Here is a 71,930-nt window from a genome sequence, read left to right as displayed (position 1 = left end):
AAATTTTCCAGATGCCTCTGCTGATGAAATCCATACCACTGAATTTTAGGACTAAGTGGGACTTAAACTGTTCAAGCTTTCGATCAAAAGGGAGCCCATTGCAGCCCACATGCTCCCCATCTTCCATACCATCCTTGAGATCCTTCACCAGCAAGCAATGTCTCAAAAACTCAATCCGTTGGTCACTCCTAACACAGAGCCTCCCCTCAAACATGCCTTTCTCAGACCTTCCACAATGGTCCAAGATGGCAACAGCCTCGTGGTCTTGGAATATCATGCCCTGGAGACTCAAGATGGAAGGAGCCTGAATGTGGCTTGGGAGCCTGTTATGGTTTGGGCCTGGCAAAGCCAGAGCCCCCATGAGTCTACCGTCTACCTGATATCTGCTGTGAGATGTGAGCAGGAATAAGCAAAGCAGGCTCCAACTTAAACATAAAGAAAAGTTTATTAACTGAACTACACACAATTACTAAACTACACACAATTACTAAACTACACACACACAAAAGAAAAAGAAATCACAAGGAGAATGAAAACTACACAGAAACACTTCCCCCTCCTCCTCCAGATCCTAGTACAATTCATCTCCCAAAATTATCCACACTCGGTCTGGCATCGCCCTTTAGAAAATCAAATCTTCAGCTTATGAAGAGTAGACGGAGTCCTTCCTTGTACCACGGACTTCTTGTCACAATTAGCACCGCCCGGAGTCCTGCTATCTCGTGACATCTCCTTTCCATGCCAAGGTGCTCTCACCACCAGGCATGGGATGAGGCAGAGGCCTGCTTTCAGGGTGGGCCTTTTAAGGATGCCTCGTCTCGTTCCAAGCAGAGCACACTCTCATCTCTGGGACCTTTGTCCCCCCCATTTCTTCTATACCCCCTGGGGCCGAGGGGTCTCAACATCGAACTCTCCTGGCTCCGAGCCTCCGCTTCCCCCTGCAATGCAGCCTCTGTATCACTAGGAGACAGTCCATGGATCTACAACAAAAGAGTCCAGCAAAGTTGCCACTCCATCTTCCCCCATTCCTTCAACATCTCTCTTTCTCTTTGCCAGACCCCCTTACTGACCTATTTCTTCCTTCATCTTCCACCCTTATCCCTTTTCTAGGAAAGGTAATGTTCCGTGAAGTTCTCACTATCCACAAGGGTTAAAGGCTCTCTCAGGCCGCTGGGCTGCTCGCTGCCCCCCCTTTCTCCTCCCAGCCGTGCTGCCAGCACATGATATCAAGTTTCAAGATAACAGTTCCAGCACAGGCTGCATTCTCTCAGTCTCCAAAAGGGGGGGGGGGGGGGGGGGGGAATAAACAGGTCGCTCGATGCTCCCCCACCCTTCCACCGAATCCGGGCCTACCGTAGATGGGCCATGTGGCTTTCCCCTCCCCCAGCCCAGCCAGCAACTGGGCCGGGGGAGGGAGACCCAACTCCTTCACGCCGGAAATCCCAAGAGGGCTCTGAAGGACAAGAGCCCTGCTTTTAACTCCTTGGGTTTGTGGTCTCAAGAGGCGGATACAATACCCCACTGGTAAAACCAGGTGCTCATCTTAAAATCCGACCGCCCATTGGTGACCACAGCAAAAACAACATATCCCAGATGTCCCATTTCCGGTCAAACCATGACAAGAGAGAAAAATGGGGCGAAAATGGGAGGAATAATAGGAAAAAATGTGGGGAAAATGGGTGGGAAATGGGATGAAAAAATAGGAAAAAAACAGGGAAAAATTGGGAAAAAATGGGGAAAAATAGGAAAAAAAACAGGGAAAAATGGGGGAAATGGGAGGAAAAAATGTGGGAAAAATGGGGAAAAAATAGGAAAAAAACAGGGGAAAATAGGTGGAAAAATGTGGGAAAAATGGGGAAAAAATAGGAAAAAAACCATGGAAAAATGGGGGGAAAATGGGGAAACAACAGGAAAAAATGTGGGAAAAATAGGGGGGAAATGAGGAAAAAAAAAGGAAAAAAGCCAGGGGAAAATGGGGGGGGGGGAATGGGGAAAAAATAGGAAAAATGGGGGAAAAATGGGGGGAAAATAGGACGAAAAAACAGAAAAAATGTGGGAAAAAATGTGGGAAAATGGGGAAAAATTGGGAAAAATGGAGGGAAATTGGAAAAAGGGTGATGAAATGAAAAGAACTGCAGAAAAATGGGGAAAATGGGGGAAACCAGGGAAAAATGGGGGAAACCAGGGAAAATCGGGGGGGGGGAAAGGGAAAAACTAGGGGGAAATGAGAAAAAAAATAGGGGAAAAAGGGGGAAAAAGGGAGGGGAAAAGAGAGAAAAATAGGAAAAAATGGTGAAAATGGAAAAATAGTGAAAAAATGGGGAAAATTGGGTGGAAAGTGGTGAAAATATTGAGGGGAAATGGTGAAAAATGGGTTTAAAATGGTGAAAATGGGTTAAAAATGGTGAAAATTGGGTTAAAAATTGTGAAAATGGGTGAGGGACATCAAGATGGAGCCCGAGGACACCGAGGGTGACAATGCCAGCCCAGGAACGGCCTTGGAGACACCGAGGGAGGCAATGCCACTCCAGGAGTGGCCTTGGGGACACCGAGGGTGACAATGCCAGCCCAGGAATGGCCTTGGGGACACCGAGGGTGACAATGCCAGCCCAGGAACGGCCTTGGGGACACCAGGATGGGCTGAGGGACACCAAAGTGGCCTCGGGGAGAACGATGGCCCCGAGGTCTCCTCTGATGTCCCCAAGGTCCCCAAGGTCTCCAATGTCCCCAGATGTCCCCAAGGTCCCCAAGGTCCTCAGATGTCCCCAAGGTCCCATCATCCCAACATCTCCAATGTCCCCAAGGTCCCCAATGTGCCATCACCCCAACATCTCCAGTGTCCCCAGTGTCCCATCACCCCAACATTTCCAGTGTCCCCAATGTCCCCAATGTCCAAACATCTCCAATGTCCCCAAGGTTTCCAATGTCCCCAACGTCCCATCACCCCAACATCTCCAAGGTCCCCAACATCTCCAGTGTCCCCAATGTCCCATCACCCCAACATCTCCAATGTCCAAACATCTCCAAGGTCCCCAAGGTTTCCAATGTCCCCAAGGTCCCCATCACCCCAACATCTCCAAGGTCCCCAAGGTTTCCAATGTCCCCAAGGTCCCCATCACCCCAACATCTCCAAGGTCCCCAACATCTCCAATGTGCCCAACAACCTCCATATTCCCAAAGTCCCCAACATCCTCAAGATTCCCAAGGTCTCCAACATCTCCAACATCTCCAAGGCCCCCAGTGTCCCCAAGCTCCCCAAGGTCCCCAAGATCCCCATCACCCCAACATCTCCAACATCTCCAAGGTCCCCAAGGTCTCCAAGGTCTCCTCACTCGTGTCCCCTCTCCCCCAGGCTCATCCCCGGTGTCCTGCCACCCCGTCCTGGCGGGTGACGCGCTGCTCCTGGTGGTGGCCCAGCTGCCCCGGGTGTTCCTGTGGGGCGCCGGTGGCTTCGCGCCGCACGCGGACATCCTGCACAGGGACGTCCCACACAGGGACATCCCACACAGGGACATCCCGCACAGGGACATCAGGCACATGGACATCCCGCACAGGGACATCCCGCACAGGGACATCCCGCACGGGGACATCCCACACATCCTGCACAGGGACATCCCACACGTGGACATCCCGTCATGGGGACATCCCGCACAGGGACATCCCGCACGGGGACATCCCGCACAGGGACATCCCACACGCGGACATCCCGCACAGGGACATCCCGCACAGGGACATCCCGCACGGGGACCTCCCGCACATGGACATCCCGTCATGGGGACATCCCGCACGGGGACATCCCGCACGTGGACATGTGGTTATGGGTGTCCATCAAGATCATGGGAGTAACCAGGGTCATGGTGTTATGGGGGTCCATCAGGGCCATGTGGTTATGGGGTTATGGAGGTCCATCAAGGCTATGGGGTTATGGGGGTCCATCAGGGTCATGGGGGTCCATCAGGGTCATGAGGGTCCATCAAAGTCATGGTGGGTCAGCAGGATCATGGGGTTATGCAGTTCCCTCAGGGTCATGGGGTTATGGGGGTCCATCAAGGTCATGTGATTATGGGGGTCAATCAGGGTCATGGGGGTCCATCAAGGTCCTCGGGGTCCATCAAGGTCATGGGGTTATGGAGGTCCATCAGGGTGATGTGGTTATGGAGGTCCATCAAGGTTATGGGGTTATGGAGGTCCATCATGGTTATGGGTTATGGGGTTCCATCAGGGTTATGGGATCATGGGCTTATGGGGGTCCATCATGGTTATGGGGTTATGGGGTTCCATCAAGGCCATGGGGTTGTGGAGGTCCATCATGATTATGGGATCATAGGGTTATGGGGGTCTATCAGGGTCATGGGTCCAGGGGGTTCCATCAGGGTTATGGGATCATGGGGTTCCATGAGGGTCATGTGGTTATGAAGGTCCATCAGGGGCATGGGGGTCCATCAGGGTCATGAGGGTCCATCAAGGTCATGGTGGGTCAGCAGGATCATGGGGTCATGGGGGTGCATGGAGGTCATGGGGTTATGCAGTTCCATCAGGGTCATGTGGTTATGGAGGTCCATCAGGGTCATGTGGTTATGGGGTCCATCATGGTTATGGAGTTATGGGGTTCCATCAAGGTCATGGGGTCATGGGGGTTCATCATGGTTATGGGGTAATGGAGTTCCATCATGGCTATGGGGTTATGGGGGTCCATCAGGGTGATGTGGTTATGGAGTTCCATCAAGGTCATGGGGTCATGGAGTTCCATCAAGGCCGTGTGGTTATGGAGCTCCATCAGGGTCATGGGGGTACATGGAGGTCATGGGGTTATGCAGTTCCATCCAGGTCATGGGGTCATGGGGTTCCATCAAGGTCATGGGGTCATGGGGGTCACCAGAATCATGCTCGGCCACCATGGTCATGATGGTCACCACATGGCCACGGGGGCCAACTGGGGTCACGTGAGCCACCTCTGACCCCCTGACCCCATGTGCAGGAAGGTGATGGTGCTGGGAGGGCTCTAACCCCACCCAACCCAAACACCCCATGGTCCCACCACCCATCTCATGGGCCCACTGCTGACCCCATGGTCCCACCACCCATCTCATGGGCCCACTGCTGACCCCATGGTCCCACCACCACCCCATCGTCCCACCACCCATCCCATGGTCCCACCACTGAGCACAAAACCCATCCCACCCAACCCAACTCAACCCAACCCAACCCAACCCAACTCAACCCAACCCAACCCAACCCAACCCAACCCATGGTTGTATCACCACCCCATGGTCCCATCACCCATCCCATGGTCCCATCATCCATCCCATGGTCCCACCACTGATCTCATCATGTCCAGGAGATACGCTGGGGCACTCCAACCCAACCCAACCCATCCAACCCAACTGAACTCAACCATCTCATGGTCCCATCACCATCCCACGGTCCCACCACCCATCTCATGGTCCCACCACCCATTCCCTGGTCTCACCACAGATCCCATGACCCCACCACTGATCCCATGGTCCCACCACTGACCCCAAAACCCACCCCAACCCAACCAACCCAACCCAACCCAACCCAACCAACCCAACCCAACCAACCCAACCCAACCCAACCCAACCAACCCAACCAACCCAACCCAACCCAACCCAACCAACCCAACCCAACCAACCCAACCCAACCAACCCAACCCAACCCAACCAACCCAACCCAGCCCAACCAACCCAACCCAACTCAACCCAACCAACCCAACCCACCCAACCCAACCCAACCCAACTCAACCAACCCAACCCAACCCAACCAACCCAACCCAACCCAACCCAACCCAACTCAACCAACCCAACCAACCCAACCAACCCAACCAACCCAACCCAACCAACCCAACCCAACCAACCCAACCCAACCAACCCAACCAACCCAACCCAACCCAACCAACCCAACCCAACCAACCCAACCCAACCCAACCCACCCAACCCAACCCAACCCAACTCAACCAACCCAACCCAACCCAACCCAACCAACCCAACCCAACCAACCCAACCAACCCAACCCAACCCAATCAACCATGGTCCCACCACCCATCCCATGACCCATCACCCATGCTATGGTCCCATCACCACCCCATGGTCCCATCACCACCCCATGGTCCCACCACCACCCCATGACCCATCATCCATCCCATGGTCCCAGCACTGATCCCATGGTCCCACCACCATCTCATGACCCCACCACCATCTCATGACCCCCCTGGTGCCCTGGTGATGCTCTGGGAGGGCTCCAACCCAACCCAATGAACCCACCCCATGGTCCCACCACCCACCCCATGGTCCCACCACCCACCCCATGACCCATCATCCATTCCATGGTCCCACCACCATCTCGTGGTCCCACCTCACGCCCAGGTGATGCGCTGCGAGGGCTCCAAGGCCACCACCAGCTTCAGGGGCGCCACGCAGATCTACACCCACGTCACCGAGGACATCAGCACCTAGGGGACCTGTGGTGGTGGCATCTGGAGGGACGTGGGGGTGGTGGCCACCATGATGTTTTGGAGATGGGGACATTAAGAAACACCTGGGGACATCTGGAGGGACGTGGGGGTGGTGGCCACCACGGTCTTGTGGAGATGGGGACATCAGGGACACCTGGGAACACATGGTGGCATCTGGAAGGACGTGGGGACGGTGGCCACCATGATCTTGTGGAGATGGGGACATCAGGAGACACCTGGGGACATCTGGAGGGACGTGGGCATGGTGGCCACCACGTCACCATGGAGATGGGGACATCAGGGGACATCAGGGGACACATGGTGGTGGCATCTGGAGGGACGTGGGGACAGTGGCCACCACATCACCATGGAGATGGGGACATTCTGGGGACATCAGAGACATCAGGGGACACGTGGTGGCATCTGGAGGGACGTGGGGACGGTGGCCACCATGATGTTGTGGAGATGTGGACATTCTGGGGACACCGTGGGGACACCGTGGGGACGTTGCTGCCGCCACCGCGGCCTCGTGCGGCTGCAGGGACCGGGGGACGTCCCCTGGGCTCGGTCACCCGAGGGACGCGGGGACATCGGGGAGCGGACACAGCCGGACCTGGGGCCACCCTCACCCCCTGTCCCCACGGCCACCGGTGACCCGATGTCCCCAAGGGCCACCAATGACCCGATGTCCCCAAGGCCACCCTCACCCCCTGTCCCCACTGCCACCGGTGACCCAATGTCCCCACGGCCACCGGTGTCCCGATGTCCCCAAGGCCACCAATGACCCGATGTCCCCACGGCCACCCTCACCCCAATGTCCCCAAGGCCAGCCTCACTCAATGTCCCCAAGGCCACCGGTGACTCAGTGTCCCCAGAGCCACTGTCACCTTGATGTCCCCTCCTGGTGCCACCATGGCCTCAGTGTCCCCAAGGCCACCATCACTCAATGTCCCCTCCTGGTGCCACCATCGTCCTGATGTCCCCAAGGCCACCACCCCTGCCCCGATGTCCCCACAGTCGCTGTCACCCCGATGTCACCCTGGGCTTTGTGTCCCCTCCTGGTGCCACCACTGACCCGATGTCCCCAAGGCCACCACTGACCCAAGGTCCCCTCCTGGTGCCACCATGGCCCCAGTGTCCCCAAATCCACTCATGTCCCAGTGTCCCCAAGGCCACCATTGTCACCTCAGTGTCACCGCTGCCCTCGTGTCCTCTTCCGGTGCCACCATCGCCTCAGTGTCCCCACGGCCACCAATGACCCGGTGTCCCCAAGGCCACCATCACTCAATGTCCCCAAGGCCTTGTGTCCCCTCCTGGTGTCACCAATGACCCGATGTCCCCTAGGCCACCATCACCTCAGTGTCCCCAAGGCCACCATCACCTCCCAGTGTCACCCTTGGCATTGTGTCATTCTCTGGTGCCACCATGGCCCCGATGTCCCCAAGGCCACCATTGTCACCTCAGTGTCACCGCTGCTCTCACATCCTCTTCTGGTGCCACCATCACCCCAGTGTCCCCAAGGCCACCCTCACCTTGATGTCCCCAAGGCCACCATCATTGACCTGATGTCCCCAAGGCCACCACCCCTGCCCCGATGTCCCCACAGTCGCTGTCACCCCGATGTCACCCTTGGCTTTGTGACACTCTCTGGTGCCACCAATGTCCTGATGTCCCCAAGGCCACCATTGTCACCTCAGTGTCACCGCTGCCCTCGTGTCCTCTTCCGGTGCCACCATCGCCTCAGTGTCCCCAAGGCCACCAATGGCCCGATGTCCCCAAGGCCATGATGGCCCCGATGTCCCCTCCCGGTGCCACCGCTGTCCCCGTGTCCCCTCCCCCAGTGACCAAAATCCCATTTTTTCAACCATTTTTATTCATTGCCTTTGCTGGGGACATTTGGGGACATTTTGGGGACATTTTGGGGACATTTGGGGCCCTTTGGGGACATTTGGGGACATTTGGGGCCATTTTGGGGACATTTTGGGGACATTTGGGGACATTTGGGGACACTTTGGGGCCCTCCCAGTTTGTCCCAGTTTGTCACTCACCGTACTGGAACGGACTGGAGGCACCTGGGGGGGAGGGGAGGGGTCAGAGACCAGTACGGACCAGTATGGACCAGTATGGACCGGTATGGACCAGTATGGACCAGTATGGACCAGTATAAACCAGTATGGACCAGTATGGACCAGTATGGACCAGTATGGACCAGTATGGACCAGAGTGGACCAGAGTGGACCAATATGGACCAGTATGGACCAGAATGGACCAGTATAAACCAGTATGGACCAGTAAAAACCAGTATGGACCAGTATAAACCAGTATGGACCAGTACGGACCCTCCCTCCCAGTATAAACCAGTATCCCCAGTTTGTCCCAGTCCCTCCCAGTATGACCCAATCCATCCCAGTTCCCTCCCAGTATAAACCAGTCCCTCCCAGTTTGTCCCAGTTCATCCCAATCCATCCCAGTTCCCTCCCAGTATAACCCAAATCCCTCCCAGTTTGTCCCAGTTCCCTCCCAGTATAAACCAGTCCATCCCAATTCCCTCCCAATTCCCTCCCAGGTCCTTCCCAGTATAACCCAGTCCCTCCCAGTTAATCCCAGTTTATCCCAGTAACCCCAAAACCATCCCAGTTCAGACCAGTTTGTCCCAGTTCCGCCCAGTAACCCCCAAATTCCCTCCCAGTGCCCTCCCAGTATAAACCAGTACCCCCCAGTCCCTCCCAGTCCATCCCAGTTCCTCCCAGTTTGTCCCAATTCCCTCCCAGTATAACCCAGTTCCATCCCAGTTCCATCCCAGTTCAATCCCAGTTCAATCCCAGTCCCTTCCCAGTTCCTCTGTCTCCCCCACTCCCTCCCAGTTCCCTCCCAGTATAAACCAGTATCTCCCAGTCCCTCCCAATCCTCCCTCAGTTCCCTCCCAGTCCTTCCCAGTTCCCTCCCAGTTCATCCCAGTTCACCCCAGTTCCATCCCAGTTCCCTCCCAGTCCATCCCAGTTTGTCCCAGTTCCTCCCAGTATCACCAGTGCCCGCAGCCGCTCTCGCTCCATTCCGTGACCTTTGAGGGAACTGGGACAGACTGGGACGGACTGGGAGGGAACTGGGAGGGACTGGGACAGACTGGGAGGGAACTGGGAGGGACTGGGACAGACTGGGAGCGACTGGGATGGTTTTGGGGTTACTGGGATAAATTGGGATGGACTGTGAGGGACTGGGAGGGAACTGGGACAGACTAGCGGATACTGGTTTATACTGGGAGGGACTGGAAGGAATTGAGGGATACTGGGAGGAGGGAATGGGACAGACTGGGACAAACTGGGGGCAACTGGGAGGGAACTGGGACAAACTGGGAGGGACTGGGGGGAACTGGGAGGGACTGGGAGGGACTGGGGGGAACTGGGAGGGACTGGGAGGGTATTGGGACAAACTGGGAGGGGACTGGTTTATACTGGGAGGGCACTGGGAGGGACTGGGTCATAATGGGAGGGAACTGGGATGGACTGGGAGGGAACTGGGAGGGACTGGGATGGTTTTGGGGTTACTGGGACAAACTGGGAGGGAACTGGGAGGGAACTGGGGCAACTGGGGGAGAATTGGGACGGACTGGGATATACTGGGAAGGGACTGGGATAAACTGGGATAAACTGGGAGGGGATTGGGATGGACTGGGAGGGAACTGGGACGGACTGGAGGGATACTGGGAGGGACTGGGACAGACTGGGAGGGGATTGAGGGATACTGGGAGGAGGGAATGGGACAGACTGGGACAAACTGGGGGATACTGGGAGGGAACTGGGACAAACTGGGAAGGACTGGGGGGAACTGGGAAGGGACTGGGACAAACTGGGGGGGGACAGGAGAGGAACTGGGACAAACTGGGAGGGGACTGGGAGGGACTGGGAGGGAACTGGGTTATACTGGGAGGGACTGGGAGGGAACTGGGAGGGACTGGGTTATACTGGGAGGGGACTGGGGCTGGGTGAGTCACTGGGATTCCTGAGCAGGGTGGGACTGGAACAAACTGGGACAAACTGGGGGGGACTGGGATAGACTGGGAGTTACTGGGATGGACTGGGGAGCACTGGGGGGGTTACTGGGAATTACTGGGATGAACTGGGGAGTTACTGGGAGTTACTGGGGGGTTACTGGGAGTTACTGAGAGTTACTGGGGGGTTACTGGGAGGGACTGGGAGTTACTGGGATGGACTGGGAGGGACTGGGAGGGACTGGGAGTTAATGGGAAGTTACTGGGAGGTTACTGGGAGTTACTGGGATGAACTGGGATGAACTGGGGCCCCACGCACCTTCCCAGAGCAGCCGCTGGAACTGGAAATGGGGGGGGGGGAACTGGGAGGAGGCGGGGCCAATAGAGAGGGCGGGGCCAAGGAAAGAAAGGGCGTGGCCAAGGGAAGAAGGGGCTTGGTAATAGAAGGGGCGGGGGTAGAGCTGAGGAGGGGCAGGGGAGGGACTGGGACAAACTGGGGCATACTGGGATGGACTGGGAGGGACTGGGACATACTGGGACTGAGAGGATGGACTGAGAGGCACTGGAGGGTTAAAGGGGCTGTTCCCGCCTCCACCGCCTGCCATTGGCTGACACTCCCGCCCGTCACTTGCTGAGACCAATCAGCGCCCGGGAACATGACCTTGGGGCGGGGCCTGGAGGCGGTGCCATTTTAGAAACTTTTAGCCTTCAACTCCCATCATGCACCGCAACCCTATAGACGCCTAATGGAGCCGGGCCTACAGCTCCCGTCGTGCCCCGCGGCCCAATAGACCCTAATGGAGCCGGGCCTACAGCTCCCGTCATGCCCCGCGCTCCCCACAGCGCCCGTTATCGCCTTCCCGTGCCCCATTGGCGCCCCCAGACCCTGCGGGACCCCCGGCTGCCCCCCAGAGCTCACCCGGGACCCCCAAACGCCTCCTGAGACCCCAAGCGCCCCAGGGCACGCAGAGGCCTCTGAGTGCCGCTTTCGGGCCTACATCTCCCGTCATCCCCCGCGGCCACAGAGCCCCCTCATGGCCGAGTTCCAGCCCTGCCACTCCCGTTCACGTCCCGCGCCCCAAGGAGACCCCTCAGAGCCCCCTCAGGTGACCCCCAAGGGCGCTCCGAGCCCACAGGGTGCCCCCAGAGGCCCTCCCGGACCCCCAAACCCTTCTCACAGCCACTTCTGGGACTACAGCTCCCATTGTGCCCCGCGGCCCTTTTAAGCACTATTAAAGCAGCGCCTCTATCCCCCATGATGCCCCGTGGCCTGATTAAAACAAAGCCTTCATCTCCTGTGATGCACCGGGGCTCTAATAAAGCAGCGCCAACAACTCCCATCATCCCCTGGGCCCCATAGATCCCTATTATATCCGTGCATACATCTCCCATCATCCCCCCCGCTCCATAGAGCCTCATTATACACGGGCCTCCATAGAGCTCTATTATACCCGTGCCTACATCTCCCATCATCCCCCGTGCTCCATAGAGCCCCGTTATACACAGGCCTCTGTGGTAGCTAGGGAAGAGGCGCTGCGGAAGATGACGGGATGTGACGGAAAGGCAGGACCCTCGGTTTCCCGTAGATAAGACCCCCTGGTACTCATAGATAAGAAACTAACAATAGGAATGTAGCTCCACTAACAAGGAGAGTGCTGTCACAGCAACTCTCTATCCCTTACCCAGCAACTTTCCACTCCTTACCCAGTACTTTTCCATTCCCTACTAACTATAGATAAGAAAGACAAACCCCTTTTTGACGTAGAGACCCCCAAGACTATAAGACCCCAGAAGAAGAAGTAATAAACGCCATTTGACCGTCCACCACATTGGTGTCTGCGTGTGTCATTGGCCTGAACGGCCCTAGAGAGAGAGGGCTGTCGAGCTGTACCTCAGAACCAGGTCGCCTGCCTTGGAATAGAAGGCAACAGGCCTCCAACTCCCATCATGCCCCGTGCTCCACAGAGCTCATTATACCCGCACTTCCAACTCCCATCATCCCCCGCGCCCCATAGATCCCTATTATATCCGTGCATACAACTCCCATCATCCCCTGAGTCTTTTAGAGCTCTATCATACCCGCGCATACAACTCCCATCATCCCTCACGCCCTACAGATCCCTCTTATACCCGCGCCTACATCTCCCATCATGCCCCGCGCCCCATTGAGCCCCATTATACCCGCGCCCACATCTCCATTATATCCGCGCCTCCAACTCCCATCATGCCCCGCGCCCCACAGATCGCCGTTAATTCCCTCCCACACCCCAAAAACCCCCCAAAACAACGAAAAAACCCCAAATTTCTTTGACCACCAACACTCAGACACCTCCGAACTCCCAAATCCTTTAATATTCGCAATTTCCCCCTGTTTAACCCCTTCCTCCCATCGAGTTCAGCTCAGCGCGTTTGACTGAGCTCCATCTCCTCCACCGGGGGTTTTTGTGGGGATTTGGGTTTTTTTGGGGGGTTTTGGGGTCCCTCAGAGCAGGGCCCGGCCCCGCTGGGTGGGCAGGACCCCGAATCTCCGTTTCAGGGCCAGGCGGTGCCGCGAGAATTTGTCACCGGGGGAGAAGCGGGCGGGGTGGGCCGAGCGTGTGGGGAGCCCGGCCGGGGACACTTTCTGAGGGGAAAATTACACAGAATCCTAAAAAATCCCACAAAATCCCACAAATTATCCCAAATCCCCCCTCAGGACAAGCAAACTCCCCCAAAATCCCCCCAAAATCCTTAAAACTCCCCCCAAATTCCTCTCCTCAGGACACCCGAAATTTCCCGCCAAATTCCCCCCTGAGGACACCCCCAAATTCCTCCAAAATCCCAAAACTGCCACCTTTGGACACTCAAAATCCAACAAATTCCCCCCAAAATGCCCCAAATTCCCCCTCAGGATCCCCAAAATGCCCCAAATTCCCCCAAAATGCCCCAAATTCCCTCCAAAATCCTCCAAATTCCCCCAAAATCGCCCACATTCCCCCATCAGAGTCCCCCCGAAATCCCCCCCTCAAATTCCCCCCAAAATCTCTCAAACTGCCCCTCAGGACACCCAAAATCCCCCAGATTCCCCCAAAATCCCCAAATTTCCCCTCAGGACACCCAAAATCTCCCAAAATGCCCCAAATTTCCCCCAAATGCCCCAATTTCCTCAAAATCTCCCAAATTTTCCCCTCAGGATCCCCCAAAATGCCCCAAAATCCACAAATTCCCCCTCAAGACACCAAAAATGCCCCAAATTTCCCCAAAATCTTCCAAATTTCCCCAATTATCCCCTCAGGACTCCCAAATTCCCCCAAAATTCTCCAAAATAACCCAAATTCCCCCTCAGGACAACAGAAATCTCCCAAATTCCTCTCAAATTCCCCAAATTTCCCCAAAATCCCTCAAATCCCCCCTCAGGAAACCCAAACTCCCCCAAAATCCCCAAATTCCCCCCTCAAGACACCCAAAATGCCACAAATTCTCCAAATTTCCCCAAATTCCTCGCTCAGGAAACCAAAACTCCCCCAAAATGCCCCCAAATTCCCCCTCAGGATGCCCCAAATTTTCCAAATTCCCTCAAATCCCTCAAAATTCGCCAAATCCTCTAAATTTCCTCAAATTCCCCCCTCAGGACATCAAAAATCCTCCAAAATTCCCCAGATTCTCCCCCAAATTCCTCCAAAAATCCCCAAATTTCCCCTCAGGACACCCAAAATCCACAAAAATCTCCCCAAAATTCCCCAAATTCCACCAAAATCCCCTCTAAGGACACCTAAAATCCCCCAAAATGCCCCAAATCCCCCAATTTTCCCCAAATGTCCCAAATTCCCCCCTCAAGACACACAAATTCCCCCAAAATGCCCAAAATTCCCCCTCCGGACACCTAAAATCCCCTAAATTCCACCCAAAACCTCCAAATCTTCCCAAATTCCCCCTCAGGAGAACAAAAATGCCCCAATTTCCTCTCAAATTCCCCAAATTCCCCCTCAGGACACCCAAATTCCACCCCAATTCTCCAAAATGCCCCAAATTCCCCCAAAATTCCCTCTCAGAATACTCAAATTCTCCCAAATCCCCTCAAATTCGCCTCTCAGGACACCCAAAATCCAAAAAAAATCTCCACAAGATCCCCCAAATTCCTCCCAAATTCCCCCAAAATCCTCTAAATTCCCTCAAATTACCCCTCAGGACTTCAAAAATCCTCAAAAATTCCCCAGATTCTCTCCCAAATTCCTCCAAAAATCCCCCAAATTCCCCCTCAGGACACCCCAAAATCCCAAATTCCCCCAAAATCCCCAAATTTCCCCTCAGGACACCCAAATTCCCATAAATTCCCCCCAAAATCCCTCAAATTCCCCCTCAGGAAACCAAAAACTCCCCAGATTTCCCCCAAATTGCCTCGAAAATCCACGCTCAGCACACCCAAAATGTCTCAATTTCCCCCAAAATCCCCAAATTCCCCCCTCTGGACACCCAAAACCCCCAAAATGCCTCAAAAATCCCCCAAATTCCCTCCAAAATCCTTCAAATTGCCCCAAAATCCCCCAAATTTGCCCTTCAGGGCACTCAACTTCCTCCAAGTTCCTTCGCCCAAATTCCCTCAAAATCCCCCCTCAGGACACCCCAAATCCTCCAAATTTCCCCAAATTCTCCCCAAATTCCTCCCTCAGGACACCCAAAATCCTCCAAATTTCCCCAAATTCTCCCCAAATTCCCCCCTCAGGACACCCAAATCCTCCAAAATCCCCAAAGTCCCCAAATTCCCCCCAAACTCCCCCTCAGAACATCCAAAATCGCCCAAATTCTCCCTCAGAACACCCAAACTCCCCCAAAATGCCCCAAATTTCCCCCCAGGATGCCCAAATTCCCCCCAAAATCCCCCAAATTCCCATAAATAAACTCCACCAAATTTCCCTAAAATTCCCCCAATTTCCCCAAAATTTCCCAACTTCCCTCCTCAGGACAACCTGAATCCCACTAAAAAACCCCTTAGGACACCCAAATTCCCTCAAATTCCCCCCAAAATTCCCCCTCAGAATGCCCCAAATCCCCCAAATTCTCCCAAAATGCCCCAAATTCTTCCCCAAATTCCCCCCTCAAGACATCCAAACTCCCCCAAAATCCCCCTCAGGACACCCAAAGTCCCTCAAATTCCCCCAAAACCCTCCCAAAGTCCCTCAAATTCCCCAAAATCCCCTGAATTATCCCTCAGGACACCACAAATCCCCCCCAAAATCCTCCAGATTTCCTCCTCAGGACACCCAAATTCCCATGAATTCCCCCCAAATTCCTCCAAAATTCCCCTCTCAGGAAACCCAGTCTTCCCCAAAATGCCTCAAACTCCCCCAAATCCCCCCTCAGGACACCCCAAATCCCCCAAATTCTCCAAAATCCCCCAAATTCCCCCCTTGGGACACCCAAAATCCTCCAAATTCCCATTTTTGACCCCAAACTTCCCACCTGAGCACCCAAATTCCCATTTTTAGTCCCAAACTTTCCCTTCCTTGACACAAATTCTCCTTTTCCAGTCCCCAATTTCCCTTTTTGGCCCCAAATTCCCCTTCTTTGGTCCAATTTTTCCCTTTTTTAGACTAAAATTCCCCTTTTTTAGATCCAGACTTCTCACCTGAGCACCCAAATTCCCCTTTTAGACCCAAATTCTCCTTTTTTGGTACAAATTTCCCTTTTTTGGACCCAAATTCTCCCATTTTCAGCCCAAATTCTCCATTCTTGGCCCCAAATTCTCCATTTTTTGAACCCAAATTTCCCTTTTTAGTCCCAAATTTCCCCCTTTTGGACCCAAATTTCCCCCCGTTTTTTTTGTTACAAGTTTCTCATTTTTGGACCCAAAACACTTGATTCCAGTGGGTGGGAGAACCTGGAGATTTTCAAAAAGGATGTGTGGGGAAGAGTAGTTTTCCTCACTGTGTGTATACTTGGAGGATTGCTCTTTTTACTGTGCTTATTTATCTGTTTCACTAAAACAGCATTTGCCGTGCAGACCAACCTAAAGAAACCAAGGAAAGTGACAAAGTTAAGTAACCGTGATTACCAAAGTGCACAAGAAATTTACAGTCAATTCAAGAAATTAAATAGGAAACCCACGAATCAAAAAATTGTGAGTTGATGCGAGCTTAAAATTTGAGCTCGATCAAAGAGAAAGAGGGGGGACTGTTATGAACAAAAATGCTGTTGATTTTTTCTGTGAGAAAAAGGTTACCACTGTTGCTGCTGGGGTTCTGCCTGTGTTATGGTAGTTACGGGTCGCTGTTGTTAATGGTTGTTTTTGTATCAGTGAAAGCCCTGGCTGGGGCGAGGTAATGGCCCCGCTCTGAGACAGTGAAGGGTGGGGACCTCCCGAACAGCGAGGAGAAGAGACTTTGGAGGGGAGGGATGTGCAAAATACTCCAAGGACCAGCATGCTGTGTGGGACCCCCGCTCCGAATGCGCTGAGAAAACCCCAAAAGCAACGAGCCAGCTCAGAGTTGAGAGATTGGAGTGATGCCTGGATGAGAGGAGCGGAGTGCTTGATAGTGGAACCCTGGAAAAAGTTCAAGATAGAATCTAAAATGTTGGGCTTTGTGCTTTATCAGACCAACTGCACCTGCGTAAGCAGTATGATAAATTGTATAATTGTTAGATGTGATGATATTTTAGTAATTAAATGTAATTATTATATAACCATAAGAAGAATAGTGAGAAACTATGTTGGAAATTCAGAGAGGGGCTAAATTTATGTATACAATAGAACAATATAAGTTTAATAATTAACATGAAAGTTATGAAACAATAGAGTATAAAACATGATCATTTCGGATGTATGGTCGGAGTCAGATTTGGGTTGAATATACCCCCATTCCCAGAGCTCTTAATAAAAAGCACCGCATATAATCGCCCGTGATTACGTGTTTTTGAACGCTAACATGCTGGGCCTGCAGAGATGCTGAAAACCTTCGTTGTTCCTCACCCTGCGATCGAGAGCCCCCGGGCCGGGTCTGGGAGGAAGTGAGACTGAGACCAATCCAACATCGGAGCGTGTTGATGCCCTAAAGGCTCCCACGGGGACCGGACCCCCAGCTCTGCCCCGGGTGGACAAAGCTGCGCATGTCGTCCTCATCCTCTGAGTCGCCCTGGGAGAGACGACGGGGACTGCAGCCCCGCCGAGCCGCCCAATCCTGAGCTGATCACTTATAGTAAAGGCATTAAAAGGAGAAGAAGTCTCCTGGCCCTGTTTATTTCAAGCAGCACAAAGTTCCTTGGCAAGAGTCACTCTGCTCCTGAGGGGACACTTCAGGCACACCAAGGAAACAAAGCAACAACAAAACCAAACCGAATCCAGGCAATCAAACCAGAAATGAACCGAGAACAGTCCCTGTGTGTGTGTGAGACACAGGGACAGTGAGGGCAAGGATAAAAGGAATATGGCCTAAAAGCTTAACAGAGCCCAAACTTTAAAGGACTTAACTTATTCCTAAACTTTACCTGATCCCGTCAACTTCAAAATTTAGCGAAAGAGCAGCACTTAACAGTATTTAACCCAAAATAAAACCTATGACTTAGAAATTCAACAGAGGAATCACACTTAACAATCCTTAACTTAGCTAATAACTTAACAACTTACAAACAGTACAACTCTCAGGAGCATTTAACTTAGTTTAGACCTGGTGACTTGTCCTTACCTACTGATATCTGGATATCTGACTGACTCAGCTATCCAAGGCACTCCAACCCCTCAGAGAGCAGCATTTCTGCCACATTTCCCCAGCACAGGCACTCCTGTGTGCACACAGACACAAAGAGTCAGTGCAAGGCACCGGTGAGCAATTCCCCTGAGGACAGGCAATGCTCACTGTGGATCCTTTGGCATCTCCCCAGCAGGCGAAGGGTTGAGCCTGGAGGAGTGGGGGGATCAGCCCAGGCTCTGTCGTTGTTCGGGATCCCCGAGTGCAGCAAACGGGAGAGTTCCCGGCTGGGAGAGGCCCCACTCAGAGGGAGTCGCTGGCCCAGGAGATCTCCAAGGGCTCCTTTTGGAGCGCTGTTTGCAGGGCCCCAAGAGAGGGGCTGCAGTCCCAGCAATGGCTCATCCTGGGCGCACTTGGCACCCACAGCTTTCTTTGGCAGTGTGAGAGCAGGGATGTTGTGCCACTGAGGGAACAAAAACAGTTCCCAGGGCTGCTCCTACAGGAACCAGGAGCTGGTTGGGCAGCAGCAGTGCCTGGAGCAGACAGTGTTTGTGATGAGCTGCAGAGGAGCTGAGCCCAGGGGCTGTTGGCCAAGGCTGAGCCCCAAGGAGCATTTCTGAGCTGGCAGGGCGGCCTGAGAAGGGGAGGGGGGAATGCAGCAGCACAGGGCCCATGGAACCAAGGGACCATTGTGACACTGTGGGGCCCTGTGAGACCAAGGGACCATTGTGACACTGTGGGGCCCTGTGAGACCAAGGGACCACTGTGACACTGTGGGGCATCAAGGAATCATGGAGACCACTGTGACATTGCTGGGCCTCATGGAACCAAGGGGACTGTCCTGACACTGTGTGTCCATGGAATGTAGGGATCATTGTGACACTGAGAGGCGCCATCAAACCAAGGGTCCATTGTGACACTGCCGGGAGTCCTCAAACTGTGGAGACCATTGTGACACTTTGAGGTGTCATGGAACCAAGGGGCCATTGTGACACTGCAAGACTCCACGGAGCCAAGGGTCCAAACTGTGACATGGCAGGGCCTCATGGAACCGTGGAGAGATCATTAGGACACTTCACAGCCTCATGGAATGAAGGAGACCATTGTGACACCGAGGGGCACCATGGAATCATGGAGACCATTGTGACACTTTGGGGCCCCATGGAATAACCAAAGCATTGTGTCACTGTGAGTCCTCATGGAACCAGTGAGGCCATTGTGACCCTGGAGGTCACCAGAGAACCAAGAGGATCATTGTGATACTGTGGGGCCTCGTGAAAACAAGAGGCCTTTGTGACACTGCAGGGCTGCCTGGAACCAAAGGTCCAGTGTGACATTGCAGGCCCTCATGTCATCAATGGTCCATTGTGACACTGTGGAGCCAAAGGAGACCATTGTGACACAGCAAACCCTCGGGGTCCTAAGGTCCATTGTGACATTGCAGACCTCGTGGAACAGAGGAGTCACGCAACATTGTGGGGCCTGGGGAACCATGGAGAGCACTGTGACACTGCAAGGCCTCATGGAATCAGTGGGACCATTGTGACACTGCAAGGCCTCATGGAATCAGTGGGACCATTGTGAGACTTCAGGGCCTTGAGGAGCCGAGGGGACATTGTGACACTGCTGGACCCCATGGAAAAAAGACACCAATATGTCACTGATATTTTTTCATAAAAGTCCTTTCTTTGCATTTTTCCTCTTCTGGGAAGCTGAGGCCCCAGAAGAAGAATGTAAACAATTGTTATCTGCTGCTGTGGAATGTAGCAGGTGCACCTATGATTGGCCCATGGTCCATGTTTACAATTAAGGGCCAATCATGACCAAGCTCTCTGGGACAGGTTCACAGAGAGCTCTCTTGTTTATTGCTATTCCTATTCTTTTCTTAGCTTAGCAGCTTCTGAACTTTTCTCTCTATTCCTTTCAGTATAGTCATAATGTACTATATATCATGAATTAATAAATCCAGCCTTCTGATCATGAAGCCAAGATTCTCGTCCATCTCTTCACCCCTGAGGAACCCTTGCAAAGCCATGTAACACCATTATGGCACTGTGGGGCCTCATCCAAAGCACCATTGTGACACCATGGGGCCCCACAAAACCAAGGGAAGATGGAACAGGTCTTGCTGGTTTGGCCTCCCAGGGGCCGCCTGACTGGTCCAGCTGACCTTGGAACATGAAGACTCTCTTGTCATCTGCTTCTGAAACACTGGTACTCCGCACTTTCCTTCCCAATGGAAAAGAACTGTTCTTTTCCGCCAGGCACCCATGGCCTGAACTGGGATTTCACCTCCAAATTTCCCTATATCCAGAGATTGTTCCAATAGGAATATTGCCAGGACAAGTCTAGCTGCCAGTGGTTTCATGAGGGTCACTTCCCATCTGTCCCCAAAATACTGGGGAAGGCTCCATGCTTTCCTTCCTGTGGAAAGAACTGTCCTGCTTCTCCAGGTGCCCATGGCCAAGACTGGACTTCCACCTCCAAAATTCCTTCAGTTCAAAGAGTGCTCCCAGACAAAATCTGCCCTTATTGGCCAGTCTGCCAGGCCTTGGCCTTGTGAGGCTCTCAGCTGCCTTCCAAACACTGGAGCCCTGTGTTTTCCTTCCTGTGGAATAGAACTGTCCTTCTCCTCCAGGCACCCAAGGACAGAATTGGGATTTCACCTCCAACGCTCCCTGTTGTGAGAGACTGGAGGAGACTGTTGGCTCAAACCATTTTTGCACAGGGGAGGAAGGGCAGGTCCAGCCTTGCCCTGCCCTGGAACTCCAATGCTGCTGTGCCCTGGAACCCCAATCGCCCCAGAGCCTCTCTCCCAGCCCAGCAGTGGCTGCCAGTCCCTGGCACAGCACAGGCAATGCTCCACAGCCACCTCTGCAGCCCCAGCCCAGCTCCTGAGGGACCAAATGAGCCCAAGGCCCACCAGGGGGAAGGGCCCAGGAAGTCCAAGGGGTATTTAAGGCTGACCACAAGGCAAGCACACATCTTGACCCTGCCTCCTCTTGGAATTTCCATCTGAAATGTGCTGGAATCCAGGAGTTGGTACCTCTGTTTGTGCTCCTCTGTATTTTTTTGCCTTTCCCTCTTTCTGTTATTTCCTTCTATTTCTGTCCTTTTGTAAATTTGAGTAATGTAAAATTCAAATAGCTTAGAGTTTGTGAAGTTGAATGGGCCAAGTCAGTGCTTTAAGAAGTGTTCTGTGTTGATTGAATGTCGTTTTAAACCAGTTGCTAAAATTTCTCTCATTTTGTGAAGTTACCATCAAAGTCTGTTTTGTTGTTTTGGGGTCCTGAAAATCTCTTGCTGGTATTTCTCCAGTACATCCTACTCAGAGGACACAAACAAATGTAATTCCTTTTAAATGTCTCCTTGAGAGAGGTTTTTGGGGAATGGGAGTCAGGGCTTGTGTGTCCTGCTTGGCCCAGCCCTGGCAGGGCTTTCCCAGCCACATTCCACACTCCATTTCCCAGCTGGAGCCGCTGCTGCCTCTGAGTTGTGCTGCCCCAGCCCCAGGGACGCTCTCCTTGTCTGCCCATTCCCCCACGGTCTCTGGGCAGGGATGGCCTCAGTGGGGGCTGCTGACATCCTCAGCAACTTGGAGGCTGCTGCTGAATTTTCCTGCTCCAGAGGCTTGTTCAGCCTTCAGCTCTTGAGTGCAGGAATTCAGTGTCCCAGGGCTCATTAACATTCAGAACACCTTAACAAGCCAAGCCTCTGGGAATCATTTGATTTAATTTTCAAATCTTTTGTGGTTAATTAGACAAATTCCAGTGGTCTATTCAAGTTGAATAGATTCTCTTTAAAAAGACAGTGAGAAATGATTACTTAGGTCAAATTTAGTTTTTTCCCTGTCAATTAATTGATACGTCCAATCTCCAGCTGACAGTGAATCCAAGTGCCTCCTCATGCAGTTTGAATAGATATGAAATCAAGACCCTTCATGGCTGACAATCAATCAGACTCTGTCCTTACCCCACCCCACTATTCGCTCCATCCAAGCCCTGGCACTCAGAGCGGCCTTGTGCAAATCTGAGCTCCCTCCAGCCCAGGCTGCACCTGCAGCTTTCAGCTCCTTGGCTCCAACTCCCACCTGCTTTCCTTGGAGAAGGAGCTGCCTGAGACACACAGGGATGTTCATTTCTTGTCAGCCAACAAAGCCAAGGGAAAGCACAGCTCCATCAATGCAAAAGTCATTACTCTGTGGGATATTGAATCCACTTTCCACAGCAGACAGTCTCAGAGCAATGGAAAACCTTCTGAACCCAGCACAGATCCCAAGGTCCCCCCAAACCCTCCCTGCCCCGATTCTGCCCAGATTTGCTCTTTGCACACGAGTCACACACTGAAGCCAGGAGCTCCCTCCATGCCCAGAGGGAGGAAAAGAGAGAAAGGGGATGAAGAGCTCTCCTGTGCAGAGCCAAGGTCCACGTGCAGCCCCTGCAGTGGGAAACACAACTCATCAGGTTTGTGTCCTTTGGGCTCAGGGCCTGGTGACACTCAGAGGCACAGAAAGGTTTCTTGCCAACAAACACACGTTGAACGCAGTCTCACTTCCACAGCCACTGGAGCTGACCGGCTGGCTAGCCGCTCCTGGAGTGACCGGTGGAGACTATGAATCCCACCACTCCCAGGTTCTCGGCAAGAACCCCTGAGTAGTGACTCCGTCTGCAGTGTGGTGATGCAGGCGAGAGCAGGACTGCGAAGAACTGAGGTAATGGAATGAAGGAGTGGACAAGTGTGTGGATGCCAAGGTGCCTTTTTAGCCCGGGTGGGGCCAGTGACGGTGTCAGGTAAAAACTGTTAGGGAGGCACTTAAAAAAGGGATGGGGGCAACAGAAGAGACACGAGGGGCCAATGAGCAAAACCCAGGGGAGCAGCGAGGGACACAACTGAACCAATAGGAAGGGCCCAGAGGAGAGAAAAGGCTGAAGGGAAAAATCATATTCTAGGTGAGGGATGATTGACATAGAAGATTCTCGACATGAGAGGTGACGGTTACAATGATTGACAGGCAACAGGTGGAAGGAACAAACCATTAGGAGGGAGAACATGGAGGGAACCGAGGGTCAAATCAAATTATTAACTTATAAAAAAGAACCAACTTTACAATAAACCCATATAAAACACACACAATGCTACAGTCAAACATTTGAACAGTTTAATATTCCTCACAGCTCTTTCCTCAGCCCTCTGTGATGTACCAGCAGCATCTGAAATGTCCCCCATCCCCAAGGGATTTCTGTACATAACAGTTTTAGGCAAAGACATAGGAAAAATTAAGTGATAGATATAAACACCATTAAGATGTTGACTAACATGATATTTATTTGAACTTCAGAAATATGGGGCAACTCTCTGCACCTAAAAGCATGAAACCAGTCATATGACAGGCACTTGAAAGACGAGAGAGCATCTGGAGGAGGAAATCAAAAAACAAGGTGGGCATCGATCCAGCTGCTCTAGTGAAGGGGCATCCTTAGACATGGCCATCTAACCAGGAGAGCTGGAAACACATGAAGGAAGACTGAGAGGAAGTAATACACTGGATATTGGTGACACAAGCCCACAGGAAGATCAGTACTTGTTCTTCTGCCATCATTACACTTCCAGGAAGTTCCTGTTCCTGGTGGGAAAAATTTGTCATGGCTTAAAAGTACTCAAATGACCCAGGTAACAAAGATCCATTTGTATATTAGGAAACTAACAGGTATTAAAACCTGTGCCACTTTCCAGACAGATATCAGCTGTGTGCCCATGAACAGGCAGTGCCACTTGTGCCCTGAGGTGCCCAGCTGGAACTGGATCTCTCTGAGAGCACCTGAGGGAGAGCAGAGCACCTTGCAGGCTGCAGGTCCCTGACAGCCCCGCAGGGCTCCTGTCCCATCAACATCTGCTCTGCTCCAGTCTGAAAGAGGGCCCAGAATGGTGCCAGGATTGCCAGAGAGCTGAGGTGTGTGCTGGAATTCAATGCCCTCCCCATCCCGCAGCAGCCCTGCATTTCCCTCCTGCAGCCTTGGTCTCCAGCACAGCCATGGAGGCGCTTTGGGATCTGGAATGTTGCTGCAGCCCCCAAGGGCAGCTGAGCTCTGCCTTTGGCACAGTCAGGTCTGGCCAGCGCAGGCCATGCTCAGCAATTGCTTGTGTGTGCCTGGCCTTGCTGTCAGCCCCGGCAGCGGCTGCGTGGCCCCTTTGTGGCCCTGTGCTGGCCCAGCCATGGTGGCCCAGCCCCTGTGCAGACCTAGCCCAGGCCAGGAGCATTGCAGCTGGGAACGGCCCCTGTGCCGTGGTGCCCACAGCAGCCTTGGGGCTCTGTGCCCCATGGCCTCCCTGCTGGGCAGCCTCTGCCAGCTCCTGCAGAGCCCCTGGCACCTGTGGGGCTGCACAGACAGCCCTGCCCCAGGCTCTGCTGGCCTCTGGGCCAGCAGAGAGGCAGCCAGGGCTGGCCATGGCCGGGAACTGGCCCTGAACCCTGCAGGAGGATGGAGCTGGGCCACAAAACTCAGCCCAGGCCAAAGCTGAGCTCAGCAGCCAGGGCTGCCAATGCATGGGCACAGAGGCTGGCGCTGACAAATGTCCTGGGTCCCCTCCCTGCTCTGTCCATGCCACCAAGGGCACAGAGCAGCCTCCTCTCTGGGCCACTTGCCTGTTTGCAATGCCTTGCACAGGCGCTGGCCCTGCCCCACAAGGCCTGGCCTGAGTCCTGCCCCTGCACGCTCAGCCAGGCTGAGATGGACACTGATGGTTTCTGGGCCAGGCTCTCTGAGCCCAGCCCAGCTCCCTGCAAGCTCTGCCAGCTGCCCTGAGCTCTGGGCAGCACCAAGGGCCTCTCCCCAGCCCAGCCCAGCCGGCTCTGGCCCCACAGCTCTGCTCAGGCCAGGCTGCTCTGGGCACTGCCCCACGGCCTCAGCCCCTGGCAAGGGCACAGCAGCAGCTGCAGCTGCCACAGGACTCAGCCCCAGCCATGGGGGAAGGTGCTTGGCCAAGGCCAAAGGAGGCTCCCTGGCTGCCCTGCTCCCCTCAGGCTGAGGTGCTGAGAGCTCTGCGGCCCCTGCTGCCATCCCATCTGCCCAGGGCAGCACAACAGCCCTGGCCATGGGGCCCTCAAGAGCTGCTCCTGCCGCAGGCCCAGGGCCCATGCCAAAGCGGGGGCACCCACCAAGCTGTGCCCATTTCTGTTCGTTGCTGCTCTAATGGGGATGGATCCTCAGCCATTTGGAGGTTGCTGATGAATTTACTTACTCCAGAAGTGTCTTCTTTCTGGATCTCTTCATTCAGTTCAGGAATTCAGTGAGAAAAGCTCATAAACATTAGTGAAAAAACACCCAAACAAGAAAAGCCCCTGAGAATAATTCTAAGTTTTAAATTCTTCTGTGCCTATTTAGAGAGATTTCTGAAGTTTATTGAAAGTGAATATACTACATCAAATAAAATGAAGAAAGAATTTTTTTGTCCTGTTTTCTTTTCTGGTTTATAGATTGATACCAGCAATGTCAAATTGATGTTGATCCTCTGAACCTTCTAATGCAGACTGAATAAATATGAAAATCAAGACCCTTCATGGCTGACAATCAATCAGACTTTGTCCCTACCCCGTCCCCACCAGTTCCCTCATCCATCCCCCGGGATTTAAAGAAGCTGATGAATGGAGTCACATCCAGGGCTGTCCCCAGGGCTCAGAATTGTGGCCCGGTCAGTGAAATCTCTTTATTGCTGATCTGGACGAGGCCATCGAGGGCACTGTCAGTCAGTTCCCAGGTGAGCCCAAGCTTGGTGGCAGTGTGTCTGTGCTGGAGGGCAGGAAGCTCTGCAGAGGGATCTGGCCAGGCTGGAGCCATCCATGGGCCCAGGACAATGGGATGAGGTTCACCAAGGCCAAGGGCCAGATCCTGTCCTGGGCTCACTACGTGGTTCTGTGATAGATATAAATATAATTAGGTTCTTGTATCAGGATGCTCAACCTGGAGTGGGGGCAAAATAGCTCAAACAATTCCTGATTTGGAAAGCTGCCAGTGGTGGATGGAGAAGGGAGGTCAGGCTGCTCTTGGGGTTGTGGAAATGCTGAAAGCAGCCTGACTCATTTAATCTCCTCCTGTCCTGGCTGATCTCCCCTCTTTCCCCTTCCACCCATTGGCTTTTGTCTCCCACCAGGCCTGCCTGTGAAGAGCCTGGCTCTGTGTTCTCCATCCCCTCCTCGCTGGCACTGCCAGGCTGGCATGAGGAGCCCCTCAGCCTTCCCTGCTCTGGGCTGGACAAGCCCAGCTCCCTCAGCCTCTGCTCACAGCCCAAGGGCTCCAGCCCCACCTTGGAGGCCCTTCCCAGACCCTGCTCCAGCTGCCAGACATCTTTCCTGACCTGCGGAAGCCAACCCAGGCCACAGTGACCTGGATAATCCCTGTCCTTGATGTCCTGGTCACACAGCCCTGGCCCCTTGTCCCCATGTCAGGCTCTGGGGTGGATCCTGTGGAACATCCTTTGGTGGAGGCTGTGGCTCCAGATGGGCTGGGGGGATCCCAGGGGACAGGGACCCTGCTGGGCATGAACAGCATTGGACTTGTTGGGAGAAACTGTGAGGGGGAGCTGGGGCAGAATGACCAAGCCAGTGACCTGACACAGCCCTGCTGGGATGTCACACAGCCCCTCTGGAATGTCACAGCCTGCTCTGTGATGTCACAGCCCATTCTCTAATGTCACACAACTGGTCTCTGATGTTACAGCCAACTCTGTGATTTCACAATCTGCTCTGTGATGTCAGATCTCTGCCCTGTGGTGTCACAGTCTGCTCTGTGATGATGTCTATGATGTCATACCTGCTCAATAACCTTACATACTGCCCTCTGTGATGTCATTGCCCACTCTGTGACCTCATGTTACCAGATGATAAATTGTCTACACCAGGTTAGCTGACACCTGGAGCTTGTTCTCCAAAGCCCCAGGCCTATGGAAGCCACACAATGCCCATTGTGTGAGAAGGGGAACTGGAAGTTCAGCAGCCTCAGTGTCCTGCCAGCTCAGCCAGGCCCACTGGAACATTGGGGTCCAAGACCACCAGGGACCACCAGAGAGACCCCCAGGGTCTGGAAGAACACATGGATAAAGGGAAGGGGAAATATGTTATTGATTTTGGGGAAATATTATCATATGTATGTCTAGTCTAGGACAATCAATGAATATGTGTGCAAAATACAGAATAGAAACAGAAACTTTCCTGTACTCAGCATGCACAGCTTTGGGAGGAGCTCTCCCCCGTGCATCCAGCTGAATAAAGAATGCTGCTTCTTAATGCTACATTGGGGTTAAGGAGTTTTCTGTTTTACTAAATTTTTGGTAACACTCCCACTGCAAAGGAAAGCTCTGTCAACTGCTGTTCACAAACAGAGAAGGGCTGGTGGCAGATGTGGGGCTCAGAGGCTGCCTGGGGCACAGTGACCATGAAATAATCAAGTGTTCAATGTTCTGGGAAAGAAGGAGGGGCAGCAACAAAACTTCTGCACTGGAATTAGGAAGGGCAGACTTTGATCTTTTTAGGATGCTGATGTGTGGAGTACTAAATCTGGTACTGATTTTTTTTAGGGGACACAGGCCTACAAAACCAAGGGATCCAGGAAGGATGGACACATTTCAAGGAAGTAATCTTAAGGGGGAAGGAGCAGCCTGTCCCAGTGTGGCAAAAGATGAGCTAGTGAGGAAAATGACTGGCCTGGCAGGGCATGGAGTTTTTGTAGGAACTCAGGGGAAAAGGGCCAGCAACTCAGGAAGTGTTTAAGGATATTATTAGGTTATGCAGGAAGAAAAGTTGAGAGGTGATAGCTCAATTAGAACTTAACCTGGCAGTTTCTGTAAGAAGAATAAAAAATGTTTTTATAAAAAGTTTATAGCAAAAGGAGGGAGGAGGAGAACCACAACCCTCTATTGATTGCAGTTGAGAACAGAGTAACTGAAGATAAGTAAAAGACTAAGCTACTTAATATCTTGTGTCAATTTTCAATATTAGGACAGGCTGTTCTCAGGACAAGTGTTCTCCTGAGCTGGTAGATGGGCACAGGGACCAGAACAGCCCCTGTAATCCAGGAGGAAGCAGCTGGTGACCTGCTAAGCCCCTCAGATGCTCACAAGTGTGTGGGATCAGATGGGATCCATCCCAGGGGGATGAGGGAGCTGTGGATGAGCTCCCCAAGCTGCTCTCCATCATTTACCATCAGTCCTGGCTCAGCAGGGAGGTCCCAGAGGACTGGAGGTGCCAGTGTGAGCCCATCCCCAAGAAGGGCTGGAAGGAGGAGCTGGGGAACTCCAGGCCTGTCAGCCTGACCTGGGTGCCCGGCAAGGATATGGAACAGATCACCCTGAGTGCCATCACAGGGCACCCACAGGATGGCCAAGGGATCAGAGGCAGCCAGTGTGGATTTAGGGGTCGCAGATGCTGCCTGGCCAACCTGATCTCCTTTTATGACCAGGTGACCCACCTATGGATGCAGGAAATGCTGTGGATGTTGTGTGCCTGGACTTCAAAGCCTTTAAAACCAGGAGCCACAGAATTCCCTGGAAAAACTGCAGCCCATGACTTGGACATGTTCACCCTTCCCAGGGTAAAGAGCTGGCTGGAGGCTGGGCCCAGAGAGTGGCGGGGATGGTGCTGCACCCAGCTGGTGTCCAGGCACTGGTGGTGTCCCCCAGGGATCTGTGCTGGGCCCAGTCCTGTTTAATATCTTCACTGATGATCTGGCTGAGGGGATCGAGTCCACCATTCACAAATTGCAGATGGCACCAAGCTGGGTGTGAGTGTGGATCTGCTGGAGGGCAGGACAAGAAGACACAACCTTAAGCTGCACCAGGCGAGGCTCAGGCTGGACATTAAGAAGAAGTTCTTCACAGAAAGGGTGAGTGGGCATTGGAATGGGCTGGCCAGAGGAGAGGTGGCAGAGTCACTGTCCCTCTCCAGTGGCACTTAGTGCCGTGATCTGGGTGACAAGGGAGTATTAGGGTATTGGTTGGGCTTGATGATCCCAAAGGTCTTTTCCAGCCTATTTGATTCTGTCATTCTGTGATAATTGGGACGCTCTGGGGCCATTGTGACACTGCAGGGCCTCATGGAACTAAGAGGACCATGGTGACACCGTGCAGGCCCACAGAACCAGGGGTCCACTGTGGTGCTCTGGGGCCAAATGGAGCCAGGGAGTGCTCCATGACACTCTGGGTCCTCGTGGAACCACAGAGGCCATTGTGGCACTGCAGGGCCTTGTGTAACCAAGGGGTTTCACCATTTTGACACTGCAAAACCAAGGAGACCATTGGGACACTCCACGGCCTTTCTGACACTGCGGGGGCCATGGAACCAAGGGGCTCCTGTGAAACTGCAGCACCAACGAGAACATTGTGACACTGAGTAGCCCCATGGAACCAAGGACACCATTTGCTCTGCATGGTCACATGGATCCAAGGAGACCAGTGTGACAGTGCATGGCCTGGTGTGACCAAGAGGCCTTTGTGACACTGAGGGGCCCCATGGAACCAAGGACATCTTTGCAGATGTCACCAAACTGGGTGTGAGTGGTGATCTGCTGGAGGGTAGGAGGGCCCTGCACAGTGCCTGGGACTGGCTGGATCCAGGGCCCAAATCCAAAAAGGTGAGGTTTAGGAAGACCAAATGCTGGGTTCTGCACTTTGGCCACAACAACCCCTGCAGTGCTACAGGTTAGGGACAGAGCAGCTGGAGAGCAGCCAGGCAGAAAGGGACCTGCAGGGACTGATGGACAGAAGCTGGACATGAGCCAGCAGAGTGCCCAGGTAGGCAAGAAGGCCAATGGCTCCTGGCCTGGGTCAGGAATGGTGTGGCCAGCAAGAGCAGGGCAGGGATTGTTCCCCTGTGCTGGGCACTGGTTGGGCAGCACCTCGAGTGCTGTGACTAGCTCTGGGTCCGCTGCGGTGGGGAATTAGAAGAAATTTGTATCAGGAAGAGTAAAGAAAGCAAAGGTGAAGCAGAGGAAATGCTCTGGGCTGTTTGGGGGTGGCTGCCAGGCAGCCCTGGCTCCGAGCAACAGCGTCTGCAGTGGGACAGGAAACTCCCAGCTGATGGGAACAAACTTTCTGGCTGACTGCAGAGGCCAGGACAAAGCTGAGTGGTTTCCCTGGTGTCCCCCAGCCCTTGCTGGCCCCAGGGGCTGATGGCATTTGTGCTCCCCCAGGTTCATGTCCCCACACCAACAGCATGGGGGTGCTCCCCCTGCTGTGTGCAATGCAAACAGGGGCTCCTGAGCCAGTGCTGCTGTGTGTGTGCCTGCAAGGCTGGGGCACCTGTGTGAGCTGGGGGAGAGGCCAGGGCTGCAGAGGGGGGATGTTGTTGGCAGCTCCATGAGGACGCTCTGGGACGCTGCCCTGGGCTGTCCAGCACACTGGGGATGGATCAGCACCTGCTCTGCTGCTCCTTTCCATCTGCCCCAGGGCCCTTGCAGAGCCCCAGCCATGCTGTTTGCCCCCAGCCTGCCCACAGCCAGCCTGGGGCTGCTCACGGGGCTTTTCTGTGCTGAGCATTGGCCTGGGTGTGTTCTTGAGAGAGCCTGGGCAAGGAGCCTGGAGCCCCCAGGCCCTGGGCTGAGGCGTCAGCGCTGCCCCAGCAGTGCCCATGGCCTGTCCCTGCTGCATCCCTGGCACTGCCACCCCCAGGGCTGTGCCCAGCCCCGAGAGCACTCAGGCCCTGCAGCAACACCAGGGCCACCAGGGCAGCGGGGCAGGGCCACGGCAGCAGCACTGGCAACACCAAGTGCTGCTGCTGCTGGGCACAGCTGCGGGGCCAGCACTGATCTGCCCCAGCTCTGCACACAGACATTGCTGCTGCAGCTCCACAGAAGGCAATAAAAGGGGGCATCTCTGCAGAAAACTTGGCTGGGAGATCCTTTAGTTCCTTTAAAGCCATAAGGAAACCAGCCTCTCATTGACACAGTCTTTGGCCACATGGAAGGTGGAGAGAAACAAAATGAGAAATGGCACAAAGAACAACATGTCCTTGTGGACCATATGAAAACAGTAAAAGAAAAGAAAAAACTCACAACCAAACAAACAAAAAGTATCAAAGGTGACTTTCATTACAAATGATTGGCAGAAACTGGCAAGCAGTTTAATATTTCTGAAACCATCCAGTCATCAGTCTCCACACTGCAGCCTTGAGCTCCCGGTTCCTCAGGCTGTAGATGAGGGGATTCAGGGCTGGAGGCACCACTGAGTACAGAACTGACAGGGCCAGATCCAGGGATGGGGAGGAGATGGAGAGAGGCTTCAGGTAAGTTAATGTACCAGTGCTGAGGAACAGGGAGACCACGGCCAGGTGAGGGAGGCAGGTGGAAAAGGCTTTGTGCCGTCCCTGCTCAGATGGGATCCTCAGCACAGCCCTGAAGATCTGCACATAGGAGAAAACAATGAACACAAAACAGCCAAACACCAAACCACCGCTAACAGCAAGAAGACCAAATTCCCTGAGGTAGGATTTGGAGCAGGAGAGCTTGAGGATATGTGGGATTTCACAGAAGAACTGGCCCAGGGCATTGCCATGGCACAGGGGCAGGGAAAATGTATTGGCTGTGTGCAGCAGCGACTAGAGAAAGGCACTGGCCCAGGCAGCTGCTGCCATGTGGGCACAAGCTCTGCTGCCCAGGAGGGTCCCGTAGTGCAGGGGTTTGCAGATGGACACGTAGCGGTCGTAGCACATGATGGTCAGGAGGGAAAGCTCTGCTGAGATGAAGACGAGACAGAAAAACAGCTGTACAGCACATCCTGAGTAGGAGATGGTTCTGGTGTCCCAGAGGGAATTGTGCATGGCTTTGGGGACAGTGGTGCAGATGGAGCCCAGGTCGCTGAGGGCCAGGTTGAGCAGGAAGAAGAACATGGGCGTGTGCAGGTGGTGGCCGCAGGCTACGGCGCTGATGATGAGGCCGTTGGCCAGGAGGGCAGCCAGGGAGATGCCCAGCAAGAGGCAGAAGTGCAGGAGCTGCAGCTGCCGCGTGTCTGCCAATGCCAGCAGGAGGAAGTGCCTGATGGAGCTGCTGTTGGACATTTGCTGTGCCTTGGCATTGGGATCTGTAGAAAAGTATTCATGGAATAGTTGGGTTTAGGAGAGGACTTGAAATATCCCAGCACAGCCTGGGGGCACTTTCCCCCCACTGCCTGCCCAGGGCTCTGCTGCCTGGAGCTGTCCCTGCCAGCAGCTGCTCCCTGTGCCCAGGGCTGGGCCCTGCCAGTGCTGCCAGAGCCCAGCCCAGCCCTGGGGGCTCAGCTCTGCCCTGCAGACCCCTCCCAGCTCTGGCACTGCCCAGGGGCAGCTCTGGCTCTGCAGGCTCAGATGGCAACATCACAGGAACTCTGAAGAGACTGGGAAAGCAACACTAATGCTGCCTCTAAGGGGCCCTGCAAGGATTTCTGTCACTGCCTGGTTTATTAACATCTGAGAGAATTTTGGGGTTTTTGGGGGGGTTTTTTTCTCAACCTGAACTGAGAGATGAATATCTATGTGCACTTTCCTATCCAGGCAACCCAGAACAGTATATTCAAAAAGCAGGAAATTCCCTTTCATGCAGCCCCTGCCTTGCTGTTCTCCCTGTATAATCTATTTGTTCTGGCATTAAATGCCATCCTGGAAGCAGTCCTGAAAAATGCAGCATCCACCCCACACAAGGAGAACACTTCCAAGCCTGACCAGCTGTCTTCTCCCACCCATATCTTGTCCCCCAGTGCTGGGAGCAGCTGCCAGGGCTGGCTGAGGGCTGTCCCTGGCAGGCAGCAGAGTCCCTGCCCCAGCACAGTGCCCTGGGCTGCAGGACCCTGCTCTGCACGACAACCCTGGGCACCCCTGGCTGCTCTGCACAAGAGACAATCGGAGAATGTACTCACAGGGTCTGCAGGCATTGGGATGTTCCAGCTTTAGGATATGGCTCCAGGAGCTGCAGCTGCATTGTCCTGCAGCCAGAGGTTCCTGTGCCAAGGGCTGGCACTTCTCTCTCACTCAAGGGAGGATGGAAGCACTGAAAGAGTTCATATCTCACCCGGGGCCTGCAGATGGTTCCATGACCCCGGCCGGGCTCAGTACTCGCAGCCAGACCTGCTCCGTGTTCCCTTGGTTCCATGGGGCCCCACAGTGTCCCAGTGGTCCCTTGCTTCCATGAGGACCTGAGGTGTCATAATGCCCTCTTGGTGACACGAGGCCCTGAAGGGTCACAATGGTCTCCATGGTTCCATCAGGCCCCACAGAGTCATAATGGTCTCTGGGTCCATGAAGCCCCTCTGTGTCACCATGGCCCCTTGTTTCCATGGGCTCCAGTGGTGCCACAATGATCCCCTTGGATCCATGGGCCCCAGTGGTGCCACAATGATCCCCTTGGTTCCATGAGGTCCCCACAGTGTCCCAGGGATCTTCATGGGAAGGAAAGAAACCAGCCCCAGTGTTGCAGGGGCATCCACCAGAGGCAAGGCCAGCCAGACTTGATGGTACTGGCAGATTTACCTGGGAGCAACCCTTGGATATACAGAATTTTGGAGGTGGAATTCCAATTTCAGACATGGACACCTGGAGGAGAAAGACGGTTCTTTTACATAAGAATGAAAGCAGGGAACACTGATATTTGAGGGGCAAACAAAAGGTGGCCATCAGAGGCCTAAGTCAGCCAGACCTCTCTGTTCTAATTGCTTTTGTATGAAAGCAACCCTTGGATATAGGGAATTTGGGAGGTGGAATCCCAATTTTGGCCATTTCTTTGTAGATAAGAACGACAGTTCTTTTTCATAGGAAGGAAAGCATGGAGCCCAAGTGTTTCAAAGCCAGAAGAGGAGACAGGTGGCTCCTGTCCTGGCTCCCAAGCCAGCCAGGCCTCATTGTCATGGCAACTTTTGTCATGGAGGGTCCTTGGATATCAGAGGAGAAATCTCACTTTTGACCTTGGACTCCTTGAGAAGAAGGATGGTTCTTTTCCAGAGGAAGGAAAGCATCGAGCCACAGTGTTTTGAGGCAGGTGAGGAACAGCTCCCAAGTGGCAAGGGCAGCTAGACCTGTCTGGCTTTCATTTGGGAGCAATCCTTGGATGTACAGAGTTTTGGAGGTAGAATTCCAGGTTTGGCTATGGGCACTGGGTCAGGATGGATGGATTTTACCAATAGGAAAGAAAAATGCCAAGTCTAAGTGTTTTTGAAGAAGATGAGAGGTGGCCACCCTTAGGCCAACACAGCCACACCTGTCTGTCCTGGCACCTTTTGTTTAGGGGCTATCCTTGGACATTGGGCATTTTGGAGGTGGAATCTCATATTTGGCTGTGGGTGCCTGGACAGGAAGACAAGTCCTTTTCATTAGGAAGGAAAGCACAGAGCCCCAGTGTTTCAGGGGCAGTTGAGTGCCAGGCCTCAGGAAGACAAGGCCAGCCAGATTTTTCAGTCCTGGCAGCTTTTGTCTGAAGCTGTCCTTGGATATTGGGAATTCTGGAGGCAGATTCTCAATTTTGGCCATGAGCACCTGGTCGAGATAGATGTTATTTTCCCCTCGGCAAGAAAAGCACATGGTCCCAGGGTTCCAAAGGCAGATGAGAGGTGGCCCCTGGGTGGCCAAGGCAGGCAGACCTGTCTCTTCTGGCAGATTTCATCTGAGAACAATCTGTGCATATACGGAAATGTGGAGGAGGAATTCAAGTTTGGCCCTGCTCCCCTGGAGGAGAAGGACAGTTCTCTCCCATAGGAAGGAAAGGCAAGAGCCCCAGTGCTTCAGGGGCTGATGAGAAGCAGCCCTCGACATGCCAAGGTCAGCCAGACCTGTCAGGTGATTGCTAGGAGGCCCAGCCAGCCAGACCTGTTCCATGTTCCCTTGGTTTCATGGGACACCACAGTGTCACAATGGTCTCCTTGGTTCCATGAGGCCCTGGAGTGTCACAATGTTCTCCTTGATTCTGTAGTGTCACAATGGCCCTGTGCTCCCATGAGGCCTTGCAATGTCACAATGGCTTCATGGTTCCACAAAGCCCTGATGTGTCACCATGGCCCCTCGGCTCCATGCGCCCTCGCTGTGTCACAGCGGCTCCTCTGTGACACTACGGGCTGCACAAGGTCGCCATGGACCCTTGGTTCCTTGGGGCCCCCAAGTTTCACAATGGTCTCCTTGATTCCATGAGGCACCACAGTGTCACCATGGCCCCTTGGTTCCATGAGGTTCCGTAGAGTCACTGTGGTGTCCTTGGACATGCATTGTCACAACTGACCCTTGGTTCCATGAGGTTCTGTAGTGTCACCGTGGTCGCTGTCAGAGGCTGGATGAGATCGATGTCCCGAGACACCTTGGGATGCTCGGAATGCCCGTGTGGGGCCAGGGCCGGGTCAGGTTTGTGGTGGAACAGAGCCCCGCCCCCAGCCCTGGTCTGGCAGAGCTGTCAATCACACAGCAGGGGCTGTGCTAACCCAGCTCTGATTAGCCCAGATGTTAATCAATCAATCACACACTAGCAGCTGGTGCCTACCCTGGCTCTGATTGGACAAGCAACTGGCAGTCCCACCCCAGGGGCAGGCCCATGAAGGCCCAGGGGGTTAACAGCTGGAGCACGAGGGCAGCCCATGGTCTGGATCCTGCCTTCTCCTGGGATTTCTCTGTTGGTGATGCTGGAACCCCAGCAGTTGGTACCTATGTGCGTCTCTTTCTATGGATCTTCTGTCTTTCTGTTGTTCTCTATTTCTTCCCCTTCTAATCCTACTTACCTGGAGCATTTTGGGGTAACTTCACATGTCAAGGATTAAAGGGTTTTAGGTTAAATGTGTGGGAATCCAAGGCACAGGGAATATTTCTCTGTCTGCTCTAAAGGTGTCCTGACCCCCAGAGAAACGCTGCCTTTAACCGTCCCCCATGGAGAGGACTTCCAGGACTTTGAGACAGATTAGAATTTACCAAAGTCCAAAATAGATTAGAGGGTAGTATAGCATGTGCCTTGGGTGAGAAATTTAGGTCTTGGGATTTTTAATATGATGTAGATAGGAAGCAAGATGGAGGAATTTGGATGTAGTCCATTTCATCTCCTTCATCTACTCCATGTTCTGCAGTGTTGGTGGCACAGGGTCATTGGTCGAGGAAAGCACAGTGTAGAGGTTATGTGGACAGTCAAGGGATGAGTAATTGGTAGATAAGTAGAAATAATATACATTTTAGGAGTTAATTGGTGAGACAACTTTAAAAGACCTTGAAACCGTACATTTTAGAGCCATTTTGAGGTGTTTATCCAGCATGTTTAGCCTGGTATGCAGAGCATGCAAAACTTTAGAGAGGATAACCATACACAAGAAGCTGAAGACCAAAAAAGTCCTGTGCTTCTCCTTTTACCTGGCACAGAACTGCTACAGGAGGGTTTCCCACATCCAGAGAGCGCCCACAAAGGCCGAATGTAAAACAAACATCAATAACTGGTCCTTGACAATATTTATAATAGGTTGTTTTTTCCATAAAGTTGTTTAATGAAGAATGTTGTCTTAATTAGCAATCATGTGAAATGTGTTGGTTAAATGACCAATGAGGTCCATGTGTAGCAAACTAAGGTATAAAAGAAGAGGATTGTAAAAAGGGTGGCTTTTAGCCCTTAGCCTTCTGATCTGAGTCTGTGTCATCTCTGATTCAACAATGACATTTGGGGATCTATGGGGGCTATTGGGAATCCTTTCTGCACCTTGTGACCCAACAGGAGCTTCTCTAATAAACTTTGCCTGAAGCTCCCACTGTGCCCATGACAGAAACCCCTGTGAGTGTCTGGGACATCCCGGCTCTTTGGCAGCCTGGGGACTCCTGGGATGTCACCGTGGAGCCCACGTGAGTGCCTGTGACAGATTGGTGCCTTTGCAGCCCAAGGTCCCCTGGGATGTCACCATGGAATGGCTGTGACTGCCTCTGACCACAGGGCTCTTTACCATCCCCAGAAAGCCATAGGGGTGTGTCCATGGAGCCCCTGTCTCTGCCTGTGACATTCCAGCCCTGGAACAGCCTGGAGACTCTTGGAAAGTCCCCAGGGAACCCCTGTGATGGCCTGTGACAAATCTGATCATTAGCAGGCAACCACCACCAGAACCCTGTTGCTATGGTCAGTTTCCATGGCAACCATCACCAGGACTCTGTTGCTATGGTCAGTTTCCATGGCAACCATCCCTAATCCCCTGTTGCTATGGCCAGTCCCTTGGCAGCTCCATGGAGACCCCATGCCAGGGGTGGTTGCCATGGACACCAGCTCAGGCCTGCAGCCAGAGCCCGTTGCCATGGCAACCATTTGCAGCCCCATCCCCAGGCTCATGGGATCCCAGAACCACAGAATTGGCTGAGCTGGCAGGGACCCATCAGGATCCTCCTTAAAAAGTTTGTTAAAATCACTGGAGGAAAGGGAGCAAATGTTACCAGCGAGACTGACAAGGTTCATTCACCCCATGGTGAGGAACACAAGGCTGCTGAAAGTCCCACAAGAAGCCCAGCTCAAGTAGCTGAATTTCCAAATAACTACTGAATTCCCAGGCTTGGGTTCCTTGCCAAATGTGAAAATCATTATTCTCTTCATCCCTGTCACCTTTGTGACAGCTACACAGAGCTTCCCCTTCCTTTTAATAATATCTGTATTGGGCTGAATTTGCCCTTTTCTTTTATTGGAACCTGCCAGCAGCTGAGCTGGAGCTGTGCAGGAACTGATGAAACTTGGGATTGCCACAGATTAGCTTCTATTGTCAGCCAGTGCTGCAGCGGCCACAGGGCAGAGGGGTGGGAAAGGGGGGTCCAGGGTGGGAGCAGAGGAATTGCCGGGGCCGAGTGCTGAGCACAGGGCTCAGCACACAGAGATGGTTTTGTTCTTGCTGAGCTCGCACTGAGCCAAGGCCTGTCCTGCCCCTCGTCCAGCCATGCTGGGGCGGGGCTGAGGGTGTGGTGGAGGTTGGGAGGGGACACAGCCAGGACAGGTGATCCTAACTGTCCTCAGGGATACCCCAGACCATAGGATATCATGATCAGTGTAAGAAGTGGGGGGAACAAGGAGGAAGGGGGGACATTTGAAGTGAGGGTTATTGTCTTTCCAGGTAACACTTAGGCAGGATGGGGCCTTGTTTCACTGGTGGACCGGGCCAGCACCAAAGAAACAGACACCAATATAATTAAAGAACAGTGTAATTTAAATAATGCACATTTGAAAAAACTTACAAAAGTATTTGGCCAGCAAAGCAAAAACTCTTTAGTAAATAATTCCAAAAGAGAAGATGTTAAATGAGTATCACACAACTCTGCATTTCTGGCTGCAGGCTCTGGAGATTCTATCTCTGCCTTCAATTATGGTTGCATTCCCTAATAAGTCCTGGTACCAAATTCTGCTTTCCAAGGCTGGAACAGTTTCTCAGGTTTAGCTGGGTATGTATTCAATTACCATCTGTTAAAGGTGGGGCAGTTATCATCTCTTAATTGAGCATTTTACTTTATCTCTTCCACAAGGAATCCTCCCACCAGGGAGATATCTTCTGTTAATGGCCCATTCGATGTCACCAATAAACATTACATCATCCCATTGTGAGAAGTTCCACCCAGAGGGAGGAGCCAAGCATTTCCACCTGGATATAATCTGAGGATGTGGACAACAGAGTCAGCCTTCTCCCACAGGATTCCCAGAAGAGCAGCTTTCAACTCCACTGGATCCCAGAGGAAGACCAGGGCGATTGACACCACCACTGGACCTTCAGAGGAAAACTCCACCCTTCTACAGGATCCCTGCTCCAACAGAACCACACCTGTCACTCCAGGAGCACTGCAACCACGATTTAACGGGAGTGCTCCCAACACTCTGACCCAGAGGGGGTCAGGTTGTATTCTGACTCTGTAGGTAGTTTTTTAGTACTATTGCATTTATATTTTTAATTTTCCTACTGATGAACTGTTATTCCTATTCCTATTGATTTTGCTTGACAGCCCCTTATTTTGAAAATTGTAATTTCGAGGGAGGGGATTAACATTTTCCATTTCAAGGGAGTCTCCTGCCTTCCTTAGCAGACACCTGCCTTTTCAAACTGACACAATGCCCCGGGACACCCAGGCAGGCAAGGGGGAAGCCAGTGCCCCGTTCCCCCTCTCTCATGCTCCACCTCCCAGCCCAGCACTGCCCCTGACTGCAGGACAACACTGCTGCCAATGCCGTCCTGCTGGGGATACACTGGGGGGATCTCCTTCCCCTTCCCTCTGGCACGGAGGCAAATCCCATCCTCTCCTTGTCCTTCCTCCCCCAGACAAGAAGCTGAGGATGGAGACCAGGGAGGACAAATCTCCTTGGCAGACCCTTGTGGAAGAGGCTCTTTTTAGTGACTCCACATTGCAGAATTCCAATGGGGAGGAAAATCCAGAGAGATCCTGCAGGAGGATGGGCTCCAAAGCCAGCCCAGGGTGCTCTGAGGAGGAAAGACCCACCCTGAGCCAGGAAGGTGGACAGAGCTTCAACCAGAGCTCCGAGCTGGTGGTCCATGAGCAGCTTCACAATGGGGAGAAGCCCCACAAGTTCTCGCAGTGTGGGAGAGCTTCAGGCAGAGCAGCACCCTGATCAGCCACCAGATGATCCACATCGGGGAATGGTCCTACGAGTGTGGGGAGTGCGGGAAGGGCTTCAGCTGCACCTCCCATCCTCATCACCCACAAACGCAACCACACTGAGGAGAGGCTCTACGAGTGTCCCCAGTGTCAGAAGAGGTTTCACACCAGCTCTGGCCTCCTCCAGCACCAGCGGATTCACATGGAGCAGAGGCCCTTCTGCTGCCCTGAATGTGGGAAGTGCTTCATGTGCAACTCCCACCTCATCAGGCACCAGTGCATCCACACTGGGGAGAGGCCTTATGAGTGTGGGGAATATGGGAAGAGCTCCAGTCAGAAGTCTCTCTTCAACTGCCACCAGAGGATCCACACTGGGGAATGGCCATACAAGTGTGGGGAATGTGGGATGACCTGTAGTACGAGGCCCCATCTGATCATCCATCAAATGATCCACACTGGGGAGAGGCCCTACGAGTGTCCCCAGTGTGGGAAGAGCTTCACCCAGAGCTCTCACTTGACCAGACACCAACAGAGGCACCAGCAGAAAAATCCTTACAAATGCCCCAACTGCAGGAAGAGCTTCATGCACTGGTCCAGCTTTATTCCCCATTGGAGACCCCACATTTGTCAGAGCCTTGGTGATCCATGTTCCCTGTGATCCATGCTGGGAAGACACCTTTTGTACCTTCTGTTGCGCCTGCCAATGACTGTCACCAATATTTTTTCATAAAAATCCTTTCTTTGGGATTTTTTCCTCCTCTGGGAAGCTGAGGCCCCAGAAGTAGAATGTAAACAATTATTATCTGCTGCTGTGGAATGCAACAGGTGCATCTGTGATTGGTCTTCTGTGAGTCTTTGGATTTACTGACCAGTCACAGGAGAGCTTTCTTGCTTTCTGCCTGGACACAAACTTTGTGGATTCATTCCTATGCTATTCTTAGCTTAGCAGCTTCTGAACTTTTCTCTCTATTCCCTTTAGTATAGTAATAATGTAATATATATCATAAATTAATAAATCCAGCCTTCTGATCATGAAGCCAAGATTCTCGTCTATCTCTCTCACCCGGAGGAACTTTTGCAAAGCCATGCAACAAATGACATGATGTGGGATTGGAGAACATGAGGGTCTGGCCATGGCCCTGTCATTACATTCACTCCCACCTCAGGTTATTGCCAGGGGCAGGAAAGCGACTCTCTCTCCCTGAGGAGAAGGGTGTCCTTTCCAGGCAGGGGAAAATACATTGCCAGGAAGAATCAGTTGTTGATGTTGTAGTTTTCTCTGTAAAAGTTTTACTTATCCATTCTGTTATCAGTATTGCTTCTGTTCCTGTTTGGTTCTTATCTCGTTGCTGTTCCACATAAATTGTTCCTATCCCAGCCCGCGATCTTTGCCTTTTGTGCTTTCCCTGGGAGGCAGGAGGGCAGCGAGGGCAGCGCAGTTTTAGCAGGAGCAGGAAATTGGGGAATCCCATTCCTGAACCCCGGCCCGTGGAAACCGAGCATCCCAGCTGGTCCCAGCCCTGGTGGCCATGGCAACAGCCTTGGGAGCGGGTCCCTGGCTGGGGCTGTGGGAACCTCTTCCCTCTGGTGCCCAGGGACAGGAGTGGAGGGAACGGCTTCAGCTGAGTCGGGGCAGGCTCCGGTTGGATGTCAGGAAAAGGTTTTTGCCCAGAGGCTGCTGGGGCCCTGCCCAGACTCCCCAGGGAAGGGTCCCAGCTCCAGGGCTCTCTGAGCTCCAGCAGCGTTTGGACAGCGCTGCCAGGCCCAGGCTGGCATTGTTGGGGTGTCCTGTGCAGGGCCAGCAGTTGGACTGGAGGATCCTGATGGGTCCCTCCCAGCTCAGCCAATTCTGTGGTTCTGGGATCCCATGAGCCTGGGGATGGGGCTGCCAATGGTTGCCATGGCAACAGGCTCTGGCTGCAGGCCTGAGCTGGTGTCCATGGCAACCACCCCTGGCATGGGGTCTCCATGGCAGCATGGAGCTGCTAAGGGACTGACCATAGCAACAGGGAGCTGGTGATGGTTGCCATGGAAATTGACCATAGCAACAGGGCCTGGTGATGGTTGCCTGCTAAGGATCAGATTTGTCACAGGCCCTCAGAGAGGTTCCATGGGGACTTTCCTGGAGTCTTCAGGCTGTTCCAGAGCTGGAATGTCACAGGCACAGACAGGGGCTCCATGGACACCTCCCAGGGCTTTCTGGGGATGGTAAAGAGCCCTGTGGTCAGAGGCAGTCACAGCCATTCCATGGTGACATCCCAGGGGACCTTGGGCTACAAAGGCACCGATCTGTCACAGGCACTCACGGGGGCTCCACGGTGACATCCCAGGAGTGCCCAGGCTGCCAAAGAGCCGGGCTGTCCCAGACACTCACAGGGGATCTTGTCATGGGTACAAAGGGAGCTTCAGGCAAAAGCTTTATTTCTTTATTGGAGAAACTCCTCCTGATATGTGAGGTGCAGATATTCCACGAAACAGCCACCACGGATCCTCAAACTCATGCAGGGCCCCTAGACGTCTAAAATTCCTTCTATGAGAGGAGACTGGGAACGGCTGTATCCAATCCAAGCTCCAGTCTTTGTCAAAGGTGTAAAAGATTGGACATATGAATTGAACTTAAATGCTATTTGTCCCACAGGATTAATCATAGAATACCCGATAAATTTCTATAAATACAGCTCTGATTTTTTCTGATCATGATTAGACGGAATGGTTCATTTACACCACAGAGTAAATGAAAAAAATGAGTTATTGCTGCAGTCTTAGGTGGTCTGGATACAATCTTCCCCGAGTGTCTTGTGCCAATGGGTAGGAACCATGAGAGCACCAGCACACAGACACAAACACAGAAACAAACACAGACATACAGACACACAGACACATACACACACACACACACACACACACACACACACACACACACACAGAGAAATGCTGAAAGTGTCCAGAGGCCAAAGAGAAAGGATTGTCCAGGGTGTAAATGGAGGGAAAGAGGGTGCAATGGAGAGCACCAGAGATCCAATGGTCTGAGGGCTCAGGGGTGGTACACTGGTAAGGGACCAGTAGGGAATGCCAGGGTAGATGGACAGGGTTACACACCAATGGGAAGGGAGAACTCACCAGAACATGAACATATAAGTGTAAAAGGGGTAGAGAAGGCCAATGGAGAGGACAGAACTGGGACAAATTTACATAGTGCTGCAGAACACCATGGGGAAGTCTTTTTTCTCATGCTGAGCTGTGAGGAGTGCCCAGAGCCTGTGATGTGTCTTTCCAGGGCATTGCTACTGCCTTTTCCCTGGTAGGCTCACAGGTTTGCACAGTTGTGCAGTGTCACAATGATCTCCTTGGTTCTGCAGCCCTGCTGTGGCTGCTGCGTAACAATGGACCTGTGATACTGTGAGGCTCCATAGTGTCACCAGGGTCCCTTTGGTTACACAAGGCCCTGCTGGGACATGAGGGACCCTTGGTTCCATGAGGTGCCTGGCTTCCCACAGCCCCTCACGAACCCGTAAGGCCTCTCCGAGTTCCCCATGGCCCCTCATGGCCTCTCAAGGCCCTTCATGGTGCTTCATGACTGATGGCCCCTCAAATCCCCTCACAGCCCCTCTCAGCCTCAGGGCCGGGGCTCCACCCAAGGCAGGAGAACAGGTTGGGCCCTACTTGTTCTGCTTTCATTTCAGTCCCTTCACAGCCATGAGTGCAGAAAGGCTGAAATGGAGCCTTTCCCCACCATTTCCCTCGGGGTTACCTACAGGCTGAAGCTCTGTGCTGGCGCTGGTCCCAGCACCACCATCCCTGCAGCCACCAGGCCTTTGCTGTCCCCCCGTTTCCATTCCCTGTCCCCGAGTCCCGCCCGGCTCTGGCAGCAGCAGCAGCCGCAGTGCAGGGGGCGCCGGCCCGGCCCAGCCAGGGCTCCCGGCCAGGAGCAGCAGCAGCGCCGGCCCCTTCCCGCCTGCTCCTGCCTGGACTCCCAAGGGCTTTTTCCAGCTCAGTTCTGGAGCAGAGCAACCAGCACCCACACACAGCCCTGACTGCTCAGGGCCCGCCTGTGCTGCCCCGAGCCAGCCCTCAGAGGAAGAAAGAATTGGGTTCCAGCGCTGTTTTCAGCTCTGTTTGACTCACCCTGAGGTGACAGGAGGAGGCTGCTGGTGCCTCTGCCTTGGGAATTGCAGATCATGGCTGCTCTTGGCCCTCTTCTGCTTGCAACCTGAATTTTATCCATAAAAATGCAAGTGCCTCTTTCAGTTGGTGCTACCCACGGTGCTTTCATGACAGTGAAGTCAGTATTTTTGTCGCAGGCATAAAGATCAGCAGATACTGGAATGCTCACCAGCGCCTGAACACTAAGATGAGGGGAATTATAGCCACACAGGCCACATTTGCAGGGCTCAAACAGAGCACTGTTGCTGGCACTGTTGAAATAGAATAAGCTGACAGAGGCTGTCACAGAATTCACCTCCGCAGTGTGGAGTTAAATTAAAAAATCAACCAGGAGAAGCAGAAACCAGAACTTCTTCATTGCTCCTTCCCAGAAGCAGGAAACGCAGATGCCCAGAGGTGTTTTGCACTGCTGCTGCCCCCAGTTTGAGCCCAGTCCCAACATTAACCTGACCCCAGCCCAGGGAGCTCAGCGCACACGGGGCCAGGCCCAGAGCCCTGGGCCCAGCTGCCCATTGCGGGGCAGCGGCGCAGACGGAATGTCCTGCAGCCCAAACCTCCTGCTCCTGCCACACAGCACCAGCCTTCTCCCCCTCCTCCTCCTCTCCCAGCACGGCACAAATTCCAGCTCGGAGGAGGCTTCCCCAGACAGTGCTCTGGCTCCTGTTCCAGTTGAATGTCCCTGCAGAGAAACAGGGCATCTTTCAGCCACTTCCACAAGCTCAGGCTTCACACTTCATGGGGTATCTGGGATGCAAATGGCTTTGTTAAGAAAGCCAAAGGCCAACGGAATGGATTATAGATTACTGAAAAAAAGTCACCCATCTTCCAGGCAAGGTTTACCAAGGCATTTCTTGCATTTCTTCTTTTCAGATTCTTTCAGTTGGCTGCTCTGGGAAGTCCAGCTTGTACTGGTGCTTATCATTAGCTGATTGTGCTCTTGATTTACGCAGCAAGACACCAAATGTGGAATCATCTATATGGAACTGTTATGAATGATCAATCGAAAGCCAAATTATAAAAAATCTGAAAAGATTTCTTTATCATTTTCCGCTACTAAAATATGGTCTTCAAAACTGTAAGGTTTTCTGTGTTGCTGTTTAGGTGGCCTGGAAAGGCCCAGGGATGGCCTTGGAGAGCCGACGCTTCAAAGGACGAGGAGAGACTTCTGATCTTGTCTCGGTCTTGGTGTTTATTAATTGTTTATCTAAAAGATTTTCTTTCAGCCCGACAGAGGTCTGCACAGCAAGTCAGCCATGGGCACACTGCCGAAGCCCCCGGGCGGTCACTTATCTTTATACCCTAAGTTACGTGTACAATATTTATCATTTTACTCCAATACCTTCTACCCTTATTAACCGGTGCACTTTTAGTAATGACCAATCCCAAAGTGCCACCACCACCACAGAAGATGGAGGCCAAGAAGAAGAAGAAGAAGGACAGGACACGCCCCAATTCCTCCATCTTACTTCTCTAGACCCCCCTGTACCAAAATCCTAAACCCTGTGTTTTACACTTTAACTAACTTATCCCTTCACCATTCACCCAGTGAATTCCTCCCAGTCCTCATACAGGTCTCATCTCCTGTGTAGGATCAAAATCCTGCCACCAGACACTTCTGGCAACATTCCAGGATTCCCGAGCCCCCCAAGGGTGGTCTCGGCCTCTCTGCACATCCATCCTGAGGTGCTGAGATCCCACATCTCCCCCTTCTGTTTGCACCAGGAAGACCTCTTTTGTTATCCAATTCATAGCGTGTTTTAAACATGCAAATATGCATGGGACGACAAGTATGAGGAATAGGAGAATTATTAAAACATAGAACCCTACTCTTAAAATTCCTCTCCAAATGGGAGAGATGTCAAAGAAGTCTACCATACATTTTGCTTTGGCTGACTAATAGGTAAATTACCCCCATTGCTTATTTCAATGAATGAAAGAATGATGCACATAAGCATCATGAAACTCATGGCTTCACTTTTGTGTGACATCATTGCTTTGCTTTTCATTCAGGACCTTAACAGAGAATTCCCCCAAAGTCCTTAGTTCCTATTTATTTCTCTTCCGAGTCGTCTTGGCAATCTGAGTCTCGACTCCTGTCTGAGTACTCGTCTCTTTGTTTTTCTTGGATCTTTGTTTCTGGGATCCGCGTTTTCATGTTCTCGCACTCGAAATGGTTTCACGTGTCGTGCTGCCACCCACGTCTCGATCTGTGGAGATACAAGCGAAAGCCTTGCCCCCCACTAGGTGGCGCTGTCACCGGCTTCCCCAGCTCGGATGACAGCATGAGCTCGACTGCCCCTGTCCTGTCGACTGCCGTGTTCGTGATCTCGTTTGAGACCGTGTCTGCTTGGCTTTTAATTCAGCTGGAAATGGAGCTTGAACACCAGAACGTCTCCCTTGAAGGGAAGGGACTGGGACTCCGAGGGTTATACCAGAGGCATCAAGTCTGAGGAGGGTGTGGAGCCGCTGGGACATAGGATCCCGAGCACGGCCCCTCCTCGCCCGAGATGTCACTCTCTCCCCCTCGTTCCACCTCCGAATCTCCTCCCCTCGGTCTGTCCCGACTCTGTCTCCTCTCCCTCTGACGTTGTGTCCCTGGCTCCTCCCGCCGGTGTGTACAGCCCGCCCCCCGCCGGCACCCGGGCCCGCCCCGCAATTCGAGCCGACTTTGCTCCCGGGTTACTCTGCCGGCCGGCCGGAGCGGCCGCCACCCCCCGGCGCCGCGCTGATAAAAGCCGCGTCTGCACTCATGTCTCCCTTTTCTGTCTCTTCACCCGCGCTCCCCGCCAGCTCCGTCGCTGCCGCGCCGTGCCCCCCGCGGGAAACGCCTCCCCCCCCGATCCCTTCTCTTCCCCTTGCACCCCCCCCTCCGATCCTGACTCCCTTGTATTCTCCAGAGTTTTAGGACGCTTTAGGAGCTTCCTGGGGTTTCTGGGTTTTGGGACCGGGGCTTTAATATTATTTCCTGCTCTCTTTTCTCGAGAGCCCTTTCCCCTGGCTTCTTGAGGCCAGAACTAATTAAAATTTTTTCTTTTTTTTTTTTTTCTCCTGGAGCTTTGCTCCCCACCCTCCTTCTGAGGGTGCCGGCAACTTTTCGTTGCTCTCCCAGTCTTTTCGACTGTACAGAAATGCCTTTCTAGCATCAATCTTGCCGGCGAGAGCAGCTTTAACGCTGTCTCGTCCTTCTTTGTTGCTAAAAAATATAAGTGCCTATTAATTTCCTGCCAAAACCCCACTTCAAATAGCAGGCATGTTTCGGCCAGTGGGTAATTAAGCCTTGCCCACAACAACAGCTGTTTTAATTCTTTCTTTTGAGATCCTTTCTGTATATGTTTGAGCCACGCCTTGTAAGGCGGACAAAATTTCCCATTGTTTTTTGGGAGAGTGTGCAATTATGTTCTTATTTTTTGACCTTCTCACCGAATCTGTCGTCAGAGCTGTCCGAAGGCTCCCGTCTCTGTCCAGCAGGTCACAGGAGAAGGAATCCAGAGGCGCCTTCTGGTTCCGATCCGGGCTGCTCTGCGAACTGCCTTCGGCAGAAGCTGAGAGATGGAATTCTCAGTGACTGCTGTTTTTTTGCAGACTCTTCTGGCTGTTTGTTTTTTTTTTTTTTTTTTTTCTTCTTTTCTTCTTTCTTCTTTTCCTTTTTTTTTTTCTCAGGCTTCTCTCCTCAGGAGCTGCCCTCTCGGCTCTTCAGCTCTTTAGCTCTTCAGCTCTTCAGCTCTTCAGGGCTGATCCCCCCCCGAAAGGGTTGGTGGGGGGTGCCCACGCAGCGAACGCCACTTGTAAATTTCCTGGCGTTCTTCTTTTCGCTGCTGATTTATTACCGGAGATAGTTAGCTCAGGGAATGCCATTTTTGCTCTGTTTCTCGGCTGTTTAGGCTGTTTAGGTTTTCTGCTGTTTTAGGTGTTCTGGAATTCTCAAGGATGTCCTTGGCGAGCCGACGCTTCAAAGGACGAGGAGAGACTTCTGATCTTGTCTCGGTCTTGGTGTTTATTAATTGTTTATCTAAAAGATTTTCTTTCAGCCCGACAGAGGTCTGCACAGCAAGTCAGCCATGGGCACACTGCCGAAGCCCCCGGGCGGTCACTTATCTTTATACCCTAAGTTACGTGTACAATATTTATCATTTTTCTCCAATACTTTCTACTCTTATTAACCTGTGCACTTCTAGTAACAACCAATCCCCAAGTGCCACCACCACCACAGAAGATGGAGGCCAAGAAGAAGAAGAAGAAGGACAGGACACGCCCCAATTCCTCCATCTTACTTCTTTAGACCCCCCTGTACCAAAATCCTAAACCCTGTGTTTTACACTTTAACTAACTTATCCCTTCACCATTCACCCAGTGGAATCCTCCCAGTCCTCATACAGGTCTCATCTCCTGTGTAGGATCAAAATCCTGCCACCAGACACTTCTGGCAACATTCCAGGATTCCCGAGCCCCCCAAGGGTGGTCTCGGCCTCTCTGCACCTCCATCCTGAGGTGCTGAGATCCCACAAAGGAGTAGATGGTAAAAAGGGCTAATCCTCCCCCAGTACAGATATCTAAGTGGCCAATAAAGTACAACTCTCCCTTCTTGTTCCCTGCAGGAGAAACAGCACTGTCGAAGGAAGGAGACCCAGACATCCGTTGATCATCATAGGCCCAATTTTATTGATCAGTACGGCGAGTTAAATACAGTTAATAATAAGCTTCATTTATATTGCAAAAGTTGAGCTCAGGATTGGTCAGCTTACATATCAGCATCTACGCCTACTTCTACATTCCTATGGTTCTGCTTTTGATACTTTTCACATATTCTCAGGATATATTCAGGAATATCTCTACTCCCTTTCCTCATGTTGCAGCAAGGTCACTGCTGACCTTTCCTTTTAGCTTGCTGACTGCTGGCTTTTCTCTTTCAGCTTAACCAGCGGCATTATTTCAGCGTGGCCTTTCTCAGCTAACCAATTATTAATAAATCTCTCCACATTTCCCCCGTTTTCTTCTTGCGCAAGGAGATTAGTTTGCCATGTTTTTGCTATTGTACGGCTAACCATGTTTTGAATACAGTTAAAGATACAAGGCAAAATAAGCAAAAACAGTAAGATTACACCCAGCAGGCCTATAGCATAGATCACAAGGTTCCTCAGCCACGGTCCAAGTCCTAAGCCTTTAAGCCATTCGTCAATTCCTAAACCGTCTTCTTCCTTAAGTTTGTGAAGTCCCTGTTGCAATTCTTTTATCTTAGAGTGAATGGACACCGAATGATCAGACAGATTCATGCAACACATTCCCTCAAACTCTTCACATCCATGCCCTTGTGCTAAGAGCAAAAAATCTACAGCAGCTCTATTCTGCAAAACAGCATGGTTAACACTTTGCACATCTGCAGTTAACATGTCTAGAATTTGTGATGTCTTGTTCAACTCATCCCTTGCCCAGCATCCTAATTGTTTTGCTAAATTCATAGCTTTATTGGCAGATCCTCCTGGCAAGATAGTTGAAACCACCACCTGTTGGAATGTGCCCCAAAACCGTGGATCTCCTATCTTGCTGCAGTCTAAGTCATGTATGCTACGTTTTTTCCTGTTTGAATTTTGACTCAGCTGCATTAGCAAGGACACATTAGGGTGAAACAGTGACAATTTTCCCAAATAACAGGGTCCACCCTGTGGTTTAGCTGGTATACCATTCCATGCCCTGTCTCCACAAATCAAAAATATTCCTGTGGGTAATTTCATTGGTGCTGTGATATTTGTGCCGTTACATTGATTGTAATGCTGTGGAGAGAATTCACTCACATTCAGGGATGAATCTAGGGTGGCCCATGTTTCTTTAGGTTGGTTTAAATTCTGAGCACCCAAAAGTCTGAAGCTAAACCATCCACCAGCTGTAGTGTTAGATACGCTGGCATTTGTACTTCCAAAAAGATCCAGTTCCTCAGGAGGAGAATGCAAAGAGGTGTTAAGTGATTGGATTAGTAAGCATTGACGATAGCCATCACTCTGACCTGCAGTATACCCTTGTTGCACTGGCAATGTGATGTTTGACATGTTAGACATACATAAGGTTTGGTTGTTTATCAAACTGCAAAATTCTCCAGGAGACCACACCGGAAGTCCCACCAGGCATGTTCGAAATGGGTTAGTGACTCCTCCAAGACTAAGTGATGATTGGTTAGTTTGATTAGCAAGTGTCACCCATAAATTTTCCCTTGGTTGACTAAAGTGTGTTATTCCTACTGCTTCACTTGCTACAGCATTGAGCAGTATAACAAGAACAAACCTCATTTTTCTTTCTGCTTGCTTTGCTTCTCCCTTTCTTCCTTCTGCTTGCGTTGTTTTTCCTTTCTTCGCTGTCTTTTCCCTGGTTTGTTAGATTGTCTATTGTAAGGCTGAGTTAATTTTTGAATATACTGATCTAATTCTAAATCAGCATCCTTGCTCACAGGTATAGCATGAGATAAGTTTGAAGGCAAATCAGCTTTACAGCGAGCTGCTATGATGCGTGAGGCTTTAGTAATTTCAAATACTCTAAGGTTTTCCTGCAACTTCCACCTAAGATATGCTATAACCACTTGTTCTGCAGTCTCAAAAAGCTGTAATCCTGTCCGTCCTGGCAGGCCAGTACTTTGTTCAAGAGCTCTAACCCAGAAATAATTTCGAATCCACTTTCCAGAACAAGGTTTACACCATAAATAATCTATTGACCTCTGTGAATACCAATAAACCTGATTACAATCTGCACAATGCAAAGCTACCCATGCATAGCATTTATCATTATCCCTTTTGCAAACGTAACAAGGAAGTGAATATAAGTAAGGACCAGTATGAAATTGTGGTTCTTCAATCCAAAGCAACTAATTCAATGGTGGTGATCGCAAAGCCTCTTCTGCCTTTTTACTATATGAGGCTAACAGCTCAAGGTCTCTCTTTAACACAAGACGTATCTTATTTCGTAATCGTAGTTCTTGTTCGTTACCCTCCTCAACAACTATATCTTCCCGAGGGTCCCACCACTGTAAAAGTGTTCTAATCATAGAAAATTAATTAGCAATCACTGATACCCTTATTCAAATGAGACCCTTCCCCTTTTGCCTTCTTTTTCTTATCTGTCTTTAATCTTGCTGCTCCTGATCTCACTGGTCCTGCCACTTGCAAACTCAATTTTTGCAATTTGTCAATGCAGCAATCTAATGCTCTATCAGGATCTTCTTTGAAGGGTCTTACAATTGAATGCTGTGTTAAAGGCACTAATTTCTTACACCTTATAGAAACTATATGTGATTTACTTTGAACTTTAATTCTATTCACAATACATTGTAGTTCTCATTGATAATAAGCAAGAATTTTCTGTTCAGGAGACTCATAAAGATTTAAAGCTATATATGCATTTTGCCTTGTTTGTCTCTTTAATTCATCTTGCCAACTTTTACCCCACGTGTGCTCTTGTTCACAAGTATGACACTACAAATCCTACAATAGTGATTGTTCTATCCAAAAAGTTCTTTCACAACCTCCACAACGTAGAGTTATTTAGGCAGCACAATGTGGATTGTAACAGTCAAGACAATGTAGTTTCGCTGGATTCGTTAAATGAAAAGTTGATAATGAGTCAATAAAACTAATCAGCTCCTGGGCTGTCCGATAGTGACGTGTCAGTGCTCTGTCCAACGCTTCTGAGTACCCTTTCAATTGTAACAGTAGTGGTTGTAGGACTAGAAGCAGTTTCTTCTCCAGTCGCTCTCTGTCCTCCTCCGTAAGGCGATCCACCAGAGGCTGCATCAAAAACAGGTTTAGTCCACTTAGCAGGCACCCACAAAGGCCCTGTAGGTGAGGAAACACAAAGATACTCTCGACCCCAATATAATACTTTTGCAGGTTTTTCCCATAATCCTGTACTCGGGTTCTTATACTTAACCTAGACCTCTGTTTCCTTAGTATTTTCTTGACCTGACTTCGGATGATGTTTCATTGCAGGGGGGGTATCATCTTCCTCAAAAATGCATAAATGGTTAATCACATACAAAACTTTAGCCAAACATGCTTGTGGATCTGCCAAATCTTGATGTTTTTCAATATACTGCTTTAGGGTACCGTTTGCTCTTTCTACTATTGCTTGTCCAGTGGGAGAGTGTGGAATACCTGTCACGTGCTTAACAGACTACTGATTCAAAAATTTCCGAACCCTAGCACTTACATAAGCTGGACCATTATCGGTTTTAATACTCTTTGGAACTCTTATAACAGCAAAACAACTTAACAGGTGTCTGATAACATGTGTAGCTTTCTCTCCTGCCTGAGCCGTAGCCCATATGTAATGACTATATGTATCTATGGTGACGTGCACATGCTTGACTTTACCAAATCTGGCTATGTGTGTAACATCCATTTGCCATTTCTCATTTATTTCTAAACCTCGAGGATTTACTCCGATGCCTAGACCTATCTCACCATTATGATAACTACATGTTGGACATGCTCTGACAATGGCTTTGGCTTCTGACAAACTCAGCTCAAAGTGTTTTGCTAAACCTCTTGCATTTTGATGATATCTACTATGTGCTTCTCTGGCCAATGTGTGCTTGTCAATAGGACAAGAATTATCAATGGGTAGGGTAACCAATTTATCTGCACGTTCATTCCTTTCTCCTAAACCTTCAGACCACTTATGACTCCTAATATGAATCACAGAATATGCTGCATTTCTTTCTCGTAAAGCCTTCCTTAACTGTATCAGTAACTCATACAATCGTTTATTATTCACTTCCTTAACTGCTGCTTCCTCTATTCGTTTGGCTACTCCTGCAACATACATAGAGTCTGTGACCACATTTAAAGGCTCCTGTAAGTTGGATACCGCCCATACTACTGCTAACAATTCCAAAGTTTGTAAGCTATCTGCAGGGTCTGCTGTGAGGAGTTGATGCTTCCATTGTCCCTTTTCTTGCCAGGTAACAGCAGCACGCCTTGATTTCTTTCCTGCATCCGTAAAAGCTGTAATAGCTCCTTCTATGGGGCGTTCTTCTCTCAAAGGTCGAGTAATCCAGTTCCATTCTGTCATCCATTGCAAAACTCTAGGCACTAATTTACTAGTCTCTACTTTAGCAGGTGACATCAATAATGCTTCTTGTAAATTCTTTGAATTAATCAAGTACCAGTCCAAGGTTTCTTTTTCCATAGGCAATCTAATAGTAGAAGGTTCTCTACCATCCACTTCAAGAATTCTGAGATGCCCCTTTTTGATTAATGCAGCCAATTGTTCAATTTTTGAAGATATTGTTTTCTTATGCTGTAGTGGTGGTGATAACCATTCCAACACCCGTATCTCCCCCGTTTTCTTCTGCAACTGAGAGAGAGCACCAAGCAAGTGGCAAGGGCTATTCCAGATAGTAAGGTCAATGGGGTGGTCGAGTTGTCGACGAGACACATACCCTTGCTGTACACAGTTACTAATTTGCTGCAAGGCAAGATGATGCTCCTTTGTCAGGTGTACAGGAGTAGTAGGGTCCACGCCTCTCAACAAAGGCCGTAGGGCTTCTAGTAAATGATTTGGTATTCCCACAATAGGCTTCAGCCACTGTAAGTCTCCCAGCATCTTCTGTGCATCATGTAAAGTTTTAATGTCCAATTGTAATTCTAATTTTTGTGGTATTACTATTTGATCTATCAGAGTCTATCTCAAATATTTCTAGGGCTTTGTAGCTTGAATTTTCTCTGCAGCAATAACAAGTGAATATGCAGCAAGAGTATTTTTAATGGTTTCAATCTGTAAAGAAGAGAATGGCTGTTGCTGTGCAAACAAAATATCGTCTATGTAATGATATATTATAGTTGCTGGCCATTTGCGACGTAGTGGCTGTAAAGCAGCATCAACATAAAGCTGACATAAAGTGGGAGAGTTGCGCATGCCCTGCGGAAGAGATGTCCATTTAAATCTTTTATCTGGTTCTCTACGATTTATTGCTGGTAAAGTGAAAGCAAATCTCTTCATGTCATCAGGATGTAGGCTAATAGTGAAAAAACAATCTTTTAGGTCAATAATTAAAAGTGGCTAGTGTTCTGGATTCATAGCTGGATTTGGAAGACTAGGCTGTAAAGCTCTCATTGGTTTTATTTGGTCATTCACAGCTCTCAAATCGTGTATCAAACGATATTTCTCTGATTTCTTTTTGATTACAAAAATAGGTGTATTCTAAGGGCTTGTAGATAGTCGTAGGTGCCTTTTTGTATATTGTTCTTGTACTAATTTATGGGCATGCATAAGACTCTCTCTTTTTAATGGCTATTGCTTAACCACTACTGGTGTATCTGTTTTCCAGGTGAGTGGAATGGGGAAAGTTTAAGCAATGGCAATTACTCCAAAGGGTGCTGATTAGTTAACACTACTCTCAATTGTGTTAAAATGTCTCTTCTAATTAAACAAGAAACTGTAGGAGGCAGTTGAACAATTGAAAACACAGCAGATATTTGTTGATTCTCAATACACACAGACAAAGACGGCGACTTGCTTGCCAGTGTAAATCTTCTCACTCCTGTGAGCATGTTTGATGAGGGAAATAGAGGCTAGTGTTGTGGCCATGCTTCTGGAGAAATGATGCTAGTATCTGCTCCTGTATCCAATAATCCATAAAGGGTAATGCTTTGATGCTTATAAGTAATTCTAACTTTTTGCTTTGGTCTATTTTGTAAATCTACAGTTAAAAGTGTAACACTAGTAGAACTAAAACTTTTTTCATCTCGTGTTTGTCTAGTAAATGATTGTATTCCTGATGTCATTTGTGACAGTGGTACTAATTGTGCAATGCGTTGTTCTTTTGTAATTTTAATCGGAGGATAAAGTGTGTAAGCCATGATTTGTATTTCTCCAGTAAAGTCTGCATCGATAACACCAGGCAAAACAAATAATCCCAACATAGTTGTAGAAGAACGTCCCAGCAATAATGCTCCACATGTTCGTCCATTTAATATAAGAGGGCCCTTTACTCCAGTGGGTATCCTCTCAGGCCGGTTTGTCATTAGTGTGACATCTACTGCTGCTGATAAGTCTAAGCCGAGGCTCCCTGTTATTGCGGGTTGCAGACAGGAGGTGGCAGCGATGTCACAGCAGCTGCTGGTGTTCTCGATGTCACGGTGGCAACTTGTGTCTGTCTCTCATTGCTGCATCGGTAACACTTGATGAATGGTCTCGAACTTCTTTACGTGACTGCCAGTGAGCCGCTTCGGAGAGGAGCAAGAGCAGCTAACACTTGACTCTGAGTAGACTATGCTTTTGCAACTCTAATCTTAATTCTTTTAAGGCTTCTACTATAAATGCTTGTGAAGCTGTTGGCATTAATGCTATTCACTCTAATGCTTCTTCAATAGCTCAATTTGCCTCTAAAGTAGCTAACACTCTCTGGGTTGTTGGATTGCTATTTTGCAAGGCACACTACTTCAATAGGGCCCTGCAACACTAGCTCGATTTATAGCAGTAGCTGTTCTATCGATAAAATTTCCAAATGATTCTTCTCTACCTTGTTTAATGCTCATATAAGCTGGTAACTCTCTTGGCTCTTTAACTATGTCTATTGTAGCACTCACTAACCACATAGACTCTCTAAGTTTATCTGCTCTCGATATCATCTGTGTTTCTGTACGTAAAAATGTCTCTAAGCTCATCAGCTCCTTTACTGTTACTCCATGTAATGGGTCATGTGTATTAAACAATAACTGCTGATGCTGAGTGAATATCAACTGAACTATTCTTCTTAAATCATTAGGACATAAAACCTGAGTATTAAAAAGATAATTTAACATTTGCTTAACAGGTTCACTTTTTACTCTAGACTGACTAACTGTAGAACGTAGCTGAGTTAACAGCTTCCAATCTAAGGGAGTATATTCTGCTATATTATGCGTAAGGTTCCCCTGTGCATCATAGTGTGGTGTGTATGTAACTGGGCATGCAAGACTAGAAGCTATTTCTACTGCTTCACTATCTTCCATTTGCATTACTTCTTTCGCTAAAGCAGCTTAAGCTTCTCTCTTCTGTTTAGCCATCTCCCCCCATGGATCACGGTGTGCCCCTGGGATGGGATCTGGCTCTTTAAGGGTGCTATGCTGCTGGCGCTTCGGTGCAGGCACCGAGTTTTCGCACGGGGAAGGCAGTGAAGCAGAGGCTGGCTCGTGCGGGGGAAGCAGGGGAAGCAGCCCCCCCGCTGGAGCTGACAGTGAAACCGGAGCCGGCTCAAGCTGAGACGGCCCGCGGGGGGCAATCAGCCCCCCCGCTGGAGCCGGCTCGCGCGGGGGATGCAGCCCCCCCGCCGAAGCTGTAACTGGAGCCGGCTCGCTGAGGGGAAGCGGCGGAGGCAAGGCTGGCGGCGGAGGCGAAGCTGGCTTGCTCTCACTCTCACTGTCTGACCCGCCCGAAGCCGGTGGTGGAGGCAAAGCTGGTTTGCTCTTACTCTCACCATCTGACTAGCCCGAAGCCGGTAGCGGAGGCAAAGCTGGTTTGCTCTTACTCACACCATCTGACTCGCCCTCCCCCTCAGACAGGAAAGGTGCAGACGGTTCTACTGCGCCTATAGGAAAATTTTCTACACTACTTTCCTGGGGACTCTTAGGCATAAGTATCTTAGTTACAGAAGGTGCTAGGGGATCATCTTCACGACTATACTTTATATTCCTCTTATGAGCTTCTGTTGCTTTTTCTGCTGCTTTTCTCTCAGAGACCTGCTGCAGTAACGTGTTATACACCACCCGCCATAACTTCTCGAATTTCTTTGCTGACTTATCATCGTCTAACACTGTATCTCACAATATTTCTCTAAACTTCTTCCACTCTGCTAGCTCATGAACTGTATGAGGGTTAGAAAAAATACCTTTAGCTTGGCCATAGGCTAATAACTCTGGTAACTCTTTTTTTAAATCTATCTCTTTTATCCCACGCCGCTCTAAATAGGCAGTAAATAAATCATATGCTGCTTGTCTATCCATACCTATTAATCAGCGCGCGCTGTTGCAGCTCTCTAGGCTCCCGCGGCACGTATTGGCTTAAGTCTACCGTTGTGAACCTTAAGGGTGCTTCAAATTCCGGCACCGTCCCTGCTGCCGGGACTCAAACCCAACTTCTCGACCGTGGCGTAATCCCTTTTTCTTTTAATCTGAGAAAAAGGGTAGAGATTCGGTTATGCCCGCATTCTCCACCATTTGTCGACAGAAAGAGACCCAGACATCTGTTGATCATCATAAGCCCAATTTTATTGATCAGTACGGCGAGTTAAATACAGTTAATAATGAACTTCATACATATTGCAAAAGTTGAACTCAAGATTAGTCAGCTTACATATCAGCACCTATGCCTACTTCTACATTCCTATAGTTCTACTTTTGATACTTTCTACATATTCTCAAGATATATTCAGGAATATCTCTACTCCCTTTCCTCATGTTGCAGCAAGGTCACTGCTGACCTTTCCTTTTAGCTTGCTGACTGCTAGCTTTTCTCTTTCAGCTTAACCAGCAGCATTATTTCAGCGTAGCCTTTCTCAGCTAACCAATTATTAATAAATCTCTCCACAACTAACCAGGTGGCCTTTGCTAAATGCTGCTCCCAATTTTTGAAAGATCCCCCACCCAAAGCTTTCAACTGGGTTTTTAGTAGTCCATTGTACCTCTCCACTTTTCCTGCAGCTGGTGCATGGTAGGGGATATGGTACACCCACTCAATGCCATGATCCCTAGCCGAGGTGTTGATAAGGCTGTTCTTGAAATGAGTCCCGTTGTCTGACTCGATCCTCTCAGGGGTACCATGTCTCCAAAGAACTTGCTTTTCAAGGCCCAGGATGGTGTTCCAGGCTGTAGCATGAGACACAGGGTAGGTTTCCAACCATCCACTGGTGGCTTCCACCATGGTCAGCACGTAGCGCTTGCCCTGGCGTGTCTGGGGCAGTGTGATGGAGTCAATCTGCCAGGCCTCCCCATACTTGTACTTGGACCACCGCCCACCGTACCACAGGGGCTTCACTCGCTTGGCCTGCTTGATGGCAGCACACGTCTCACACTCATGGATAACCTGAGAGATACTGTCCATGGTTAGATCCACCCCTCGGTCTCGTGCCCATTTATAAGTGGCATCCCTGCCCTGGTGGCCTGAGGCATCATGGGCCCATTGAGCTAGGAATAACTCTCCCTTATGTTCCCAATCTAGGTCTATCTTGGACACCCCTATCTTTGCAGGTTGGTCTACCTGCTCATTGTTTTGGTGCTCCTCATTGGCCCTACTCTTGGGTACATGGGCGTCTACATGGCGGACCTTCACAGGTAGTCTCCCTACCCTGGTAGCGATGTCTTTCCACTCATCAGCAGCCCAAAGTGGCTTCCCTCTACGTTGCCAGTTAGCCTTTTTCCACCTTTCCAGCCATCCCCACAGAGCATTGGCTACCATCCATGAATCAGTGTAGAGGTAGAGCTTTGGCCACTTCTCTCTCTCAGCAATGTGCAGGGCCAGTTGAACAGCTTTGAGTTCAGCAAGTTGGCTTGATCCACCTTCTCCTTTGGTAGCTGTTAGGTTTTCGGTGTTGTTTAGGTGGCCTGGAAAGGCCCAGGGATGGCCTTGAAGAGCCCGGCGCTTCAAAGGACGAGGAGAGACTTCTGATCTTGTCTCGGTCTTGGTGTTTATTAATTGTTTATCTAAAAGATTTTCTTTCAGCCCGACAGAGGTCTGCACAGCAAGTCAGCCATGGGCACACTCCCGAAGCCCCCGGGCGGTCACTTATCTTTATACCCTAAGTTACGTGTACAATATTTATCATTTCTCCCCAATACCTTCTACCCTTATTAACCGGTGCACTTTTAGTAATAACCAATCCCAAAGTGCCACCACCACCACAGAAGATGGAGGCCAAGAAGAAGAAGAAGAAGAACAGGACACGCCCCAATTCCTCCATCTTACTTCTTTAGATCCCCCTGTACCAAAATCCTAAACCCTGTGTTTTACACTTTAACTAACTTATCCCTTCACCATTCACCCAGTGAAACCTTCCCAGTCCTCATACAGGCGTTGTCTCCTGTGTCGGATCAAAGTCCAGCCACCAGACACTTCTGGCAACATTCCAGGACTCCTGAGCCCCCCAAGGGTGGTCTCGGCCTCTCTGCACCTCCATCCTGAGGTGCTGAGATCCCACAGGTAGCTTGTGCAACCTGTCGTGTGGGGCTCCATACGGCTGCTTTCCACTTCCAGTTCCTTCCTACGATGCAACCGGAACCGTCAGTGAAAAGAGCGTAGTGTGTTTCCTCTGGGGGCAGTTGGTTATAGGGAGGAGCCTCTTCAGCATGTGTCACTGGTTCTTGTTCGTCTTCATCTGTGACACCAAAATTCTCACCTTTGGGCCAATTTGTAATGACCTCCAAAATCCCAGGGCGATTCAGTTTACCTAGACGGGCGCGCTGAGTGATGAGAGCAATCCACTTGCTCCATGTAGCACTGGTAGCATGGTGAGTGGAAGGAACCTTGCCTTTGAACATCCACCCTAGCACTGGTAGTCGGGGTGCCAGGAGGAGTTGTGCTTCGGTGCCTCTGAGGCAGCCTGGACTCCTTCATAGGCAGCCAGGATTTCTTTCTCTGTTGGAGTGTAGTTGGCTTCAGACCCTCTGTAGCTTCGACTCCAAAATCCCAGTGGTCGACCCCGAGTCTCCTCAGGCACCTTCTGCCAAAGGCTCCAGGACAAGCCATGGTTCCCGGCTGCAGAGTAGAGCATGTTCTTTACCTCTGGTCCTGTTCTGACTGGGCCAAGGGCCACTGCATGAGCAATCTCCTGCTTGATCTGTGCAAAGGCTTGTTGCTGCTCAGGGCCCCACTGGAAATTGTTCTTCTTGCGGGTGACCAGGTAAAGAGGGCTCACGATCTGACTGTACTCAGGAATATGCATCCTCCAAAAACCTATTGCACCCAAGAAAGCTTGTGTCTCTTTCTTATTGGTGGGTGGAAACATTCCTGTGATCTTGTTGATGACATCTGTAGGAATCTGACGCCATCCATCTTGCCACTTCACTCCCAGGAATTGAATCTCACGAGCTCGTCCCATTACTTTGCTCTTTTTAATGGCGAAACCAGCTCCCAGGAGGATCTGGATGATTTCCTTCCCTTTCTCAAACACTTCCGCAGCTGTGTTCCCCCACACAATGATGTCATCAATATACTGCAGATGTTCTGGAGCCTCTCCCCTTTCCAGTGCAGTCTGGATCAGTCCATGGCAGGGGTGGGGCTGTGCTTCCACCCCTGGGGCAGTCGGTTCCAGGTGTACTGCACTCCCCTCCATGTGAAGGCAAACTGAGGCCTGCATTCTGCTGCCAGAGGAATGGAGAAAAATGCATTGTCAATGTCTATAGTGGCATACCACCTTGCTGCCTTGAACTCCAGCTCGTACTGGAGTTCCAGCATGTCCGGCACGGCAGTGCTCAGGGGTGGAGTCACTTCATTCAATGCACGGTAGTCCACAGTCAATCTCCATTCTCCTTCAGATTTTCGCACAGGCCAGATGGGGCTGTTGAAGGGTGAGTGGGTTTTGCTGACCAACCCTTGGCTCTCCAGCTCTCGGATCATCATATGGATGGGGATCACAGCATCTCGAGTGGTCCTATACTGTTGTTGATGCACTGTCGAAGTGGCAATTGGCACTCGTTGCTCTTCTCCCGTCAGGCATCCTACTGCAGATGGATTCTCAGACAACCCAGGCAAGCTGTTCAATTGCTGGATGCCCTCGGTCTCTACAGCAGCTATTCCAAATGTCCATCTGAGTCCTTTTGGGTCTTTGAAGTACCCACTTCGAAGGTAGTCTATGCCCAAAATACATGGGGCCTCTGGGCCAGTCACAATAGGATGCTTCTTCCACTCATTCCCAGTCAGGCTCACATCAGCTTCCACCAAAGTGAAATCCTGGGATCCCCCTGTCACACCAGCAATAGAAACAGACTCTGTCCCCACATGTCTTGATGGGATTAATGTGCATTGTGCACCAGTATCGACCAAAGCTTTGTACTCTTGTGGTTGTGCCAGGCTAACGAATCCATACAGACCAGAAAACACGATTTTCCCTGGCCTCTACCGTGCTAGAGGCAGGGCCCCTCTAAGCCTGGTTATCCTTCTTTCCCTGGGCGTATGTTTTGGATGTTCCTTCGAGGGGATCAGACATGTCATCATCATCATACCTGGCCGTTCGGCTACGGGCAACTGGAGCTGCTTTCCTTCTGGTGGCTTCCTTCAGTTCACGCACCTGTCGTGCCAGAACAGCAGTAGGTTTCCTATCTCACCTTCTCATGTTTTCCCCACAATCACACAGGTAGAACCACAGCTCAGCACGTGGGGTGTACCTTCTCTCACCATCTGGAAAACATCTGCCTTGGATACCGGAACCTCGGATCTGTACTGCTGAAATTTGGAGAAGATCTTCTTTAATCTCCTCTCTAAGCTTCTTATGGTTCTCCTCTATCTTATCCTCTAAGTTCTGCAGACGTGTTTCTACCGCTGCGATTCTGGCATGTGTCGGGCCATGTACAGCATCTGCATATGCTCGGAGCTTCCTTGCCATGTCAAGCACAGTCTCATCCCTCTCATCCCTCTTCATGATGGCTAAGGCAGAAGCATATTCGTGTGGCCCAAGTCATACAAGTTTTCGCCACATCACAGACGTGCATGGTACAAAGTCTGGGTTCCTAGTTGTTACATCATCTGAGAAGACAATCTCTGCCACTGCCATTTCTCTCAGGCGTTGGATCCCTTGCTCTATGGTCTTCCACTGAGTTTGCTGCATATAGAGATCGTCTGCACACAGGTATCTTTCTGTTACACTTCTTAGGACCCGTTCCCAAAGCCTGTGAGGGTTAGCCCCCCTCATCATTCCTTGGTCTATGACAGGATCCTGTGACAGGGATCCCAAATGCCTGGCTTCAGTGCCATCCAGAATTTTAGCCTCGCCTGCAGCGTCCCAGAGACAGACCAGCCAACTAATTATGGATTCATCAGACCTTCGAGTGTAGTCCTTCCGTAGGCCATGAAGGTTCTTCAGGGAAAAGGACTCATCTGATCTTGCACCTGCTGCTTTGACTTCTGATTTTATGTCAGGAGGCATTGAGGTTCCTTCTCCTTCATCATCATCATCATCTCCCGGTCGATTGGTCTTGTCCGTGCATTTCCCACTTCTAGTGCTGGTAGCAACAGCCATGGGTTTAGATGCTAGCTTTGAGCCTGGAGTGTTAGCTGCAGCCTGAGTCACCGGGACAGTTGCTGATTTATCTCCCTGCCCCCCTGCCTCTGTCTGCTGCCCGACAGTATCTAGCAGTGTGCGATAAGCACATGCCAGGGCCCAGCTCACTGCAATGACCTTCCTCTCCTTAGGCTCATCCTGGTACTTCTCTTTCAGATATTTCCCCACCTCAGCTGGGTTCTGAATTTGTTCATGGGGAAAATCCCAGACTATAGGGTCAGAGAATTCATTCAGGGTTTGGCCCATATCCTCCCATTTCCCACACCACTTAGGATTTTCCACACCGGGGTCTACTCCTGAGTCAGGGGTCTCATCAGCCCGTCTAGAAATCTCAGCCCTCATTCTAGAGAAGCAGCAGGCTGTATAGAGGAAGGTTACCAAACTGAACACCAGAAAGATGGTTTCTTTAACATTGAGGGGAAACTGAACATCCTTCACTAGTGATGCAACTGATTCATAGGAGAAGAAAAGCAGAGGCTGAAAAACCTCATTCCCTCCTGCTCCTCCTCCAACAAACTGGATGCATAACCACAGCCATGAACCATTCATACCTGGAGCAGACCCTAGCATGTTTATAAACTTCTTGCACATCATTGCCACCAAGCCCAGCAGGATAGCTACTCTGGTCACTGCCCCTCTGATGTAAAAACTACATATTAGGGACAATACTAAAGCTATTTCTGATATGAAAATAAACCTAGGGACCAGAGAGGTATTAAAATCTCAAAAAACCCTAGGGACCAGAAATGCATGCAAACCTTCACGCCAATAGACATTATGAATTCAAAAAGCATGGCTATTAGCTGATTTAAATGAACACAGAGTAATAGCAACAAAAATGCAGTCAAAACAGGGTTTTTCCACTCTCTCGAGCCCCCAGGATGGGCGCCAATATTTGTCCTGGTTTAGGGCAAATTTGTTAAAGAATCTGCAATGGAGGGCCCCTCCAGAAAGCAAACCCACACGCCCCCTCCCCCCAACTGGTCTGGGAAGAATTCCTTGGAGAGAGGTGGAAAGAACCTGTTTATTGAATGGCACCGCACCCCCCAGCACACAAAATGAACAATACAAGATGACACCACTCTGAGAAAGATGACAAAATCAGAAAGTCTCTTTCGGGGGTGGTTGCTCTGTTCTCAGTCCCTCCGGCGCTGGGCCAGCTGCTGCAGCCAAACAGTGCCAACCATCGGTGTTCCCAGGCCCCAGTCGGGAGCAGGTTTGAGATGGTCGAAGAAAAGGAGAAGAGAAAGAGTCCAGGAAGGAATTTGGACTGTTTAGCTAGAGCTAGCTAATAAGCAGAGGCCAAAGCAGAGCAGAAGCGAAAGCAGAAAGAGAGCAAGCAAAGCAGCAAGCTGAAGGCAAGAAGCAAAAAACAGCCCTATGTACTGCCTGTCTCTGTGTCCCTGATAAGAGAAACCCAAAGCATTCCTACCTGGATATAAGCTGAGGCTTGAAGCACCAGGAGCACCTTGCCTACTGGATTCCCAGAGGACAAGAGCTCCATAACCACCACTGGACCTTGAGAGAAAGACCAGACACTTCTGCAGGATCACTGCTTTGACAGAATCACCTTGATCACCCAACAGGACTGCAGCCACCATTTAATGGGACTGCTGCCACCACCCTGACCCACAGGGTGTCAGGTTATATCCTGACTCTGTCAGTTTAAGGAAGTGTTTCTGTATCATTGTCTTGATCTAAATTTTTTTATTAAATTGTAATTCTGGTTTAGACCCTCCCCAGGTTTGCCTTACAACTAGTACAAAAAACAATGTGCTCATCCCTTGTTTTCCTCCCTAAACAGGATTTCCCATCCCCAAACCTTTGCCAGATGGAGGAGGAGGATGCGAGGAACAGGAAGGAGCCCTGGGATACCCAGGCAGGTGAGGAGGAATTCAGTGCCCCTTTCCCTTTCTCTCCTGCTCCATCTCCCAGCCCAGCACGGCCCCCAGCTGCAGGACAACCCTGCTGCCAATGCCGTCCTCCCAGGGATGCACTGGGGGAATCTCCTTCCCTTTCCCTCTGGCATGGAAGCAAATCCCATTGTCTCCTTGTCCTTCCTCCCCCAGACAAGGAACTGGGGGTGGAGACTAGGCAGGACAAATCCCCATGGCAGAACCTCAAGGAAGAGGCCATTTTGAGTGACTCCAGGGAACCGCAAAGAGATCCTGCATGAGGGTGGGCTCCAAACCCAGCACAGGATGCTCTTAGGAGGAAAGACCCACCCTGAGCCAGGAAGGTGGAGAGATCTTCAGCCAGAGCTCGAAGCTGGTGGTCCATGAGCAGCTTCATCATGGGGAGAAGCCCCACAAGTGCTTGGAGTGTGGGAAGAGCTTCAGGCAGAGCAGCACCCTGATCAGCCACCAGATGATCCACACCAGAGGATGGCCCTATGAGTGTGGGGAATGTGGGAAGGCCTTCAGCTACCAATCCATCCTCGTCATCCATCAACCCATCCACACCAGAAACAGGACCTATGAATGTCCCAAGTGTCAGAAGAGGTTTCTGACCAGCTCCAGTCTCCTCCTGCACCAGCGGATTCACACCAAGCAGAGGCCCTTCCACTGCCCCAACTGCAGGATGGGCTTCAAGCAGAGATCCCACCTTGTCAGACACTGGCGCATCCACACTGGGGAGAGGCCCTATGAGTGTCGGGAATGTGGGATGAGCTTTAGCCAGAGCTCCAACCTTATCTACCACCAGAGGACGCACAGCAGGGAACGTCCCTAAGAGTGTGGGTAATGTTGGTAGAGCTTCAGGCAGAAGTCCCACTTGATTTGCCACCTAAGGATGTACACTGGGGAGAAGCCCTACCAGTGTCTCCAGTGTGGGAAGAGCTTCTCCATGAGCTCTCACTTGACCAGACACCTACGGATGCACCGGTAAGGGAAGCCCTGCAAATGCCCCAATTGCAGGAAGAGCTTTGTGCACCGCTCCAGCTCCATCCCCCATGGGAGGATCCATGTCAGGCAGAGCCCTGGTGACCTACATTCCCTGTGATTTGCACTGGGAGGACACCTGGCTGGTTATCCTTTTGGTCTGGCCCCTGGCCAAATTTTCTTCTGATTTTTCTTTATCACTTAAAAACACCTGAAATAGGACTAAAATGAAAGATATTGATCAAAGACATCTAAAGTTCCATCAGTTAACAGTTACTTGAGCAGGAATTTGTTGTTTTGGGGCATATTCTGGAAGATTTGTGGGTTCTTGGGGGATTTCAGGAAGTGTTCTCCATATCTTTGCACTCCAAAAGTCAAGATGGATTGATCTGTCACCTCAAAACGACTGAGTCCTACTGAAAACACCACAATCTTACCCCAAAGGTCTCAATCCAACTTCAAATTGCATTGTTCCCACCTCAAAAAAACTCTGTCCCATGCCAAAATTACTCAGTTCCATAGCCTCCAGGATGAGTGGGGTTGGAAGAAGATTGGGAGAAGTGGCATACAAATTTGAGGGTTTGGGATCAGAATTGTGTAGGTCTGGGTGTGTGTGATCTATTTTGATAGTAAATAAAACTTCCAGAATTATTGATTTCTGACCCATTCCTTTTCCATCAATTCCAGTTCTGTTTTTTAGAGTGTCACCTTCTCAGCTGATTGTGTTTGTGTTCTCCTTTCTCTCCTGCCTTTCTTTGCCTGCTCTGTTTCTCTCTCAGTGTCTCCCTTGAGCCAGGGCAGCTCCCACCAAAGACCCTGCCCTGATTTAATTCCATATCCATGAGCTTCAACAGCCATGTGTGAAATTATGAAGGCTGGCAGTGAAATGTCACTGTAAGATCTTGCTCCACTTGGCCTTTGGCTCCCTATTAAGAGCTTTGCCTTTGAGGGCAGGAACATCTTTTCCTTTCTGGGAACTGGAATTCCAGCCGCTGGGAGTGTGTGCCATGGATCCCAGAGGGACATTCCCGAGGCTCCCAGGGTGCTGCGCCTGCCATGCCTCCCAAGGAGCTGTGCAGAGCCAGGGCACAAGGTCCAGCAGCTCTGTTGGTTCTGCAGTGCCACAACAGCCCCTGGTTCCATGAGTTTCCCTACTGCCAAATGTGGTTCCTTGGTTCCCATGATGCCCTGCTGTGTCACCATGGATATTTGGTGTCATGAAGTTCTTCAGTGTCACAATGGCCTCCCTTGCTCCATGAGCTTCTGCAGTGTCACAATGGACTCCTTGGATGGGCAGTGTCATCATGGACCATTGGCTCCATGCAGCCCCGCTGGGTCACCATGGACTCCTTGGTTCCATGAAGTTCTGGGGGTGTCTCCATGGTCTCCTTGGATCCACAGTGTCACAATGGACCACTGGATCCACGTGGCCCTGCTGTGTCACCATGGCCCCTTGGTTCCATGGGACTCGAATGTCACAATTGACTCCTTGCTTCCACGTGACCCCCTCACTGCAAAAAAGGGCCTCTTCATTCCTTGAGGAACACAAAAGTTTTGTAGAAACAAGGAAAAATCCTGCTTAATACACCTGGAAATATTTGTTTGCATTCAAGAGAGATTTTAACGGTGAGGATGGCACCAGCAGCTTCTATCTGCAACAGAGATCCAGGGAAAGGACAGGGACAGAGAATTCAGCTGGGAGACTCAGAGAATTCTGCTCCCAGAGATCATTTCTGCTCACACTGTCCCTTGGAGAAAGGTGACACCATTCCAGGCAGCCTGGACTGAGCAGGTGGCTCCTGAGTGGGGTTTGTTGTTCAGGAAACCTGCTCAGGCTTTTCCATTCTTTCCTTTCCAAAAGGAAAACTTCTCCTGGGCCTGTGTGGAGGTAGAGCCCTGAGGAGAGCAGGTGGGACATGGTGCAATGGGCTGGGACATGGAGCTGCAGAGCTTAGGGACAAGGTCCTGCTGCAGGGCACAGGGATGTCTGTGCCAGGTGGGCCATGTCAGACATGGTGAGGCTGGAGGTGAGGAGCAGCTTGTCCAAACAGGGTCAGCCCTCAAGGGGCTCATTCTTCTCTGTGCCCAGACCTCCTAAGGAGACATTGAGCATCAAGATCACCTGGGTAATGCTTCTCTCAGCCCTTCTCTGATCTGGAAAATAATAAATACTCACTTGATTAAAGAAAAAAAGTATGTGGTGCATTTTGAAGTCTTCCTCCTTAGCAGAACTCCAAACTGACTCCAATCAGCTGCACAAACCCTGGCGAGAAGGAAGGAAGGAAGGAAGGAAGGAAGGAAGGAAGGAAGGAAGGAAGGAAGGAAGGAAGGAAGGAAGGAAGGAAGGAAGGAAGGAAGGAAGGAAGGAAGGAAGGAAGGAAGGAAGGAAGGAAGGAAGGAAGGAAGGAAGGAAGGAAGGAAGGAAGGAAGGAAGGAAGGAAGGAAGGAAGGAAGGAAGGAAGGAAGGAAGGAAGGAAGGAAGGAAGGAAGGAAGGAAGGAAGGAAGGAAGGAAGGAAGGAAGGAAGGAAGGAAGGAAGGAAGGAAGGAAGGAAGGAAGGAAGGAAGGAAGGAAGGAAGGAAGGAAGGAAGGAAGGAAGGAAGGAAGGAAGGAAGGAAGGAAGGAAGGAAGGAAGGAAGGAAGGAAGGAAGGAAGGAAGGAAGGAAGGAAGGAAGGAAGGAAGGAAGGAAGGAAGGAAGGAAGGAAGGAAGGAAGGAAGGAAGGAAGGAAGGAAGGAAGGAAGGAAGGAAGGAAGGAAGGAAGGAAGGAAGGAAGGAAGGAAGGAAGGAAGGAAGGAAGGAAGGAAGGAAGGAAGGAAGGAAGGAAGGAAGGAAGGAAGGAAAGGAAGGGAAAGAAGGGAAAGAAGGGAAAGAAATAAGGGAAAGAGCTCCTGAGAGGCTTTCTGTATTTTGATGATCACCACAGTGGATTTGGGGCTGAGTCCAGGACCCTCAGGCACTGAGAGAAGGCTGAAGAAGCTGCTCAAGGAGTCAGAAGAAAAACTCCAAGTGCCTCAAGTGCCTTGGAGCATGGCTGGGCCCCACTGAGGGCAGGGAGTGCCAAAGGCTCCCCAGGGACTGCTGAGAGCAGATCCTTGAGGCCAGGATTGCAGGCAGCCAAAGGCTCTGAGCAGGGAACTGCAATGCTGAGCAAGACCTGGGCTGGCTGGGGAAAGCAGAAAGGCCAAGCCCTGAGCCCAGCCTGGGCCAGCAGGGCCTGTCCTTCACAGGTGGCTCGGGGCTGTTTGTGGGGCAGGGGGATGTGAGGGGCAGCAAGGACGAATGTCATAAAACTGTGTGACACTCCAGATGGTTATGGAACCAAGGGACCAGTGGGACACAGTGGGAAGTTGTGGAACCAAGGGGATCATTGTGGCACTGTTGGGGCCCGTGGAACCAAGGGGCCAGCGTGACACTGTGGAGCCTATTGGGAACAAGAGGCCGTTGTGAGCCTACAGGGCTGGAACACCCCAGAACACTGAAATGCTGGAGGTAACCAAAGGTTCCTTGACTTGTGTTTGGTGCACAGGAGAAACACCAACCAACTATTGTCAACATGGGCAGATGCAAAGAATATTCTTGGTAGGAAGGGATCCACAAGAATCATCAAGACCACCTCTTAAGTGAATGGCCCCCACAGGGATTGAATCCACAGCCTCAGTGATACCAGCACCATGCAAAAACCAGCTGAGCTAAGATGTCCAAATGACACAAAATTTTACTGGGAAAATATCGACAGTCAAGGAACTTGGGCAAAGGGTTTATTACAACATCCACTTCAACATAAAACTCTTATCAAAGCATTAACTTCATTAACTTAGCCCATTTAACCTAAAGACCTTCAACCCTTAAGATGTTTAGTTACCCATAATGTTCCAGTTAAGTAGGATTAGAAGGAGAACAAATAGAGAACATCAGAAAGACAGAAGATCCATAGAAAGACACACACATAGGTACCAACTACTCAGCTTCCAGCTACACCAACAGAGGAACCCCAGGAGAAACTGGGATGCAGGCCAGGGGCTGGCCTCGTGCTCTGGCTTTTAACCCCCTGGGCCTTCATGGGCCCGCCCCATGAAGTTGCTTGTCCAATCAGATTTAGGGTAGGCACCAGCTGGTAGTGTGTGATTGATTGACAGCTCAGCCAATCAGAGTGGGGTTGGCTATGTGACTGACAGCTCTGCCAGGTCAGAGCTGTGGGTGGGGTTCTGTCCCACCACAAACCAAGGCCTGACCCAGCCCTGGCCCCACATGGGTGTTCCGAGCATCCGAAGGCGTCTTGGGACATTGATCTCATCCAGCCTCTGACAGCGACCACGGTGGCACTACGGAACCTCATGGGTCAGTTGTGACAATGCAGGTCCAAGGACACCATGGTGACACTAGAGAACCTCAAAGAATCAAGGGTACTGTTGTGCAACTCAGGGGGCCCTATGGAAGGAAGGGTCAATAATGAAACTGTGGGACCAATATATAAAAGGAACCATTGTGACACAGCGGGGCTACATGGAGACAATGGACCCTTGTGACTCTGTTGGGGCTCATGAAACAAAGAAGCCATTGTGACATTGCGAGACCGTGTGTAATAATGACACCATTGTGACAGTATGGGGCTCCATGAAATCAAAGGAACATGGAACAAGTCTGCCTGGTTTGGCCTCCTGGAGGCTGTCTGACAGGTCCCAATGAAATTGACATGGCAAGGGCCACTTCCCATCTGACTACAAAGCACTGGGGCTCTGTGCTTTCCTTCCTGTGGGAAAGAACTGCCTTTCTTGTCTAGGCGCCTTCACCAAAATTGGGATTCCATGTCTAAAATTCTCTATATCCAAGGGTTACTCCCAGACAAAATCTGCCCATACAGTCAAACCTGGCTAGACTTGGCCTCTGGTGACTGCCTCTCATCTGCCCCTGCACCACTGGGACTCACTTGTTTCCTTCCTATGGAGATTGTTGTGACACTGTGGAGGATTGTGGAACCAATGGGCCACGGTGACACTGCAGGCCCTTGTAGACCCTGTTCCACTGTAGGAACTTGTGGAACCAAGGGGAACATTTTGATCCTGCAGGGTACCATGGATCCAGGGGGCCATGGTGACACTGTGGGGCCTTGTGGAACCAAGGGCATAATTGTGGCTCTGTTGAGCTGCATGGTCCCAAGGGGCCAGTGTGAAGCCGTGAGGCTTTGTGGAACCAAAAGACAATTGTAGCATTTTAGGGCCTCATGGAGTCAAAGGGCCATTGTGATCCTGCAGGGCACCATGGATCCATGGAGACCATTGTGGCATTGCAAGGCCCCATGGAATCATGGAGATCATTGTGACCCTGCAGGGGCTCATGGAAGGAAGGGGCCATTGTGACATTATGGGAAGTTGTGGAACCAATGGAATCATTGTTGCACTACTGGGCCCCAATGGAACCAAGGGGCCATTGGACACAGCAGGACTTCATGGAACCAATAGACCATTATGGCACTGTGGGCCCTTGTGGAACCATGGAGACCATTAAGATCCTTAAGGACTTGTGTAATTAAGTGACCGTTATGACACCTGAGGGCACCATGGAAGCAAGGAGCCATTGTGACACTGCAGGGCCCTGTGGAAGGAAGGGAACATGAAATAGGTGTGGCTGCCTTGGCTTCCCAGGGGTCCCCTGACAGGTCAGGCTCACTTTGGAATGCTGAAGGCCATTCCCATCTGCCCCTGAAACATTGGGGCTCTGAGCTTTTCTTTTTATGGAAAAGAACTGTCCATTTTTTCCAGGCATCCATGGCCAAAATTCCGATTCCACCTCCAAATTTCTGTGTATTCAAGGATTGCTCCCAGACAAAAGCTGCCAGGACAGACAGGTCTGGCTGGTCTTTGACTCCTGAGTGGCAGCACTCATCTATTTTCCAAACACTGGAAAGGGCTCTTAGCTTTTCTTTGTATGGAAAAAAAATTCCCTCTTTTCCAAGCACAAATGTTCTAAATTAGGATTCTGCATTCGTAATTTCAAATATCCTAGGGTTGCTCCAAGCAAATCGGCCAGGACAGACAGGTCAGGCTTACTGATGGCTGCTGTTCATCAGCTCCTGAAACACTGGGGCTCTGTGGTTTCCTTCCTATGGAGACCAATGTGACATTTGAGAGCCTTGTGAAATGAAGGGGCCATTGTGACACTGCAGAGCCTTGTGGAACCAAGGACAGCATTGTGGCTCTGTTTGGCCGCATGGTCCCAAGGGGCCAGTGCAAAGCAGCGGTGTGGGAGTTAGCCCAGCTGTAACTCAGAGTCAGACAGATTTTACCCTGGAAGAACTGGGTGTGAGTTTCAAGTTCTAGGAATCATTCGATTTACTTAGGTTGAGCTTGAGACTTTTCCAATAAGCCTTTATTGTTGTTATGCTAAGTTGTCCAAGTTCTACTCCTGTATTGCTTTACTGGTTACTTGTTTCTTCTATATGGTTATTGTTCTAGTTTTCTAGCCCAAGCGTCTATGTTTTGTCTTCCTCTTTGTCTCAGGTTTTAGGATACTGCCCCTCATACCGTGCTCGACTTCTCCATGTTTATTGTTTTTCACCCTGTAATTAAAGTTCTTTTTGGGAAACTCCATTGAACCCACTCCTTTTCATTTTTTCCACCCTTGCCCTGCTGAAGTCAGGGACTCAGAGAGGTTTGTCGCAGCCACCCTCATTGTGACATTTGGCACCCGAACAGGGACGATGACATTCAGGGCTCCCTGTGACAGACATGTCAGCTGGGGTTAGCTGATGGATAGGCCAGTGCTCCCCAGGATTTTGAATTGTGCAGGCCTGGCGGATTCATTGTTGCTTAGAGGAACTTGGGCCCGGGATCGGCAGGGGCAAAAATGGTTTCACCTGCATAGGATTTCAGGTGGGTTTAGGGAAATGCAAGACATTTATTGCCCATTTTGCCACTGTGTTTTTACAATATGCACCCAAGTCCCATTATTGATTTGGTGTGCTCTGGTGGCTGTTGCCCCTAAGCTGGAGAAGGAGAAAAATG

The 71,930-nt window shown here is 50.9% G+C and overlaps 3 pseudogenes; 2 read left to right on the top strand and 1 right to left on the bottom strand.

Annotated features, from left to right (window-relative positions):
* Positions 1-12,942: 12,942 nt before the first annotated feature.
* On the bottom strand, positions 12,943-31,781 carry LOC131571846 (olfactory receptor 14J1-like; annotated as a pseudogene).
* Positions 31,782-35,430: 3,649 nt separating this feature from the next.
* LOC131571845 (zinc finger protein 239-like) lies at positions 35,431-40,311 on the top strand (annotated as a pseudogene).
* Positions 40,312-63,880: 23,569 nt separating this feature from the next.
* On the top strand, positions 63,881-64,935 carry LOC131571844 (zinc finger protein 239-like; annotated as a pseudogene).
* Positions 64,936-71,930: the final 6,995 nt, after the last annotated feature.

Source organism: Ammospiza caudacuta, unplaced genomic scaffold (genome assembly GCF_027887145.1).
Source record: "Ammospiza caudacuta isolate bAmmCau1 unplaced genomic scaffold, bAmmCau1.pri scaffold_39, whole genome shotgun sequence".
In the NCBI taxonomy this organism is placed as follows: Eukaryota; Metazoa; Chordata; class Aves; order Passeriformes; family Passerellidae; genus Ammospiza; species Ammospiza caudacuta.
This window is presented reverse-complemented; position numbering and strand designations above follow the sequence as displayed.